This window comes from Cibotium barometz, chromosome 12, assembly GCF_041138505.1.
Source record: "Cibotium barometz isolate CiBa-2024 chromosome 12, ASM4113850v1, whole genome shotgun sequence".
In the NCBI taxonomy this organism is placed as follows: Eukaryota; Viridiplantae; Streptophyta; class Polypodiopsida; order Cyatheales; family Cibotiaceae; genus Cibotium; species Cibotium barometz.
In genome coordinates, this window is record NC_141057.1 from 56,832,150 (window position 1) to 56,904,238 (window position 72,089).

At 43.4% G+C, this 72,089-nt stretch overlaps 1 protein-coding gene across 1 annotated transcript; it reads left to right on the forward strand.

Moving 5' to 3' along the window:
- Positions 1-3,742: 3,742 nt before the first annotated feature.
- LOC147633624 (uncharacterized) lies at positions 3,743-57,649 on the forward strand. Its single transcript, XM_086806769.1, has 13 exons — positions 3,743-4,032; positions 4,110-4,246; positions 34,339-34,446; positions 34,562-34,613; positions 34,717-34,779; positions 34,887-34,940; positions 56,207-56,305; positions 56,396-56,464; positions 56,548-56,663; positions 56,765-56,825; positions 56,934-57,088; positions 57,182-57,263; positions 57,373-57,649. The coding sequence occupies exons 1-13, from the start codon at positions 3,889-3,891 to the stop codon at positions 57,466-57,468; spliced, it is 1,236 nt and encodes a 411-aa protein (XP_086662895.1). The 5' UTR covers positions 3,743-3,888; the 3' UTR covers positions 57,469-57,649.
- The last annotated feature ends 14,440 nt before the right edge of the window (positions 57,650-72,089 follow it).

Sequence of the window (72,089 nt, forward strand, 5' to 3'; positions counted from 1 at the left end):
TTTAACATGCAAAAAGGTGGACAGACAACTAAAAGAATCTTCAAGGATGCTAAAGGTTCTCAAAATGGCACCATGACATCATCAATTATGCATCATGGCTTACATAGTCTAGAATGCACCCTTTGACCTTTTACATATCACCACACCAACATAAAAACATTTGAGCAAAAAATTCTCCCACAAATACATCTCAAGAGAACACACGTCCCCCGTCTCAAAAATGTCAAATACGCATAACATTTAATGGACCCTTGCCCCACCGATCAAAATCAACCATGTAGACCCGATATTTCATCAAAGGTCACATGAAAAAGAACATGAGGGTTGTTTCATGTGGGAACCCAACCTATTTAAAGATATATCTGTAAGATCTTTGTACATGTTTTTCTCTCAACAATGAAATGTGTGTGGACTGCAACCAAGTATTCAATTTTACATGTTTATGCTCCAATGCACTCCTTCGTATCAAGTAGCAATGTTTACTTCATCCTCACTATATTCTAGTATTCTTTGTGACAACATGCAAAGAAACAAGGATAACAATGTATAATATTGCTATTAGGACTACTCTGTGAACAACATGTGAGAGCAATCTATTGAAAGGTGCAACTAACATTCAGCTTCATAAAATGCATGAGCATAGACATTATGAAAAGCATCCATTGTAACACGAGGATGACTTTGACAAGGAAAGAGAGGGAAAGTGTTGGCGTTCAAATTTCTTGGAGCCAAAATGAGATGGATCTTGTTCTTTGGACCACACGGAATAAGACATATTTTCCTTATTTTTAATACACCGTTCAAATTGACAGATTCTCCTTGTTTTCAGTGCATTTCAGCCAAGTTAGAGGAAAACCAGCGGTTTTGATTTAAAAATTAGCTCGAAATCTCCAAGATAGAGGAGACAACAATGTCATATTTGTGTGCACATGGCAGTTCCCTATTTTCTAGTTTCTTAATCAAAAGATTAAGAAAGGGCCCTTTTTTAATGTTTTGGTCCTAATGATGACGGGGGCTATTTTCAAGCACTTTGATAGGATAATAGGGGGAGAGAGATTATATCTAACATCCTATAAGCTATAATAGAAAGTTTAGTTGACATAGTAGCAAAAAAGAGAATAGTGTTTAATAGAGTTCAAAATTTTTTTTATAAGTGGAGTTGGAAGAGAAAAGACCTACAAGTGATGCTTATACTTTAGAGCTATCATAATCTTACCATTACAATTCAAGATAAATATTTGAGCTCATACTTTAGAGCTATCACAATTCAAAATCTTGGACCTTGATGCACCACTAACTTTGTTATATTGGTTGTTCAACAATACAATCTACATACCACCATGTAAACATCATGTTACAAATCTTCCCAAAATTTATTTGAGCTCTCATAATTATATCATCATTACAGTTTGCTATTTTTGATTTAATATCATTGATAGGTAAAAGATATTATATTCACTAAATTAACATTTCTAAATTAGATTACTCAATATATGATGAACATTATTTTGAAGGGATTGATGTATTAGTCATTGAAGATTTGTATAAGTAGGATCTACTAACACTATTGGGTTTTCAAAGTATATAATGTAAAAAACAAATAGCAACATGCAGACAAACAAAACTATGACGACGATTTGAGATAGAAGAACCTACCTTTTGTCGATGTGCTTAGTTCCTTATAATTAGAAAGGCATACTCATGAAGAAAAAATAACTACAGCATTGCATGAAAAGATGTATCAAATTTCAAAACACAAAAGCATAGGAGGATTGGGAACTCTCGCGATACTAAAAATCAATAATGCAAGTCTTGGATTGGTAAGTCGAGTGAATGGACCTATGTTATACAAATAATCACAACCTTGAAAAAATGTAGGTACATTTTGTAAACCCTCAAGTAGATAAAGCAACATGAAAGGATAATGCTTCCCCTTATGCCCAAAATATTCACAAACCATGGACACCAATTACAAAAATACACAAATAGGAGAGCAAATTACACCATTATGTGCAAACAATTCCCTATCCAAGACTAGCTATACGTGGAATAATTCATCATCATTCACAAGGACTAATGATGGAGAAATTTATACCGGGATAATGATTCCCACCATGCCCAAAATACTCACAAGCCATGGACGCCAATTACAAAAAATACATAAATAGGAGAGCGAATTACACCATTATGTGCAAACAACTCCCTATCCAAGACTAGCTGTATGTGGAATGATCCATCATCATTCACAAGGACTAATGATGGAGAAATTTCTACCTTGTTATAGCCACCTCATGAATAAATAGATCCATGCGATCAACGTGGCCCCCTCATGAATAAATAGATCCATGCGATCAACGTGGCCCCCTCCCCTACACATGTTAATAATAGGTGCATCTCCTTTCATACCTTGTGTTTATCCTAAAAGGGATATGAAAACTTGGATTACATACTTGGCTCTATCAAGAATTAAGGAAGCAACATATATAAGCAAAATAATAGAAGAATATTATCCAATTGCCTACTCAATGATCTCAATATTTGCTTTCTCTACAAAACTACAAGAATGGTAAATAACTCATCAATTAAAAGACCCAACCATTATGAACAATACTCAAATTGTTCATATATGGACCAAAAACCTTGATTGTGTAAAAGTGGTTAATTATTCAACCATAAATAGGTTGGTATATATATTTACAAATGGTATACATTAAAGTTTCTATATGGCATTACTTAAATGATTACTTACGCAACCTAAGGTGAATACGTTAGGAATCCCACAAGGCCAAGAGCCCCTCTCATGTAGTAGGGAGAACGAGGCTAGTCTCCCCTCCCTATAAACGCCTTTGCACCTCCATTCAAGCACTCCTCGCACGAGAGAGAGAACATCATGAATTGTCAAAGAGAAAGGACTTATTCTTGGAATTGAGAGAGAGAGAGAGAGAGAGAGAGAGAGAGAGAGAGAGAGAGGAAAAGAAGAAGAATTGTTTTTACATCATAGTATCCCAAGCAGCATTTATTTTTGCAAGTAGGGTATCCTTTTTCTTAAGAAGGCCTCTTTCAAATTTGTCCTTCACTGTGAAGAGCATATTTTTTTCTTTGCCCTTCAAGGGAGGGCCAACATAAAGGTTACCTTTTGAGTTCTTATTATGTAAAACATTTACAAATGAAATAAAATTATTAAGTCATTGACCCATCAAGGCAAGAATAATATGTCATGAAATGAAATGTTAATCTATTGACCCACTATCAGATTAGTCCATTATAATCCCTTTGCTTATGAAGTTTGTTTTTCTTGATCACCATGGTTCTACTGTAAAGCTACATCGGCTTTCTCAATAAACTATCAACGAATATCTAAAAAAAAAGAACTAATTAATGTGTAATGTGTAGTTGTGAGAATTCAAATCTAACTGAGAACTCTAGTTTGATAAGATTTCAAGTAAGCTTAAACAAGTTTGCTTAATCTTTATTATTGTGCTAAGCTTAAACATCGAGTTTGATTAATCTTTTTTATTGGTACTTATTTATGTTCAAATACAAAAGTTTAATATCTCTTTAAGCCAATGTATCTAAATTTTTGTATTTAAATTAATATCTCTTTAAGCCAATGTATCTAAATTTTTGTATTTAAAAATTAATCTCTCTTTAAACCAATGTCTCTAAAGAAGCAACAAATTAATACCTACATGCAGGTTCAATTTTTTTCACCTTTGGGCTCTCCGACCTTCAACTAAAAACACCGAGATCCCCAAACTCCACACGACCACTTGGAAAAAACATCAAAGCGCAAGTTCCTCCCTGCGGCACTGTGTTAGTCTGTCTGCCAGCAGAATTTGCGGTTTGAAAGAAGGGCATGCCCTTCCATTGAAAGCAAGTGCACTCGTCATGATGCGCTGCTGGAGGTTCGTCAATTGTGAAGCAAAGCGCATCTCGTTTGGCAGGAGGGCCCTCTGCGATTCAGCCCGCGCCCTCGACTGGGACGCCCACCGCCTCTCGTCCGACCAGCTCAACTTCCGCAAGCTCGCATCCGTACGTTGCGACTCTACCTTTCCACGAAATAAAGATTATCACACAGTGTTTGAAAATTCCTTGCAATTTTTGTGCAGGATTTCGCTCGACAAGAGTTTCTGCCTTTTGCAGCCGAGTGGGACAGAAAAGGGTATTTCCCCGTGGATACCCTGCGCAAGGCTGCTGGTCTAGGGTTCGGTGGGATTTACTGCTCCCAAGAGTTTGGTGGCTCCAAGTGAGTAGGAAATCTCTAGTGGTTTCTTTTCCTCAAAAAATATCAAAATTTGACTTAATTTGAGGGGGTCAAGAATGTTGATATGAGGATTTCCAGCTTTCTTTCAAGTTATCACAATTCGACCTAAAGCCGAAAGTTACTTAAAAATTGCAGTAAATTTAATGGTAAGAGTTTCTCCAAGTTCTTTTAATCTGCTCTACATCCGTGTGCGTGATCATTAAGGTCTTCTATGTCTCGGCTTGGCACACACATGCTTTTGTATGGATGCCAATGGAGCATAGCTATTTGTGGCAAGACATTGTTGGATGAGGGAGTAGATGCTTTGCCCACACGCAGACACACACCCACATATAGTCACACACAGTCGTATCGAGCTCAGAGAACGAGAGAGACAAGATGTTATAGCTGAAAGTACTTGATACAATGATGAGAAATGAGTGGAGTACAAGATACTTGTAGTCCTAGGGCTAACGTAAGATTGTGTTCACATGGGAAAAAAAACCCCTGCCAGCACAGGGTAAAAAGATACTTGTAGTCCTAGGGCTAACGTGCCCAACACACTAGAGTGTGTTCACATGGGAAAAAAACCAAAGTGTCAGTGAGTAAGACTGTTCACACACCAGGACTCCCTGGAGGCCAGAGGCTAACAAACCCTCCTGAAGTGAATGGTGTGAACGTGTACAGGGTGTAGCAGACTAGCGTGGTAGAGGTAATAAGTTTAAAGCTTTGCGGAAAGCTTGTTAAACCCATCTACCACATTGGTCTGTGTAAGTAGGTAAGTCAAGATTCTCTCTCCTACATGGAGCCTTTCCCTGACATAATGATAATGCACCATGTTCGCGCATGAAGAATTGAATTCCGCGTGATGGCTAATGCACTTTGACTGTCAGTGAAAGTGGTGGTAGAAGAATGTTGTCTAATACTAAGATCTGCCATTAGATGGCGAAGCCATACACACTCCACAGTAACTTTGAATGCTACCCTGTACTCAGTCCATAGTCACAAGGGACGGGGGACGGTAATGGGGGACGGGGACGGGATAATGGGGGACGGGGACGGGATGGGGGACGGCCATAAGTAGGGAACGGGGACGGGGGAGAGAATGACACTCAAAAAATATTTTTTTTAAAAGTTTTTCTACTCTACACTTATTCTACTTTGAAAGTACATCAAAATGAGCACAAATTTACACTAAAATGGTAAGCTTTTGAGTCATATTAACAAAATATGCCGATCAAAGAGTGAAGGTGTTGACGGTTGATTGTATTAATAATCAAGTAGATACAAAATGAGTCATAACTCAAGAGTCAGGACTAAGCCTTAAGGAGGCCCAATACATGGAAGGACTCAAATGAGTCAATGACAAAAAGTGCTAAAGCCTAGAGGCTAGAGCTAAGTAGTAAGGCCCATGAATCATGATCCATGAATGATCATCCACGTGAAGTTCTCGCCTCATAGTCATGGGTAGCTCGTGCCAAAGGAGCATCAAGCTTATCCGCATTGGCATGCTGCTGCTGCACCTCATTCACTTGTTGCTCTTCTTATTGCCTCATCTCCCACTCGATGAAGGGATCTACTTTCTTGGTCACGCTCTTGCAAAGCATTCGCAAGTTTGCGTTGATGAAGACAAGGTCATTGGCAAGTTCGCAAGTGTGAGAGGCTTGGAAGTTGGAAGTTGGAAGAAGCTTGAGGGAGAGAGACTAGAGAGAGTAGATACACTCATAGAGTGTGGCTTGTTGCTTGAAGCTTGAGTAATGAGCAAAGTGCCAAAGACTAAAGACTCAAGAGAGTTGAAACTTGAAAGTTTCTTGAAGGTGTGTGCGTGTGGTTGTTCTTATATGGATAGGCAAGAGAGAGAGGCACGGGCCAAGGCCTAAGCCTCAAAGGCCAAGGCCCAAGTGGCAAGAGGAGAAGGCGTCCCCAAACGGCCACCTAAATGGCCAAAAACGGCCAGAAAACGGCAAAAAGAAGGACCGTTGCAGGACACAACGGCTCTCTGCCGTCCCCCCACAGGTCCGTTCTCGGCCAACAGCTTTTCCCATCCCCCGTCCCTTGTGAGGGACGCTTCTAGAGGGATGTTCGACCGTCCTCTTTCGTTCCCGTTTCTGCCACGTCTCGGGACGGTGTCCCCGTGTCCCAAGCTGTCGTCCCTTCCGTCCCCTGTGACTATGAAGTCTCAGCCTCACTACTAGAAGTGGCTACTGTCACCTGCATCTTGCTGAGCCATGAAATGCATGAACTTCCAAGAAGGAAACAGTTACCACTGGTTGACACTCTAGTGTCATAACATTTGCCCAGTCATTATCAGTGTAGGCGGTCAAACATAAAGAAGACGCATTGTTATAAAACAATGCAAAGTCCTGAGTGCCTTCAAGATAACGGAAGACACGCTTCCTTGCTTGCTATTGCCAAGTGCCAAGACAGTGCATAAATCAACTGTGACATTGCTGCATATTGAATATCAAAACGGGTAGTGCATAGATATATAGGGCATCCGACAGCTTGCTATTGCCAAGTGCTAAGACAATGCATAAATCAACTGTGACACTGCAAATTGAATATCAAGATGGGTAGTTGAAGTTGATATTTTGAGCCAGCTCACCTATTTTTGGCTTAAAGGAAAAGAAGCATGGGGCTCATATTAGGCTGGTTGACTCTATTAAAGAGGCAAAAGGGAGGGCTGTTTTCAGCATGCGCTAGCACCAATTTGGCCAACTATGGCTGCTCTCTCTCTCTCTCTCTCTCTCTCTCTCTCTCTCTCCTGCTCCTTTCAATGCTGGCCGTACAACAATCGCCTTCTTCTTCTGGCTATCTTGCGCTGGTTGTACAGGTGGGCTGCTGCTGATCTGTTCTCTCTCTCTCTCTCACTTCAGTGCTGGCCGACGGCAGCTGGATTTTCTCTCTTATGCGCTAGAGAGCACAGGTGGCAATTGTTGGTATTTCTTCTTCATGAGCCACCTTCTGGGGCTGTTTTGGAAGAATATGGGATAGTTTTAAGAGCTCTTATGGGGCTGATTTGAGGCTCCGTTTTGGGGCTGTTATGGCACAGAGTTCAGGGCTGTTTTTGGCTCTGTAGCAGGCTGTTTTATAGATTGTTTATGAGCAGATTCATGGACTGTTTTGAGACAGTTTTCGGATGGCTTTTTGGTGTTGTTTTTATCTTGGCACTAGATAGATATCTTGGCAAGAGTGGCCCGGATTTCAGCCCGCACTTTGAGCCTTGGAGGCCCGTGGCCGCAAAATACTAGATGGATCTTCACAGAGATGAGAGCCCGTGGTTTTAGCCCTGCCTTTGAGGACAGATTCGCAGCCAGTGTACTTCTTGCTTGGGATAATGGCCTTAGAGGAGCAGCTTCGGCAGCCTTTGGTCTAGAACCCCCCAATCCGTTTACCATGCTAGGGGCCCGATCACATATATCTTGGGGCGCCTTGAGCATGGGACTAGCCAGGTCTCTCGGAGATTGGATTGCACATAGGCAGTTACCTCAGGAGGAGCAGTAGAGAGGCCTGACAGGGATCTGGGGTGGAGACAGGCTCAGTATCGACATTGACTCAGCTATTCCTCCGGAGTGGCTGACTCCTATTCCCGACCCGAACCCCCCCCCTCCCCCGCAATATGCCTAGGTGTGTTTACTAGACACGATATCCTTGTGGCGGTCCATGGAGCAGTGAGGACAGTGGTCTACTCACTTTTTCTATTGGATCCCATGGCAGACTAGAGAGATGGGAACTTTGCATTGCTTACTACTGTCATGGCACAAAATGAGCTTGTTTTGTATGAAGATGCATGTAACAAACATGAATGGAAGAATGCTATGGATGAAGAAATGCATGCCTTGTATAAGAATGAAACATGGGATTTGTGTGAGCTTCCAAAAGGGAAGAAAGCTATTGGTTGCAAATTGGTCTCCAGAATCAAGCATAACAAGGAATGACAAATTGAAAGGCATAAGGCTAGGTTGGTTGCAAAAGATTTTTCTCAAAAGCATGGGATAGACTACGAAAAAACATATGTCCCTGTTGTAAAAATGAATTCAGTAAGACTTATCATTTCTGTTGTTACAATGAATAAGTGGAATATATATCAAATGGATGTAAACAATGCTTTCTTAAATGGGACTCTAGAAGAAGAAGTCTACATGGCTCAGCCTCCAGGTTATGTTGTGGAAGGCTAAGAGAACTTGGTTTGCATGCACCTTGCAGAGGGTGAGGGTGATTGGTTTTCGGGCACGGGAAAGGCACATAGATCGAGCATTGGCCAAGGTTGCCAGGGAGAGACTATGGCGGCTATGGATTTGGGAGAGCCGACCTCTCACGCGGTTGTAGTGGGACCTTGGTGAGTGGACTTGGCATGATCCTGCAGATCGGGAGGAGACTCTGGATGCCCCCTTCTTTGCATACACAATGCGGCTTGGCCGTGGGAACCAGATGCCTGAGATAGATGGCACACCGTTTCAGCAGCCGCACACTGGCAGTCTTAGGGCCTATCACAACGCTTCCTTTCAGATTTTTGGAAGAGGCTTTGGGGCAGCTATTGCCCGAGGAAGATCACTCTCTTTCTTTGGCTGATGGCACACAGAAGTTTGGCGGTCGGGCCTCGGTACTTGGTTGGCAGTCGGAGGTCGGTCAGGAGCTTGCTGGAGGTGCGACCATCCCCAGGAGTCTCAGCGACATTGCCTTTGGGATTGCCCGAAGGCTCAGTTGATCTGGCAGCGGATTCTCCGCGTCTTCGCTATGGATAGGGCATCGACCCGGATCATCACTTGGGGTACTGTCGCTTGGGCCACCGAGGCTAGAGTGGTCAGGACTTATGAGGGACTAGCCCTTCAGTCCCCCACCATCGTATTGCAGCAGTACCAGGGAGATTTGCAGTAGCGTCCGTAGCCTGGCACATCTGGAGTGCTAGATGCGGCGAGGCCATCGAGGGTACCCACACTCCGCCGGCTAAGACCATCAGGAGCATATGGCTCGACATCATTCACACCCTCCGCGATTAGTGGGGGAAGCTGCAGGGAGGTTCTGACCGCATGCGGAAGCGGCGGGAAGCCTTCTTGAGACTTTGGAGGCCTGGCTTTTTCCTCATAAATAGAGGAGGTGACCTCATTTGGCATTACAGACCACCTGGATAGTTGTTACCCCCTCCCTCCCCATGTATGAGATAGCCTTCTCCTCACAGAGCGGCTGGCCGGAGGAGAAGTATCTCTTCCCCTTTGATCGTTTGTTTCCCGCCCTTATATGAGGCGAGTTTGTATCTAGCCCTTCGTGGTTGTACTTAGCCTTTGCGGCTGTTTTTTTTTTCTTTAACTAATTGAAGGATCTTTTTCCCGGGGGAAAAAAAAGAAGAAGAAGATATCTAGGCAAGAGATTCACTAATGCTTTGTGGAAAATCCGGTGTTGTATGCATCCACAACTTGGTTTATTGTAAAAGCTTATATTTGAATAAAGAAGTTCCTACGGGGGGCCGGCTGTTCCGGCTCAATGTGGCGTTATTATATTGTTTATGGTACTTTTGCTGTGTTTTCATGCTCTGTCTGGTATATTTGAAGTGTTGGATTCCGGGAAGAAGGGGAGGAAGACAATGGGCAACTTCATATATCGCCATTTCAAGCAAGCCATCATTGAGGTGAGAATCGTGAGGTGTGCCTTGCTTTTTTTCTCTTGAAATTATGATTACGTTACTTATTTAAATGTTTTGGCATGTATGATGTAGGTTGGCCCAGAAAATGTGGTGCAGGTCATCACCGACAATGCATCAAATTGCTGACAGATGGGTCGCTTGGTAGAGAGGGATTATTCCTCCATAGTGTGAATAGCATGTGCATCTCATCGTGTAGACTTGCTCATGGAGGACACGGGCAAGTTGGAGTGGATGAAGACGATCATGCGGCAAGCCACCTCCATTGTCACCTTTTTCACCTCAAAGGTGAAGGTGCTTGCCATGTCTCGTGCACATAGCACTCTTGAGCTAAAGAAGCCTACCACCACACGCTTTGCATACATGTGGCTTCTCTTGGAGAGGCTATATGATGTGAAGACACCTCTTCACCAAACAATGGTTGTCCTGGAGTGGATGGATTGGGACGTGAGAGAGACGAGTGACGCAAAGGACATGCAAAAATTGTGCTTGCGTGAGGATTTTTGGGTCGAGGTGCGGAGCATTGTCATTGCCATAACCCCCTTCTATAGGGTTTTATGCATGACTGACATGGAGGGTGCTACCTTGGGCCTCTTGGTCCACTTCATGCGAAAGGCCATCGCCGAGTTGCGCGCTTGTTCTTCCCTCGATGAGGACAAGCGCGAAGATCTTTTGCACATTGTGGATAGGAGATGGAGGTGGATGCGGCGACCTATCCATGGTCTTGCTGCCTTGCTACATATGGCCTACAAATGACCCGCCCTCTTTACCGACATTGAGTTGCTAGAGGACCGCGATGCCTTCTTGCCTAAGGCATTGCCAGAGGAGTTCCATGGGAAATTCTTGGAGGAGCTCATTAGCTACAACCACCAGAGGGGGGGGAGCTGCACTTGCATCACCGCATACTTGGAAAAGGGAGTATCTTATGAAACCCCTTTTTTGGTGGGAGACATTTGGCTACATGCCCAGCCGCCTCTAAAAGGTGGCTTTGAGACTCTTGACTCAAGATTGCGCTTTGGGTGCATGTGAGAGGAATTGGAGCACCTACTCTCTCATAGACACGAAGCTCTGCAATCGCTTGACCACACGACAATTAGAGCAGCTAGTGTGTTGCCGCACTAACTTGCGCATGCTGCCTGCCAAATGCACAAGATGGACTCTGCTAGACAGGTATAAGTTACTACTAATGACCACTTAAAAGTTAAAACTTAAGTTGTAAACTTTTGACTTTTTGCTTTTTGAGTTTTATTTGATAATAACTATGTGTCAATGCGCATTATCGCTTGTAGGTCAATGTGGACGAGTTCAAGCTCACAAGCGACTCTCTCAAGAGTGTCCACAAGGAGGTAGATGAGGAAGAAGAGAGATTGTATGCGGAGCTTGAGAAGATTGATCGATGAGTTTCTCATACTCGTCGTGGGCGTGCAACAACTCGGCCTAGTAGCAAAGGAGTGCGAGTAGGCACTCACGGATGCACCTTTCATTCCGGCTCGAGTAGCACAATGCCAACCTACACACGACGAGGTTCTGGTAGTTCTTCCTTTGCTCCTGCAAATGAGGACGCTCCGATTGTCTTGTCACATGACATTAGAGAGCCCGAATTTGATGACGAGGGCAACATCCTTAGTGAATGTGACTTCCGCGAGCGCTCTGATGGGCACTCTTCTGATGGAGATGATCCTAGCGAGAGCTCTGATTTTGATAGTGATCACTTCTTCATCTAGCCTCCTTCATCTAGATTCTAGCCCCAACCCTCTAGCCTCTCTTTTTTGTATCACTTCTTGTACTTACTACTACTTGTGCCTAGAGCGCCTCGCATTGTATGACTTAGCCTATCATGATTCATATATGTATGGTTTCAACTTGGTTTTAATGGAATTTTGGTTTGTGGCATGTGACAACTTGTCTTCTCTTTGAAATTGAAAATATAAGGTCTATAAGTCACTGTGTTTACACATCATTAAAACCTGCCTAGACTTATTATTATTTTGGGCATGGATCCCTGGACAGAAGGAGGTGCCTAGATGAAACTTGGGCATCAAGCCAAGAAAAGCATAAAGTTGATATTTTGAGCCAGCTCACCTATTTTTGGCTTAAAGGAAAAGCATGGGGCTCATATTAGGCTGGTCGACTCTATTAAAGAGGCAAAAGGGAGGGCTGTTTTCAGCATGCGCTAGCACCAATCTGGCCGATTATAGCTGTTCTCTCTCCTGTTGAGTGCTGGCCGTGCAGCAGTTGCCCTCTTCTCCTTGCTATCTTGTGCTGGTCGTATGGGTGGGCTGTTGCTTATCCGTTGTTCTCTCTCCCTCACTTCAATGCTGGCCGCATAGGTATTGGACAATGGCTGTTGGATTTTCTCTCTTGTTTCATATGTAGGGTCTTCTTTATGCACAACAAGAAGAATTGAAGCTCTACCGCCGCGAGGATCCATTGGTACATGATCATTTGAAGGCCAAGAAAGCTGAATCTTGTATGGATCATGCAATGGAAATGATTGGTCAAGAGTTGCACATGCCACCACCGAGGGATGCAGCACGTGCATACTTGGCTCGTATTGAGGATGCCTATGCAGAAAAGGCAATTGTCCCACATACCTTGGTATCCCCACAGGTGCCCGAACAAGAACTTATGTCTAAGAGGATGAATTCACATGTTATCGGAGAGGAACTATCGGCAATGTCACGCCATGGAGAAGTACCCTATGTAGGTTGTGAGGGATATAATGTTTATGGCAGTAGTCAAAATGTATGTCAAATGCCATTGCCGGCTGAAAATGTGCATGCACAACACGTGCAGGTATTCCAGTGCCCATCAACGATATCCCTGGTAGCAACAACTTGTTCTTTCTTAGGACATTCGGAGACAAAGTGGCCCATCTCACCACATTTGAAACAGTGGCCAGCAAATGTATCCCACCTCAATTCATACATTAAAGGTTGCAGCCCTGCCATATTGACACGCAATTGTGTCGGCCTAGGTCTCCCAGTATCCCACAACATGCATAGACGATTTCGGTTTCTAGATGTCATTCGAGGCACCACCAAGACATCACCGATACCTCGCATGAGACCTGGTAAAACACGCCAAAACATTGGTGGGAATTGTTTCACTTCAACCCAAACTGGGCAAGCCTGGCGCAACATATCTTGGTACTCTGCCATAGGCTTCCACGGAACCACATGAACCAACTGCCCATCCAAAAAGAGTGGCACTTGCTCCAAGATTGCCCTACGGGCTTCCGAAGTGCGAAAAAGTATTTCATAAAAGCCTCTCGGACCATCATAAATCTCCTCAAGTGCCTCATGCGACACCAAGCGGCCCAACCATGCTCTAAGACGAGGCAGCAACGGAATACGCCCAGTAAAGAAGAAGATAGCAGCACGATCATGAAAATCTGCTAGTTGTTGTAGCAACAAAGGAGTCTCCATGCATACATCAGCCACACCACCATTATCTATTGCAGTCATTTGCACGCTATTTGCCTTCGTGGACTGGTTTACACCTGGTCTATGTACACACATCTCTCATAAAGCTCAGCAGGTTGAGTTTAACATTCAGAGGGCAACATTCTAGGGGGATTTCATTGTCTCTCCTCTTTTAGGGTGTGACATGATTCTTGGGATCCAGGGGTTTAGATAGTATGCATCCATTCGTGATTGGAGGCAGGACACTTTCACTATTGTTGAAGGTTACTTGAGCCCATCATGATTTGCGGGGATCAGAGCATTCCTGGAATACCACTCATTTCCCACATTCAAGCCCAACAAGCCATAAGAAAAGGAGAAAAGTGTGCGTTGCTATATGGCCGCTCTCAGTCTAATGCAATTTAGACAACAGTGGCAGTGGAGCAGTGGATGGCTGGTCTTTTGTCTCAATATAGCAATATCATGTTGCGAGATTACCTCCACCCAATCTCCCACCTAGTAGACTTGAGAACCATCGCATAGAGTTGGTTTCTAGTCCAAGTCTCCCTGCAAGTTGCCCTACTGCCTTTTTAAGGCTTCGAGAGCGAGCTAGAGCAATAGTTATCCTAGCTACTCCAGTCTAGATTTATCCGACCTTCCTCCTCCCCATTTTCCGCTCCCATCTTGTTTGTTCAAAAGAAGGATAAGACCACACGCTTATGTGTGGATTACAAGGTGCTAAATAAGCTAACAATTAAGAGTAGATTTTCCATGCCCAAACGCTCTTTGTTATATACCGAATAATTCTTTTCGGGGTTATTCAGCTTGCGGTTATAGTAAGCCACGGGCCTACCATGTTGTTGTTAAACAACTCCAATGGCTAGGTTACTGGCATCAGTAATCACCTTGAACGGATCATCTCATGATGCCAACTTCAAAACTGGCGACTTTGAGGCAAATTTCTCCATTGCCTCGAATGCCTCTAAAGCCTATTCCGTGACGGATACTTTCTGGCGACGAGTCTTCACGCCCTTGAGCAAGTCAGTGAGAGGTTCTGCAAGATCAGAAAACTTGTCATGTGGGTGCTGTAGGCCTGACAAAGACCCACAAATGAGCGGATTTCCTAGGCTGTCGTGGGAACATAGTAACCAGAAACGGCGTTTCCGCCCTCTGGAAACGGTTCGGCCGTTTTCGGAAACGGCAGACCGGCGGAAATGCCGTTTCCGTACATTTTTTTTTGGGCAGGTTAAACGGGGGGGGGGGCGCATGTCGGTTAGTTTTTCTTATCCTTAGGGATTATGGACAGCCGGCATGTCGGTTATTTTGTAGTTTTTGAACCATTTAATTTTGAAAATTGGCAGTGCCACAGTGGGCACCTCTGACTCCCAAGTTTGATGATCATTGCTGATATGTATGATGTATTATGATCACAATTTGCAGCTCGCTATGTATGCTTCAGCCTTCAGCCTTTAGTTTTTTATGGTTCACATGAATTTGCCGCGACATCATACATGTCCATTATCTACATTCTGTTAAGTGTTATGATTCTAATGTCCACTTGAGTCTTTGATGTGTCTTGTTTGAGGTCTCTATGCATGTTTTTTGCATCTCTTGACATAAGTTTATTTAATAGGATGTCTCTATGCATGTTTTTTACATGTCTAAAATAAATTCAAAAGAAACTCCGTTTCTTGCCGTTTTCGACCTCGCGGAAACTCGGAAACACCGTTTCCAACCCGGTCCGAACCGACCGTTTCTGCCGGTCCAAGTTACTATGCGTGGGAATATCCCAACTTATAATGGCCTGTATCTTTTCAGGATCGAGGCTAATACCTGATGAATTGATGATGTATCCCAAGTAATGAATTTCCAGTACTCAAAATTCACTCTTCTTCGCATTGATAAACTGTTGGAATTAGGGTTGCAGGAAAGCACACAAAGCTTGGAGAAGAAGAAGCAAGAATGCACACAACACAAAGTGTATTAGATTGTGTCAATGTACAAAGATGAGTTAGCCCTAGAAGGATGGGCGTATATACAAGCAAGGGGGAAAAAACCTCCTAAAGAGGGAAAAAGTGCCCCGGCGGTCCTAAGTGTGTTCACACACATCACTGCCTATATATATGGCAACAAATCCCCCCTGGGAGTGATGGTGTGAACGAGAACTGGCACTCATGTATAGGGGAGTGCCATGCCCGAAGTAGATCAATCCACAAAGGGGAGCAAGCCCAAAGCTTTGCGGAAAGCTTCGAACTTCTCACGAGGAAGCGCCTTTGTGAAAAGATCGGCGAGGTTGTCCTGTGTTGGCACATAGGCCAAGCTGATCTCTCCTGCTGAGAGTCTCTCCCTGACATAGTGATAATGCACCTCAATGTGCTTTGTGCGAGCATGAAAAACTGGGTTTCTCGCAACTGCCAATGCGCTCTGACTGTCAGTGAAGATAGAGGTGGCAGACTCCTGTCCAACACCCAAGTCAGCCATAAGCCGTCTAAGCCACACACACTCAACCGTAGCTGTGAAAGCTGCCCTGTACTCAGCTTCACAACTAGAAGTGGCCACAGTAGGTTGCTTCTTGCTCAACCAAGATATGCATGAGCTACCGAGCATGAAACAAAAACCACTTGTGGACACTCTTGTGTCATAGCAACCAGCCCAATCTGAGTCCGAAAAAGCATGTAAATCTGGCGGCAACGATCCCCCCTTGGGATAAAACAACCCAAGATGTATGGTGCCACTCAAGTAGCGAAAGATGCGTTTAACTGCCTTCCAATGCTGAGACCCTGGGCTATGCATAAACCTGCTCACCTGTGAGACTGCAAACTGAATGTCCGGCCTCGTAATGCATACATAAATGAGGCAACCAACAGCTGTCTGATAGAGTGTGACATCAAAGTGATCTCCAGCATCATGAAGACTCAACTTCAAACCTGTCTCCATTGGAGTAGCAATAGGCTTGCAGTCTTCAAGGCCAAATCTCCGCAACAATGTCTCAATATACTTTGTCTGACACAAAGCAATACCTCCATCACGCTGCTTAAATTGTATCCCCAAATAATGATGCAAATGCCCCAAATCTGACATCTCAAAATCAGCCTTAAAATCAGCCTTAAAATCAGCAATATGACTTTCATTTGGTCCTGTGAGCAGCATGTCATCGACATAGAGAGCAATGATTAGATGTACACCATCCACACGTTTAACATACAAAGTGCTTTCTGTTGGACTATTTTGAAACCCGTGTGCAGTCAAATATGCATGTATCTTTTCATACCAAGCTCGTGGAGCTTGCTTTAAACCATATAAAGCCTTTTTCAACCTGCACACTTTGTTTTCCTGCCCTCTTTGAACAAAACCACGAGGCTGCGATACATACACCTCCTCATGCAAATCTCCATTCAAGAACGCAGTCTTTATGTCCAACTGATGTACATTCCAACCATTATGAGCTGCCAATGCACAAATGCTACGAATGGTAGTCATACGACAAGTGGGAGCAAAGGTCTCATCAAAATCAATGCCCTTTTCTTGAGCATAACCCTTTGCAACAAGTCTAGCCTTATAGCGATCAACACTACCATCTGGCTTTCGTTTCAATTTAAAAACCCACTTACATCCAATGGCCTTTTTACCAAGAGGCAAATCACACAAAGACCATGTACCATTCTTCATTATAGCATCATATTCACTTTGCATTGCAGCCAACCAATTTTCTGAATTTTGTGCCTCATCAAATGAAAGAGGTTCTTCCTCTTCACACATACTAGACACAGCCAAAGCATAACAATCTGATGCATAAGAGGCATGCTGAAAACCTGAACGAGTACGACTAGTCATAGGTGCATCAATCTTACTATCACGCAAGGTTTGCACCAGCCATTTAGGCATACCTCTAGCCTGCTCATTTTCAGCCCTATCCTCATGAATTACATCCTGTAAATCTGCATCAGAAATAGGCTGATCTATGATGTCGTTTGAAATCTGCATAGGCTGAATATTTGCCTCATTAGGACTTACATTTGAATTCCCACCTGTAAAGAGAGGCAACAACGTATCAAATACATCCCGTGAGCTTACACCTGTCTCTTTGGTACATGATAACAAGGGCTGCACAGCATCTTCCACAAAAACATCATCTCGACTAATCAAGATACGCTTTGACTGCGGATGATACAATCTGTAACCCTTGCTCTCAGCACTGTAACCAACAAAAATGCATTTGACAGCCTTATCATCCAATTTTCTGCGTTGTTGCATAGGCACTAAAGCATAGGCCAAGCAACCAAAGACACGCAAGTGACCAATAGAAGGCTTCCTGCCATGCCAAGCTTCGTATGGAGTAATAGACTGCAAGGCCTTAGTGGGACACCTGTTGAGTACATATGCAGCACACATGACAGCCTCAAGCCAAAACGCGTGTGGCAAAGCTTGGCTCTTAACCATACATCGTGCCATCTTCATAAGTGACCTGTTCTTCCTCTCAGCAACACCATTTTGCTGAGGGGTATACGGCACTGTACATTGGTGTTTTATCCCACGACTAGCCAGAAATGCATCAAACTCTTAAGACATGTACTCCCCCCCTCGATCAGTACGGAGGGTGCCCACAGTACAATTGGATACATTTTCAACCATAAGAAAAAACTGTTTGAAGCACAAAAACACTTCGGACTTTGCCTTCAGTGGATATACCCATGCATGCCTTGAGTAATCATCAATGAAAGTCACGAAGTACAAGTGTTTACCAAATGACGGAGTTTGCATAGGCCCACATACATCACTATGTACAAGCTGCAATTTGCGAGTGGCCCGCACAGAACCATCCTTTGGAAACGCAGAACGCTGCATTTTGCCCAAAATACAGCCTTCACAAACATGTTTCAATGGTGCCTCAAGAGGGGGCAATGAAGCAACCATATCAAATTTCTGCAAACGCAGCAAACTAGCAAAGTTCAGATGACCAAAACGAGCATGCCATAGTTTTGCATCTGAAACTGCCTTTTCATCAGAAACCGCATTTGCTGAATCTTCCACACACTTGTCATAAGAATTGAGCCTATACAGCCCACGAAACAAGGTGCCAGATACAATAATCGTATCACCAGAAGTCAAATCATGAACAGTACATCTGTCATCCACAAATTTGATTACAAATCCAAGTTTAGCAAGCGCAGAGACAGACAATAGATTCTTCTTTATCCCTGGCACATACAAAGCATCTGAAAGTGTGAAAGCGCTGCCATTTGCAGCAGTAAGCATAATTTTACCAATGCCCTTCACTGGGTAAGAAGCATTATTGGCACATGTGACAGTATTCCCATTAGGGACAGCCTCAAGAGAAGTGAACATATCACGATGCGAGGTAATGTGCTTTGTAGCACCACTGTCAAAATACCATACATGAGAGTCAACAGAAACTGCCAAACATGCATCATGTACAGATGGGTCATACTGGCAATACACGCTAAACGCCCATTCTGTATCCTGCACAACATTTGCAGAATCTGCATTTGTAGAAGCATCCGCTATTGTGGCTGCATTTGACTCTTTCTTCTTTGCCTCTTTAGCCTTTAGCTTAGGGCAATTCTTAATGACATGATCATTTGCCTTACAATAGTTGCACCTGGTCTTTTTCTTGCCTTTATCAAGAGCCTTCTCAGACTTATTGTTGCTACCTGTGGAAGGAGAAGAAGTTGCAGACCTACTAATAGGAGAAGAAACAGTGGAAGGGACTGCCTTGCCACTTCTTCTCTGCTGCTGGGCAGCAATAAATGCTTGATCAACTGCACGCTGCCTGGCCCTGTTTTGCCTGGACTGCGCTTCTTGCAAGAGCTTGTTGACTAAAGTATCATACTTGACAGCATCAGGTCTGTCCTCATTAAGAAGTCTCCACGTGGAAGCAAAAGTCTGATATGTCTCAGGTAAAGCATCAAGAACAGTCTGCACAAGAGAATGATCAAGAATAATCTCACCTGTAGAAATCAACTGTTCTTTGAGATCTTTAATCTCAGCAAGAAAAACATTCATGTCATCATCTTCTTGCATAATCTTCAATTCTAGCTCTTTACGCAGGTAAGTGATTTTTGCCTCGTTACGACCTGCATACAAACCAGCTAGAATATCCCAAGCCTGTTTTGCTGTTTTAGCTGAACGAATATGTGGGGTGATGTTACGTTTGACAGAAAGTGCAATCAAGGCATGAGCCTGCGCATCTTTACCATCCCAACGAGCTTGTTCAGCAGTGGGTAAAACAGCAGCAACAGTAGAGCTGCTAGAACCTGCAACATCCTCAACAGATCCTACATCCACAGAACCTGGACGTACATCCGTACCCTGCACAATGTTCCACACTCCTTTTGCAACCAAAACATGCTGCATCATGTATGCCCAAAGTGGGTAGTTGCTGTCTCCATCCAGTTTGTCTTCAGCAGACAACATGCGAAATACATCATTGCTGTTATCAACCATGGCCACTGACTGAAACTGATGCAAAAGCTGCTTGTAATGAAGCAAAGACTGAACAAAAAACAACTCGTGCTATGTAGCACGGTCCACAATAGAATACGTATGCCTGTTTTGCAGAAAACTGCACTGTCGAAATTTCTGCAGAAAATGATGAAAACACCTGTGCAGAACTTGAAATGCAAAAACGGAGCCCGAAACGACCTCAGATGCAAATTCTGAGAACGCTAAGCCCTACGGGCTTATTTGCAGAGTATAGGGACCTGGAAGTTGTCGTGAAAACTCACCTCAATCGGAGAACGTGATGCCTGCTCTGATACCAATTGTTGGAATTAGGGTTGCAGGAAAGCACACAAAGCTTGGAGAAGAAGAAGCAAGAATGCACACAACACAAAGTGTATTAGATTGTGTCAATGTACAAAGATGAGTTAGCCCTAGAAGGATGGGCGTATATACAAGCAAGGGGGAAAAAACCTCCTAAAGAGGGAAAAAGTGCCCCGGCGGTCCTAAGTGTGTTCACACACATCACTGCCTATATATATGGCAACATAAACAACTCATTATCCTACAAGAGTTGCAAAACTTGTGCCACATCTCGCTCATGCTGCTCTGCAGTCCCTGTGAAGATAAGGATGTCATCTAGAAAGATGAAGACGCATTTTCCAATGAGATCCTAAAAAACTTGAGACATCATCTTGTTGAACGTCGCTGGTGCGTTGGTTAGTCTGAAGAGCATCACCACAAATTCATAATGGCCGCGCTGCTTAGTCTTGAGGGGGTTTTGTGAATGTCGGCCTCAAACGCGATGATAGCCACTCTTAAGATCTATCTTAGAGAAATTTTTTTATCCATTGAGTCGTTCTAGGATGTACTCTATTCTGGGGGTGATGACAATGCTTAAACATTGGAAGCACTTCTTTTACGAGAGAGATTTTAGAGTTAAGACAGATCACCAGGCACTTAAATGGTTGCAAACCATGCCTAGTGCCCAATGGTTGCACGCAGTCCAGATGGAGTCAATTGTTCCAACAATTTGGGAAAATGATTGAATATGTCCTTGGTAAGAATAACCCCGTTGCCGATGCTCTCAGTCAAACATTGCAAGAGTCCATTGTGCTGGAAATTCAAGTGCAAAGACTTGGACAGCATGAAGGTATTATATCTAAATTCGGAAGAGTTCTTGACAGCATTTAATGCTATTATTTATAGCAATTTTTATCCAGAAGGGAACTGGCCGACAGCATCATCTGGCCGACCAGCACCCTTTGAGCATATAAAAACAGGCGCCTAAATTCAGCATTCATCATTCAATAAATCAGCAAAGCATTTAGTAGTCAAGTCAACAAACGGCATCCTATCGTCCAACGAAGCTCCTCTTGAGCATTCAGCCAGCATATGTGTGGTCCTACAGCTATCTGGATTTGCATAAGTGGCCCGAAGAGTCTTCTGCAGTGCCTCGGATTTGGTGGATACTCAGTTGACGTACGCTCTTTCTCGTCCTTGCGTTGGGCAGTCATATCGCTTGTTCTCAAGCATTGTACAGCATTCTACAAAGAATCAATATAAGCAAATTCTCCTGCTTGCAGAAGGGGGGGAGGGGGGGGTTTGAGTGGGTAAATTGGGACCCGATATTTTGTTGTTTACTTCACTTCTATTCTCTTCTCTCTCTCTCTACTCTGTGAATAAAGATCTCACCACATAAAGATATAAAGAGGGCCTTGTTGTGCGTTACCATGATCAACCTCAGTGTATGTTAACAGAATCCAACTCTCTATGATAAGTGAATGTACCTGTCATCTCCTAGATAGAGCATCTGTAATTGCCTCCCAATTTTTTGGGATTATATCACTAATCTTTTTACATGCATGGACATGGGTGTACGTGTCACCATTTGGCACCCTACTCGTCCACCCATGCTTTCTCATTATGTATATACATTGGATTGGCGTCCATGCCAGTTGCATATGCCGAGGATTGATGCCACTCATGTGATACTGTGGACTTGGCTTTCCGTTGGGAATTGTGCTTGTGAGTACATGCCCAGAGAATTGGTGTTTCATTGGGTGTGTACATGAATGGAACACGACTATTTTGGTATAGTCTCATGAACGAGGATTATCCATACCAATGCTGCATTGCATAGCATCTTTATGTGATTTCCTGTAGGAGGCCCTGAGGCGCCAAGTTAGGCGATATCGTGATGAGACAGTTGAGTGACGATCTTTGAGAAACGATCTTGATGTGCAAAAAGTATGGAGTACAAAAAGGAAAATTTCTCCAGATGATGCAGCCTTTGAGGCCATGGCAACAAAGATGGCTTATAAGATCCTCGTGAATCGGCCAAGTCTTATCTGAGAGGACAAAAGGATGTCTCCGAGGACCTCAGTGGAAGAAGGGCTTCTCGTTGGGAAGCACATGCAGATTCTGATGATTCAAAAGACGCCATATCTCATCCTCATCATATTGTTCCACTTCGAGAGCATTCTCATCATGTTGATTCCACTCGATCTATGAGTATCACTCAGGATAGTGGAAAGAGAGCTCGACATGAGTCTCCTAATGCTAAAATTTTTGGGCATGGCAGATTTCATTCAAAGAAAAAAGCCAAAGAGTTCAAGTCAGGGGATGAGGACATCACGTTTGAGAACTTCTTTGGGAAGATGGAAATTACCAAAGCTCTTGCTTTTATTCGGCAATTTGAGATTGCTTTTTGCAACGAAGACTTCTCGGAGAAGTCTAAACTGAGGCATGTGGGTATGCATCTAAGAGAAACAACTAGTGATTGGTGGGTGGCCAAACTTTTGGATCATGTGTTGCCCGCACATGGGCTGAATTTAAAACTCAGTTTTATGATCAATTCTTACCACCAAACTTTGCTAAAAATGTGCGAAAAGAATGGGATTGGCTGAAGCAAGGAAGAAGGGGAGTCGGTGAAGACTTACATCTCCAAATATTGGAAGGTACTGCTGAAAGTTACTCCTTTCATGTCTTTGATGAAGAAAAGAAAAGGAAGTTTGAGTCTGGGTTGCATCCAATCATTCAAGAGAGCCTTGAAGTGTACCCAAATCAAACTCTTTAGTAGTTAACGCATTTAGCTACCGTAGCTGAGAAGTTACACATAAAACATGACAAAGTTAAGCTAATTTCAGATTCTTCCAAGGCTAAGAAGAGGGCTGGTTATGATCAGAAAAAGGGTGGACAGCCCTTAAAAAGTGATCAGAAAGATGTCTAGGATACAAAAGGAACATTCATTCAAGAAGCCTTTGGGCAAACACAATGATCATGGACTGTCAAAACAGCGGAGGATTGAGTATGCACATGATGGAAAATGTTGTGGATGTGCTATTAAAGATCACATGTATTTTAGGGGCCCACGAAACTTGAAACATGTAGATAGTGGCATCGAAAAGCATCATGTAAATGCTGTGCCAGATGTACTGGAAAACACAGGGCATACTTCAACTGAAAGACTTATATGTAAAGTTTGGGGACAACTAAAAGATCAACCTGCACTATTTCTTTTTGATGATGCATCCATGGACAATCTCATTTATGTGCAGATGGCTGCCGCCATAGAGGGTTGGATGTATCAAATTATGGCAATCAAATGGATGCAGATGTAGCTTTTGAGGGTAAAGGAGTGAATGTAATGCAAGCTCCGCATTCACATACAGGGCTATCTTGATCATGAGAGCTTTATGGTGGCTGTGATGTTTTGTTGGGAATACCTTGGCATGCTTTGTATGGAGCCAAAGAAATCATACAAAACAAAGAAGATCAGTTTCATGCATAGAGGTAGAGAGATTGTTATAGATGCTGGTACTGAGGAAGTACCATACCTATTGTCAGTCATATACAGGCCAATAAGGTAATAAAGAAATCAACTTGTTCTTACTTGGTTTTTGTAAGAGAGTGTTGAGCATGAAAGTGTGAATGTTGATCAACTAACTTGAGAGCGAGTAGATTTCCTACATTGCGATAGTGATTGTTTTCGAGATGCGTTGCTTGGTGAGTTACCACCTAGTGTCTCGAAGATCATCGTATTGATGTGATACGTGGTAGTACACCGCCCAATTGGCCTCCATATAGGATAAGTGCTAGTCAGCAAGAAGAGACTATGGCGCAAGTAAATGACTTACTTGAGAAAGGATTGATACAACCCAACTCTTCTCCTTATTATTCAACGGTGTTATTGGTGCAAAAGAAGGATGTTATATTCAGAATGTGCGTCGATTATCGTGCCCTTAACAAGGTTACGATAAAGAACAAATTTTCTACTCCACGCGTTGATGACATTCTGGACAAGATGGAAGGTGCATCTTGCTTTAGCTGAATAGATCTCAAGAGCGGCTACCATTAAATACGAGTTGCACCGCAGGATGTATATAAAACTACTTTTCGTATGCAGTTTGGGCTCTATGAGTTCTTGGTAGTGCCGTTTGGACTTACCAACGCACCAACCATGTTTAATCGGACGATGGATAGGATTTTCAGAAAACACAGACAATTTACTGGTACTTGCTTTGATGATATCATTGTGTTTTCCAAAGATGAGGAACAACACTGAGAGCACTTGGCTATTGTGTTCGAAGAGCTTCATAGTCACAAGCTCTACATCAACGGTAAGAAGCTTTCTATCAGAAATCCACTATCTTGGTCACATTGTATCAAGGAAGAGGTACGCATGGATCCGGCCAAATTGCAAGTAATCAAGGATTGACTAGAGTTGCAGACGGTTCATGAATCTGAAGTTTTTTGGGATTATGCTCATATTACCGTTGATTTATTAAGCTTTTTACTGAAATTGCTTCGCCATTACATGATCTCACCAAGAAAAAGGCTGTATTTTAGTGGGGTGATGTACAAAAGGAGGCCTATCGTGGTTTAAAGCAAGCCATCATGTCTGGACTGGTTTTGATTGTGCCAAACTTGCATAAACCGTTCTCCGTTGAATGTGATGCATGTGGAGATTGTATTGGTGCAGTATTAAACTAGGAAGGACATGCTGTAGCATACGAAAGCCGCTAGTTGCAACATGCGGAACTTCATTTGCAGGTTTATGAGAAAGAGCTTTTGGTAGTGATTCATGCTCTCACGATGTGGAAGCATTATTTGTTGGGAGCTGAATTTACTGTTAAGACGGATCATCCAAGTCTTCGATACTTTCTTACGCAAACGAAGTTGTCTGGAAAGCATATGAGATGGGCAAATTTCCTCTCTATGTTTCATTTTCAGATTTTACACTCTCTTGGAAAGAAGAATGTAGTGGTTGATGCACTTTCCGGAAGGCCTCAAGTTTATGCCGTTACCATGGCATATCATCAAGATCTCTCAGATATGCGTGATGCCACAGATGATGATTTTTAGCATATATGGGCTGATTTAGAGTAGGGTGATGCTGGGTATTTTGGAGCTTCATATGTACACCCACATATTATGTCCGCTGGTGTGTGAACTCCCGCCAACTATCTCATCACTTGTGGTAGATATGTGTGCCTATGTGGCATTCTCTACACCACATCTGTCCACTCTCCACTCCTATATATTCAGCCCTTGTACTTCACTCTACTCACCATTGTATTTGCTATCATTTATTGATCGTGTTTGATTACATTGAGTCTCTCTCTCTCTCTCTCTCTCTCTCTCTCTCTCTCTCTCTGCTCATGTACCTAGATCAGTTCTATATTTTTGTTATCTTTCTTTATTACTATTTTGTACCCAAGATGATGCACCTCATGGATATGATGTAACTTTTGGCCTTATGAAGACGTAAATACAACTTTCTCTCTCTCTCTCCACCATGCTTTCCAACATGGTATCAGAGCAGTGCTGGCCGAGTTGAATACACAGGCTATAGGGAGCCAGTTGAGCTACATATAGGCTGTCTAGGGCTGGTCAACAGCTTCTCTTGCTTCTCTATAGGCTGGCTGCACTGATTTACAGCATAATTTTGCAAGATAACAAGGCTTTCTAGGGTTGGAATTGATACAGCTTGTGTCTGGCTTCAACCCTACTCACTGTTTGCAAAACAATTTGGCCAAAGTGCTGTTTTGGGCTTGTTTGGAGTTGTTCATTTGCACAATTGTGTGGATAGCCATGAAATCAAGGAAACAATTGGTTACTGTTTAGCCGTGGTTGGTGACCGGGGGCTTGGTTTCACTGGAAGGCAATTGGTGACTACTTTGGCCCTGGTTGGTGATTGAGGGTTGGCTTTCTTTGAAGAGTAGTTGGTGATTGCTTTGGCCCTGGTTGGTGACCGAGGGTTGGTTTTCTTTGAAGAGTAGTTGGTGATCGCTTTGCCTTGGTTGGTGACTGAGGGTTTGCTTTCTTTATTGAGCAATTGGTGATTGCTTTGCTCTGGTTGGTGACCGAGAGCTCGTATTTCTTTGTTTTTCACAAATTTGGATAAATTTGGTGCTGGCAAAGGAGTGGAACTGTCATATTCGTGACTTTACATGTGTGGAGGAACACCATGGAAGAGTAGGTATAGACCCTGGTGTGTGTTCTAGGCATAGTTTAGTACATGTGGAAGGACTCCATGGAAGGGTTGATACCTTGGTGTTAGTCTTGGCATGTGTTATTGTAGGTGAAAGGGCTCCATGCAGACAACTACTTTTGGCTCACTTCTAGGGCTGGTCGATTGCTGGACAGCAGGCATAGGGGCTGGTTTTTGATGCTCCAAAGGCCCTGAACTCAAGGCAATCAACAAGACACCCTTCTCTACACCTGGGGTGACCTGTCTGGCAAGATTCTGGGCTGAAAACAGGGCTGTGCAGTCCATTTCAGCAGGGTTCTTCACGACAAAATCGAAGGCAAACAGTGCTTATACCTGCATGAGGCCTGTGGCTCTAAGGGTGGAACCTTCGGGTGGCCAGAGTTAAGGTTTTCATGGCTGGTTATTTGGGACAGTTCTATTGCTAGAGGGTGTGATCATGCTCGAGAGTTCATCAATAGTCATCTACGCAATCTGGTCGCATTGACCGCCCGACTATGAGATCCAATACAATCATCTGGGCCATCTGGTCGCAATGACCGCCGAACTATGAAATCCACTACAGTCATCTGTGCCATCTGATTGCAATGACCACCTGACTGTGAAGTCCAAGATATCTGGCATCGTTGCCGTCCAATGGGTCATTTGGCATCGTTGCCTCCCATATACAAATCTCGTTCTGGCATCGTTGTCGTCCAATGGGTCATCTGGCATCGTTGTCGTTCAATGGATCATCTGGAATCGTTGCCACCCAAACTAAAACTTGCTCCTTGGGCTATCGGGCATCGTTGCCACCCAAACTAGAGCATGCCCAAGTAACCATTATATAAGCAGAATAATAATCAATTCAAGTCCAATATAAATATTTATATACAATGAAGAGGGTGGAGGCACAATTCCTCCCTCTTGAATCTGTCTTGCTTGCAAGACGTCCATATGCCTGTACTTCAAATATATCTAAACCAACCACTTCCTCATAAGCTCGTAATATATCTTGATAGTCCTTTAAGTACTTCTCTGGCATCCATTTCACATCCAATAGCGAATAACTCTCAAATTCCAAGAGGAACTTTCCTCGTTTCTTTTTTTCAACTGGCCTTTGGTCCAAGATCCTCCCATAGCTCCCAAATTTCATCGTCTGTAGACAGCCAGCGGCCCAGAGACGCTTATTTATCCACCTGTAGGCGATGCTGCCGAGGAAGCACCAAGAGGAGGGGGGGGGGTGGCGTGAACCCAAAACCTCTTGGTCCTAGGCAAACACCTTCACCACTTGAGCTATCACCTCATTGGCTCCAAGAGGAACTTTCTAACCACATCTTTCCTCTTTTTCTCAAAGAATCTGTTCTGGCTCTTCCACCCCAGGTGGATCCTTTAATTCAGGCTCCTCTGGGAAGTAACCCTGTACATGGTTCTAATAAACTATCAAGGAAGGCATTATGTATCCTCCAATGCTCTTGGAAAGTCCAACTGAAAACATACATGGTTAATCTGCTTGGTAATCTGGAAAAAGAAAAGTCCAAATACTATCATTTCCATTCCCTAACTTTGGCAATCCAAAGATAAAGTCCATAGCAATACTCTCCCATAGAACATTCAATTGATGCAATAATCATGCTTACTTATGTCGATCAGAATTGAACTTCTGACAAAACCAAACATTCTAGAACATATAGCTTAATGTCCTTTTTGCTAGGCTAATAGAAGTAGCTTCTCCCAAACTTGAGTTGTAGTCACTTTTGGCCTCAAAATCCTCTGTCTCACATAAACGGGTTTGCATCACAAGGAAACCCTTTTTGACGACATAAGAAGTCGTAAAATCTTCATTCTGCAATCTGTTCCAAAACATCTTTGAAATCGTTTTTGGTAGCATAAAGATCCTTTACTACAATGAAATCCATATGGTAATCCAGAAGATAACCCATAGAACCACATGGCTCATGGACCTCTGAGATATTACATCAGTTATCTTGTTGTCTTTAACGTCCATAGGCCAGAGCATGACATTCTTCGTTCAAGACTACTCCAATGCGATCTCGTCATGTTCAACCACAAAAAGTTCTAGAATAACCAACACTGGCCCTTTGCTAGCATAAAGTTTCAATGCTTCAAAGGATTCTGTTTAAACTTTGGTCCACAAAGATCCCACAGCTTTCTTTGTCAAAACTTGCAATGGTCTAGCATCCACTGCAATCCACTTGATGATGTCATTCTGGTGATCTTCCGGTCTCTTTGGCTTCTTGCTATGGCAGGTTGGGACAATTTGCAGCCAAGTGTCCCTTCTTTCCACATTGAAAAACACTTCCCTTCTTTGTTCCTGTTCCCTCTTGGTTCTCCAAGCAAGGAATTCTTCGTCTCTGAGAAGTCTGAAAGTCATAGTACTCTTCTGATAACATGGCCGCAGTCTCATGAGTAATGGATAGACAGCCTTGGTTTCCATCTTGAAGTCATGTATTCGCCTCAGAGTTATTCCCTTCATTAGGCCATTGGTCTCCCTCTGCTCTCGACATGGCTCTGTCACCCCAAGAAAGTTTCTTCAAGAGAAATCCTGCTCTGATACCACTGTAAGCCCAATGGGGCGTGCTGTGACAGGCGCTCAACCACATATCCAAGAGATAGAGATATAAAGAGAGAGGGAGAGAGAAATGAAATGATATATTAACGTCTCTAAGAGGCCATAGTGGCCTATGAGGCCAAAACTGAGAGTACATCTGAAGTTGGTGTCTCATCAAAGAGAACAACTAAATGTGACTAAAAGGTACAATAAATTGATTGTCCTACGATTATAAGAACAGAACTATAAGACTCCGAGATGATACTGAGTAGAAAATACTGAAAAATGTATATCAGGTAGATCCATGTATGCTGATCAGTTGAAGTGTTGCCCTCTCCTTAGATCAAGTATCTCCGCCATGGGACTGTCTAGAATGGAGAGGTCGTAGAAGTGAGGTAGGCGCCTCCGATGCTGAGCAATAATGGCTCTGATCTGGCAATGGTGAGGATGCCGTGGTTGGGATCCTAGTGGGCATGGCCGACGAGCACGACATAAGATAACTGCTCTATCAGTGGTGACTCCCTGGGAGCGTGGAGGTGTGTGGGCTGGGTTGCTGGTGCTGGTGCGCCGAAGAAATCTGTCAGGGTGCTCTGTCTAGGTACATCATGGCTCGGCCTCCTGTCTGCCAAGAGGGTCTCTTTGTGTCTCCTGAGCTCAAGTAGAAACAATCCTAGGCATCTCTGATCCTCAAACTCCATGACCCTGCGTAACGGCCCAAAACCCTCTCGGAAGAGGCAGTGATATCTCCCTCGGATCTCATAATAGACTGTACATCGGCAAATGCAGTGTTCCTTTGTCTCTACCTCCTGGTAGCATAGCTGACAAATGCAGTCATCCAAGAGCTGATGCACATATCGCCCTGTCTCAATCCACAGCTGGTGTGATGAGGTCCGGATCTGTCCAATGGCACAACGTATCCCATGTGATAGGTGTACATTCATGTACGCCGGGCAGGTGATAAAATCATCCAGTGAGAGGTGTAGAAAATGGCTCTTGTAATGAGCCATTTTTGTGCCCAAGGGCTCAAGGAGGCTAGTCCATGTCCTCTCTATGTCCACTCTGATGATATCCATCCTGATCACGCGGTTTTGCTCTGAGCAGGTGAGATCCAAAAATGGACAATCCAGACTGTACTGAAAGGGTGGTAGTGCCTCTATCCGCAAACCATGATCTCATCTAAGTATACCAGCAATGAGTATCTCCATCCTCTACCAACTGTATGGATGAGGTCAATGCCAATCGGGAGTACCTCTGCTGAGGGAGCTCCCATAGCTCCCGTAGAGAGAAGGGGTTAGGAAACTTTGCACCGTACACCACACTGAGCGGGCGCTTTCAAGAACTTATTCAGGAACAATCCATGGGCACGTTGGCCAAGATCATTACAACCAATGAATACAAAATCAAACAAATATGTCGGTGTACAAACCAAAGGAGTCGATGTCGAGGCACAAGATCTCTCATGCCGAGCACACCACGGGGATGACCCACAAGAATCTCTCACTGGGCTAGTACCAAATTCAATATCCGAATCCAAGTCCAAGTCCAAGTCCAAGTCCAAGTCCAAGTCCAAGTTCAAATCCAAGTCCAAGTCCAAGTTCAAGTCCACTTCCAAGTTCAAGTCCAAAGTTCAAATCCAAGTCCAAGTTCAAGTTCAAGTCCAAGTCCAAGTTCAAGTCCAATTCCTAGTTCAAGTCCAAGTTCAAATCCAAGTCCAAGTTCAAGTCAAAGTTCAAATCCAGTCCAAGTCCAAGTTCAAGTCCAATTCCAAAATCCAAAGTCTAAATCAACTCCCAAAACTCAAAGATGTCCAAGTGAACTCAATACCCAATCTTCAGGAAAATCCTCAAGAAGCTTCTTGAAAAAGCAAACACCAAGGTGGCAACGTTGGTGGCTATGGGCGGTCGGCGGCTCTACACAAGCGGCAGCGGAACCGAGCGGCTACAGCGGTGCATAGGGGCGACGGCGGCACACGGAGGCAACGGCGATGCACAGGGACAGTGGCAATGGAGCGGCAACGGCAAAGCTGGGCGGCGGCTAGCGGAGCGGCGGCGGCGGTCGGACTGAGCTGAGCGGAGGTGCTGCAAGGAGGTAAAGCTGGTGGTGAGGTAGATGTGAAGATGATGATCTCCGCACTTTATGCACTTTATGCCAAGAGAGTGTCTTTTTATACTTGGGGAGGGCCCCGCTTTTTGCCAAAAAGCTCTAACTAAGCTTTGCTTGTCTTTTGTTTTTTTTATTTTAATAATAATAAAATATAGCTCATCTTTGCCAAAGTTCTTGATTTATGCTTTTCTAGCTTCAGGGTTTTGCTTTTTGGCCCTGGAGCTGCTTTTGGAAAAGCCGCTTTTAGCTTTTTGGTTCGGCTCAGTCTCCTCTTTCCAATGGTGCCCTTGACTCGCGGTCACCTCAATTTGACTTTTTTGCTTTTCCCTGCTTTTGACCAAAACTGGTGCTTTTTCTTGTGCCAACTTTATGAACAATGTTTCCATGCTTTCATCAATCTGTCCATGTGCCTGGGCATGAGTTCCATTAGCTAGGAGGGCCAAATAGTTACATGTAGCAACCTTGGCTTCAATGATTTCTCAAGAAATGCCTTTGAGATCTAATAGTTCATGTGTATGTGTATGTATTTGTCTTCTATACACACACACACCATGCACTCATGCACATTTATGTGAACATAAGCAGATTTGAAGCAAAATAAGGGAAAAAAAATAGGAAAAACAAAAAAAACATGTTCTTTTCCCCCTTCTTAACACTAATGAAACAAGTTGGTTGTTAAAACTCAAACCAAGAAACTTTTAAAAAAAGGCCACACTCTCAGCACAGTGAGTGGAGGCACCAAAACCAAACAAGACAACAATGCTGAAATTTAAATGACGCTGCCAATAGGGCCGAGCCCCCTTGTATTCCAAGGATTCCTCAAGATATAAGCTTCATGGGCATCACATGCCATCCATGCAATAAAAACACTTTGCAAACATGATTTGTCGAAGCCACAATTGACCCCATAGTCCAAAATTTCGCCACATAAGTGTGCACAGACTCACCCTCTTTCTACTTAAGCCAATCCCATTCCTTCTTCACATTCTTAGCAAAGTTTGGCGGCAAAAACTGTGCATGAAACTGCCTCTTAAAATCAGTCCATGAAAGAGCTGCAGTGCCATAAACAATTTGGCCATCCACTTATCACTGGCCGTGTTCTTCAAGTGCATGCCCACATGTCTCAACTTGATCTTCTCTGTTAAGTCTCCATCACAAAAGGCTATCTCAAATTGCCTCACAAATGCAAGAGCCTTTGTAGTATCCATCTTTCCATGGAAATTTTCAAACTTAACATCCTTATCTTCCGATTTGAATTCTTGGGTCTTCTTCCTCTCTCTTACTCCTATAATGAGAAGAGCCTTCATGCTTGTAGTATCCTCATTTCCGAGAACCATGACAAGAATGAGAGGTAGCATCCTCAGACTCCCTAGAGTTTGCATTAGTGGCATGATGGGAAACGTTCTTCACCTCTCCTTTTCCCTGCAAATAAGACAGCCAATTCCTTGGGTTCCTTGTATCCCAACTAGGTAGCTATGGCTTCAAAAACTTCGCCATCTGTAGTGCTCTTTTTCATAGACTGGAACGTGTACACAGAAAAACTTCACCCATACATATCATCATGGCAAAATACATACGCATCTAACAACACATGAACATGCTTTGAAACCACTAAAAAGAGAGATAAAAGTCTGCACAAGAGAGCACTAGGGGCTGAAGTTGGGCCAGCACACACAACCCCGCCACACCCCCCCCTCCCCCCCGAGGTATGTTTATCACCAACAGAGTATTCCTGTACAAGAAAACGGGTGCCCGAGAGTAAGCACTCTGCCGGGTGGCACCAGATACATCCAGAATATGATGAAAACAAGTAAAACATATGCTTGAGACTTTGGTCTCAATCTTCCAGAGAAGGGGTCCATGAATGAACATTTAACAAAGTAACAAGTCTTGAGAGAGCAACTTCCAAATTATGATGACACCATTGGAAAGAGGAGACTAAGTCGAACCAAAAAGCTAAAAGTGGCTTTTCCAAAAAGCAGCTCCAAGGCCAAAAAGCAAAGCCCTGAAGCTAGAAAAGCATAAATCAAGAACTTTGGCAAAGATGAGAAATATTTTATTATTATTAAAATAAAAAAACAAAAGACAAAAGCAAAGCAAAATCAAAGCTTGGTTAGAGCTTTTTGGCAAAAAGTGAGGGCCTCCCCAAGTATAAAAAGAAACTCTCTCTTGGCATCAAGTGCATAAAGTGTGGAGATCATCATCTTCATCATCTACCTCACCACCGGCTTCACCACCTTGCGCCACCTCCGCTTATCTCAGCTTGACCGTCGTCGCCGCTCAGCACTATTGCCGCCTGTGCAGCACCGCCGCTGCCTGATTTCACCACGGCCTCTATGTGCTGGTTCCGCCGTCGGCGCCGGCCGCCCATAGCCACCAGCGCTGCCACCTTGGTGTTTGCTTTTTCGAGAAGCTTCTTGAGGATTTTCCTGAACATTGGGTATTCAGTTCACTTGGACATCTTTGAGGTTTGGGAGTTGATTCAGACTTTGGATTTTGGAATTGCACTTGAACTTGGACTTGGACTTGGATTTGAACTTGGACTTAAACTTGGAATTGGACTTGAACTTGGATGTGGACTTGGACTTGGACTTGGACTTGAACTTGGACTTGGATTTGGATTTGGATATTGGATCTGGTAGTAGCCAAGTGAGAGATTCTTGTGGGTCATCCCTGTGGTGTGCTTGGCATCAGAGATCTTGTGCCTCGACATCGACCACTGACATACTTGTTTGATTTTGTATTCATTGGTTGTATTGATCCTGGCCAGCGTGCTCGTGGATTGTTCTTGAATAAATTCTTGAAAGGGGGTGGGGCCTGTTCCCCGCTCAATGTGGTGTACTGTGCAAAGTTTCTTAACCCCTTCTCTCTCTCCGTCTCTCTCTATATCTCTATCTCTTGGATACGTGGTTAAGTCTTGTCACAGCACGCCTGACTGGGCTTACACTACACCCAATGAATTATTTTAGTGTAAAAAAAAAAAAAAACGTTTCCAGCAGATGGTTTGAATATGAGGTTTTGTTCTCAGAGTGTGCTTCAGGCAAGGGATATTGTTTTGGACAAACATAGTGCCCACATCTGTGTGCAGTGAAGATTTCAATGCACACGTGTAACTTCCTGTCCGCCCGCATGTAACCTAGTGGTAAAGGGATTGGACTCACTGGGCAGGAACTTTGTTTGTATGTAACTTACCAGCCTACATGTGCTGGATGCCTATAACCCAATATATAACTCAATATATAATATATTTCTCTCAAAGAAGAAAATGGCAACATCTAACTGTATGTTGCTAAGTGTAGATTCTAAAAGCTTTATCCGAGCAAAAATTCCCTTTAAAGGATCAATTTTTTAAATTAAGAATTTTCCTTTTTTGAAAGAAAGTCTGAGTAGAAATTTAAGATGTCAAAATCATATTTCAAGTCACTTGAGAATTATATGCCTGTGTAGATTGAGCAGAGCAGATGGAGCTGTGATATTCGAATCACTAGCATATGGTGATGTCAGTACAACTGCATATCTAACCATACATAACATGTGTTGTTCTCTTATCGATAGGTGAGTTTTTTGGTCTCTTCTTTCTTTGAAAGATATCACAGCCAATTCACATCTTCCAATTTGCAATTGCTGACGTGTGGCGGTCTATTTAAGCCTTTCTTTTGATGCCTGGCAGGTTCGGGACAGATGAGCAACGAACCCAATGGTTGCCAAGGCTCACAACGATGGTAGACTTACATATTATCATCCTCATGTATCCCTTCTTCTTTTCAATGTCCAGAATTGCAATGGTTCAAAGGTAAAAGCTTTTAACTTGTCTTGTGCTTGCAGGAGCTGCTTTCTTCGTACTGCTTGACTGAACCCGGAAGTGGGAGTGATGCAGCTTCTTTGCAGGTGCTATGAGCGGAAAGATACAATGAGGATTTGTCAATTTCTAATCTATTGAGCTGTTATAGATTTCACTCATCTTTTCTCAAATGCTAAGCCTGATGTGATTTCAGACTACTGCACGACAGAAACACGGAAGCACAGATTATGTACTAAACGGAAGTAAGGTAAGAATTCTGAAGGCCTGGGGCTACATCAATAGACTTCTTCTTTTTGGTGAATGCCCAAGCAAGTGATTGCTTTTCACGTATCAAATTGGAGTCTGGACCTCCCTTCTTGGAAGGTTGTGGCAATTTGCAATCCTTGGTATGGTGACCATAATGATTGCACCTAGAGCATAGGTTATTCACCCATGCTTTTGTGACTACCTTTTTAGTTTCATGGCCCATGCACTTGATCTATCTGTTCCACTTATTATTTTTCCTTGAAACATTTGTTGGCAATAATGATAGATTACCCTTATGTATCTTGGATCCAGTAGTATTAGATCACCTGGTATGTTCTTTTGGACCTCAAGTCTATGATGAAACACCAAGCACCATCCCCCTCCAGCATGTTGGGAACATTGGAAACCACTCCCTTACATCAATGACATACATTCCAAAGAGTCGTGTGGATGTGATTGCCCTTGCTTTCTTGTAGTGCATTACTTGGGGTTGCACTGAGGCAATTAATTAACCAAGCAAAAAAAAGTGAGCGAGACAAGGAACCCAACAATCTACCATTTAAAACTAAATTGAAAAACGCCAAGATTTTATAGTGCCTTTAAAGTAATTTTCTATATCAAATTTAAAATCGAGAAGTGCCAAGATTGTATAGTGGCTTAAAAGTAATTTTCTATATCAAATTTAAAAATCGAGCAATGCCAAGATTGTGTAGTGCCTTTAAAGTAAATTTCTAGATCAAATTGTAAGCATAATTGCAAGGTTATAGTGACTGAAGTAACAATCTTTCCCAACATCAATGAATTAGAATAATTAACTTGTCACTACTAGATTACAACATAGCACACAAGTAGCATACAGTCACTTTGTCTGTGCCTTTTTGTTACATATATGTAGCATGATATACGTTCTACTCTTCATCATATGTTGTCTCTTGACATTGCTTTGGCCTTTTTTTTTTCATATAACAAGACAAGGAGCTATATCCAAAAGTGAATATGACACAATAGTTCTCATCATCATCCTCAGGAACTGTTTAAAGGGCATCAATGTCCACATGTCCTCTATGTGTGTGTGTGTGTGTGTGAGAGAGAGAGAGAGAGAGAGAGAGAGAGAGAGAGATTGCTCATACTGTGTACTGTCCTTCAGTTTCTACGCTTGAGAGTTTTCTAGATAATGCGAGGTGGTTCCTTTCCTTGTGTCACCTAATACAAGTCAATCCCTAGGGGGATCTAGCCAATAGAGGATAAGTAACACTTCCTCCCCCCCAAAAAAATTATGTTCTCAGAAACAAAATCAAGGAATCGTTTCTACGAATTAGTTACCTTCTCCCACGTTGACTTTTCTTTTGATCTATCCTTTCATTTTGTCGAATATTCCAAATACTTAGTATGTCGAGTACGTCTTCACCTTTTATCGAGAATTGCTTCAAGTTCATATGGAAGGCTAGGCATCTCTATAAATTCAACAAGGGTTTCTTTATCTACCAGATTAATCTCATTGCCCAGTTTTCTCCTTTAGTGACTCACATGAAACATCCATTTGGTAGTTTCTACTTGTAAGCAACTTCACCTATTCTACTAAGTATTGGGAATAGAGATAGCTTAGCACATCTTCCAGTCTTTAGACTTTTGGAAGAATTAGGTACTTACCCTCTCTCATTCAGTTCAGTAAACTTTACCTTTCTTTGTTGAGAATTCACATACCTTCTTGCTGTATCTTGAGCTTGTTTATGATATCTTGAGCAAGCTTAACCATGTAGTTCATGTCTTCAAGAAAGTCTTTAGCTGCCTTTACGTACTGCTAGACCTCTAGGCTGAAATCCATATATAATCATAAATGAACTAAAGCTTGTACTTGAATGTTTAGCTTGCAATATCCAAAATGGGTAAGTATTCTTCCCAATTGGTTTGCTTGTTATTTACATATGCTCGGAGATTATTCTCAATGATGTAATTTACCCTTGTTAGTTTGACCATTCATCTGAGGATGTTGAGTTTGTTGGGTTTAGGGTTAGATTTAGGTTTTTAGCAATGAAGCATGGAATGCACAGTGAACAAAGAGACCTTTAAAGGTCACGCACACACCATAAGGGTGTGTTTACACACCATAAGGGTGGACACCCTGGTGTCATAATAACTAGCCTAATCGGAATCACTGAAAGCATGCAATTGCCCAAAAAAAAAGCAATTCCCATTAGTGGACACCCTGGTGTCATAATAACTAGTCCAATCAGAATGATTGATAGCATGTAGCTGAATATCACGTCCCCTTAGCATAAATGTGTGGGAGAGAGAATAATTAGGGTTTAGAGATTCATGTGGGAGACATACACAGAGAGAACAAGGGAGAGAGAGAGAGAGTTGTGGGGATAAGTCAACTCATGATAGCATGAGTGTGTGACTCCCCTATCACACATGTATATTGCACTAGTACACATAGTGCACTTAGTACATTAAAAGTACTAAGTGTACTATGTACTATAACTTATGGGCTTGTACACACTATAAGGGTGGGCATAGTGCCTTTACCCCAACAACCTCCCACTTAAAGGCAAAGTGCCCTTAAGTAAAGGAAAAGAAAAATCAGCATGTACATGATAATATACAAGGCCATATCAAGGCTGAAAATGGCCTCATCCAATGCCCATCAAGTGTCTGCAATGAGCAAACCGCTCCGGAGGCAAACTCTTTGTCAACAGATCAGCCGGGTTGTCATCCGTATGAATCTTAACAAGCTGAATTTGCTTGTTCTCTATCACCTCTCTGATGAAGTGATACTTCACATCCACATGCTTCGCCTTTGCATGAAAGACAGGGTTCTTTGCCAACTGGATGGCACTCTGACTGTCACAATGCAACAATGGAATATCCCCTGTATAGCCCAAATCAACCACTAACCGAGATAGCCATAATGCCTCCTTGCAAGCCTCTGTGGCTGCAATATACTCGGCCTCTGTAGTAGATAAGGCTGTGCACTTCTGCATCCTGGATATCCATGACACAGCACCTCCTGTGAATGTAAACACATAACCGGTAGTAGACTTCCGGTTATCTGGATGACCGGCATAATCCGAATCCGTGTAACCATGCACTAATGCATCCTGTTTGCCAAAGCAAATGCACATATCCTGTGTGCCCTTCAGGTATCTCATGACACCTTTCACTGCTTCCCAATGCTTCTTGCCAGGGTTGGCCATGTATCTAGAAACCACTCCCACTGCAAATGCAATGTCCGGCCTAGTAGCAACCATGGCATACATGAGACTGCCACAAGCTGAAGCATACGGAATCTTGGCCATATCAGCCCTGTCTCTATCTGACTGTGGGCTGTCCATAGCACTGAGTTTCACATATGGAGGCAAAGGAGTACTAGTCTTCTTCCCCCCGTCCATATTGAACCTCTGCAAGACTTTGCCAATGTATTCCTTCTGAGACAAATACAACACATACTGATTTCTGTCCCGAAGTATCCGCATACCCAAGATGTGATTTGCATCACCCAAATCCTTCATATCAAAGGTTTGATGCAGCCTCTGCTTCAAGGTATCCATCTCCTTACGAGATTTCCCGGCAATCAACATATCATCAACATACAAGATGAGGATCAATAGACTGCCATCCAAAGCTTTCTTGGTGTATAAGCAGTGGTCTATGTCACTTCTCCTGAATTTCTGGGATTTCATGAATGTATCAAATTTATGATACCATTCCCTTGGTGCTTGTTTGAGCCCATAAAGACTCTTTTTCAGCTTGCATACAAGCTTCTCCTTTCCACTCACTGCATAACCCTCTGGCTGCTGCATATATATCTCCTCATGGAGATCACCGTGAAGAAAAGCAGTCTTCACATCCATCTGAATCAAGTCCAGATCATCATGAGCAACCAAAGCCAATACAGCTCTAAGTGTGGTCATTTTGACCACTGGAGAGAAGATCTCATCAAAGTCCACACCATATTCCTGCTTGAAGCCCTTAGCCACTAACCTGGCTTTGTATCTTGGCTTTGCATCTGGTGCAACTTTGAGCCTGTAAACCCATTTGCATGGCAAAACCTTCTTGCCTGCAGGCAAATGCACCAACTTCCAAGTTCCATTTTTATGTAGAGAATCCATCTCTGACTTCATGGCACGCTCCCAAAGAGCCTTGTCTGCCCTCTGTAAAGCCTCCTTATAACATGAGGGCTCCCCACAGTCAGTGAGCATCAAGTAGTCAACCCCTGGAACAAACCTGTCAGGGGCTCTGGAGGGTCTTGTGGACCTCCGTACCCAATGACCATCATTTGCAGGTTGCTGTCCAGCCTGCATATCACCCATTGGTGGCTCCTGTTCCATGCCATAAGGCTGAAAAATCATGCCCGGTGTCTCCTCTAACTGTGGTATATCCATAGGGATATCTTCTGCCATCTCTGGCTGTCCATTTGGACCATTTTCAGCACCATTTAAGGGCTGGTTTTGCTGCTGTAATGGCTGATTTACAGCCCTTGGTTGTTGTCCATGATGTCCATCATCATCAAAGATGACTCTGCCAGGCTCCTGTTGCCTTGCAGGCTCCTTATACATGCATGTTTCATCAAAAATGACATCATTGCTGCGTATAATCTTTCTATTCACGGGATCCCAAAGTCTATATCCCATTTCACCTCTGTCACCATATCCTAGGAATTTGCATTTGTGAGACTTAGGATCAAGTTTGGTGCGCATTTCCCTGCGTATGTGCACGTACGCAACGCAACCAAACACTCTCAAGTGCTTGTATGACGGAGGCTTCCCTGTCCATACCTCTTCTGGCACTTTCCCACCAAGCCTCGTGTTAGGTGACCTGTTTATAAGGTGAACGGCTGTCATAACAGCTTCAGCCCAAAAACCATGAGGTAACGCAGCATGTGACAACATAGAACGGACCTTTTCCTGAATGGTCCTGTTCATCCTCTGGAGGATCATAAGGAGTAGAGAACTCCCTCTTGATGCCTTTAGCATCACAAAAGTCCTGAAACTGTTTGGACATATAGTCTCCACCATTGTCGGAACGCAAAGCCTTCAGTGTTTTGCCAGTTTGATTCTCAACAAGAGCAACAAACTTCTGAAACACTGAGAATGTATCACTCTTCAAACGAAGAGGATAAACCCACACCTTACGTGTGGCATCATCAATAAAAGACACAAAGTATTTTGCCCCTCCCAAAGAAAGCTGAGGCATTTCACATACATCTGTATGCACAAGCTCTAACTGAGCATCTTTCTGTCCAAGAGCTTTCTTGTGGGGGCACTGTAGTTGCCTACCATATATACAATGCTCACAAAACTGAAAACTTGAAAACTTTAGAGAAGGCAAGTAACCCAAACGAGACAATTGCTCCATTCCTTTGACACTCATGTGTCCCAACCGGCTATGCCACATAGAGATTTCCGGCAGCTCGGTTGCATTTACATTAGCATGGTGACAAACACCTGCATGCATGAAATAAAGAGTGTCCACCTTAGAGCCTTTGGCAACAACCAGTGAGCCCTTACTAATTTTCCACTTTCCACTACCAAATGTGGTAACATAATCAGCATCATCAAGCTGTCCAGTAGAAAGCAGATTCTTCTTGATCTCAGGCACATGCCTGACATCATGGAGCATAAGCTGTGAGCCATCTGAAAACACAAGCCTCACATCACCTCTGCCAAGAATCTTGCATGCATGGTTATCACCCAAATAAACTACTCCTTCATTGCCAGCAATATACCTGACAAACAAGTCTGTGCAACCTGTGACATGAAAGGAGGCACCTGAATCAATGATCCATGAGTGCATACCATGGCCACCTGTAAGAAGTGAATGGGCATCAAGTGAAGACGTGAATAGGACCTCATCCTCCCTGTCACCTGCATGTGACACATTGATTTCTTCAATCTTGACTCCACTTTTGCCCTTTGGCTTTACATCTTTGGCTTCATCTTTTTCTTTGTCTTTGCCTTTTCCCTTTTCCTTTTGATCATTTTTCCATTTGTAGCATTGCTTTTTAATGTGTCCCTTCTTGCCACAATAATGGCATTCCAAATCCTTTTTGGAGCGAGACTTGCTCCTTCCCCGTTCTTGGCTTTTACCCCTTTGCTGGGATCTCCCCCGTGCATTCATTGCATTGGACTTTCCAACAGAGTTGTTCTTCCTGTTCATCTCTTCTTGAAGAAGAGCACCCTCAACATCTGCATATGACAGCATAGCATGCGAATTGCTAGTGGCTGTCCTGAATGTGTCCCAACTCTTTGGCAAAGTGCATAACAGAAAAGTGGCTTTGAACTCATCGTCCATTGCCAACTTTTGATTAATGACCTGGCTGACAATACCATTAAACTCATTTAGATGGGCTGTCATAGACGCCCCTTCCTTCATCTGAAGACCTTTGAGTTTCTTCAACCAATACACTTTGCTTGAGGCACTTTGTTGGGCATACAAGTCCTGCAATCTCTGCCACATTCCCCAAGCTGTCTTCTCTTCACGAATGCTGAAAAGTAAAGAGTCTGACACAGATAACATGATAGTAGATCTTGCCAGCTCATCCATATCTTCCCACTCTTCAGCAGTAAGAAAAGCGGGCATCACACCCCTTTCTTTGATAGGCTTGTGCTGCTTCTTCTGGAGCAACACATTGTAGCACTGGGTTTGCCAAATATCATAGTTATGTGAGCCTTCAAGCTTCTTGATGTGAAGCAATGAAGAGCTCTCACCTGTGGTTGCCATAGCAATATGCAACCTGTCAATGCCTGACTCGCTGCAAAATGTGCAAACACTGCACCAAAAGCACACAAAGTGCTCACAGTTGTTCTCCCAAGCTTTATCTCCCACTGCGGAAGCACAAATGCAACTTGTTCTCCCACTGTTTGTGATGAAATCACCAAAATCTGGTTGCTGCAGATTTTGGACAGCACCTTAAATGTGCTCTGTTGCCCTTCCAAAGTACTGTACAGCAGTACCAAGTGCTCACCAATGATGTACCAAACCTGTACCGGCAAGTACAGCAGCTGAAATTGAACTTTTTGGTCACTCAAAACAGTGTACAGCCATGCCAAAACTTGCACAAAGCTGTGCCAAATCTGTACCAGCAGGTACAATAGCAATAAATGCTCTCCTGGCTGTCCAAATGAGTGAAAATCAGACTTTTACAGTCCCGTACACTGCATACAACAGTTCCGAACAGAAATTGAGCAAAAGCCCCTTGACTGCAAGCTGATTTTTGAGGATTCAAGGCATAAATGTCTTGCCTGCTGCTTTGCCAAGCTCAACAAGCATACAATCTTGAAAAGCCCCTTGATTTAAGATCAATTGCTGATCATACATGGTACATTGACGCACATGAAGGCATCCAGAGTGTTCACGATGCTTCCCCCAGGCCACATATACATCAAATACATGAAACCCCCTTGATTTACAGGCACATTGAGTGCTTGTAAGGCATCAACACATTATCCACAGCATCAAATGCGATTGCCTGCATGCAAATCAACCAAATTGGCACAAAAGCCCCTTGATTTGCACTGCAATTTGCTGCAATTTTGCCCAAATGTGCGATTTCTCACATCATACAGCATGTATGAGTGCTTAATTGCACAATTACATCAAAAGCCCCAAATTTCGACATCCAATTTCTTGCAAATTGATCCTGATTGTGACCAATTTCCTGCAAATTGATCCTGATTGTGACCAATGTCACCCAATTTTGCCAATTTTGCTCAAAATTGAGCAATTCGACACCTGTACCTGCTCAATTGATGATTGTACCTGCTCAATTGCAAGTCCCAAAAAAAAATTAAAGCAAGATACCTTGTAATTTCCTGAATTTCTCTGATCTGCAGGCTGAATTTTAGTTGTTGCAGGAGAAAAGGGGGGGGGGCACTTCTTGTTGATGTTGATGCTGTTGCTCCTGCTTGTTGCTGTGGATTCGAGAAGCAATAAGGGCAACGGCTTCTGCACAACTGAGGCGGAGACCTCTAGCAAGGTGTTGGCTGATTGCACGTTCGCATATACGCCTGCTGTTGTATGGACGTAGATGCACGTTCGCTTGATTGTTGCCTTCGCATATACGCCTAGTTGTTGGCTACGCGGCCAGTTGTGCGCGCTAGCCTCCTCGCTACCTCAGCCACGCTACGGGTTCGCTACAAGCTTGCCTTCGCGCTATGTTCGTGCTGTTGACGCCCGCTGACGACTTCGTCTAGTAGCCTTCGCCTGATGGTTCGCTCGCAACACTCCAACGCCTGTTCGCCTAGCTTCGCCTAGCGCCACTCGCCTAGGTGGCCAGCGTTTTTGCACGCCTCACCACGTCCAAAATCAGTAGCGCTACTAGGTGTTGTTGACGGGCACCCGCCTGGGTATGCGCCTGAATGCCTGGGTATGCGCCTGATTGGCTGGGCAAACCTCCCTCTAGCGCCACTGGACAGATGCTGGTCACCGTGCTTTCTTCAACGAGTTGAAGCTTCTGGATTGGCTTGCACTGAACAAGGCTCTGATACCAGTTGTGTGGGAGAGAGAATAATTAGGGTTTAGAGATTCATGTGGGAGACATACACAGAGAGAACAAGGGAGAGAGAGAGAGAGTTGTGGGGATAAGTCAACTCATGATAGCATGAGTGTGTGACTCCCCTATCACACATGTATATTGCACTAGTACACATAGTGCACTTAGTACATTAAAAGTACTAAGTGTACTATGTACTATAACTTATGGGCTTGTACACACTATAAGGGTGGGCATAATGCCTTTACCCCAACAATAAAGCAATTTAAGGGATTGGGTGTGTGTTAAGGAGCGGAAAACACACTTAACAGCCTACCAATGCTTAGTATGGGGGCTGTGCATAAATCTGCTCAACTGTGACATTCCATACTGAATGTTTGGTCTTGTATTGCATAGATAAATCAAGCACCCAACAACGTGGCTATAGATCATGACATCAAATGGCTCTCCTGGATCCTAGAGGCTGAGCTTAGCACCCGTCTCAATAGGCGTTGCAACAAGCTTGCAGTCTTCAAGATTGAACCTCTTTAGCAACCCCATAATGTGCTTGGATTGCAACAAAACAATGCCATCATCACGCGGAAAAAACTGAATGCTTAAGTAATAATGCAACGGACTAAATTTGTCATCTCAAACAAGGTATGTAAGTCAGCTTTGAAAGGTGAAATCTGATCATCATTAGGGCATTTGAGAAACATGTCATCTACATATGAGTATCATCAAATCCTCTTCATCCTTCCAAACATAGAGCGCACTCTTAGTCAAACTATTTTGAAACTTGTGAGTAATCAAGTATGCTAATATCTTCTCATATCAAGCTCTAGGAGCTTGCTTGAGGCCATAGAGTGCCTTTCTCAATCTGCATACGTTGTGTTCTTGACCAGGTATCACAAAACCAATGGGCTGCGAGACATATACTTCCTCATGCAAATCCCCATTAAGAAAAGCGGTTTTGATGTCCAACTGATGCACTTTCCATCCTGAATGAGCTGCCAATGCAATAATGCATTTGATGGTAGTCATGTGTGAAGTGGGAGCAACGGTCTCATTGGAATCAGTGCCCTTCTACTGAGCATAACCCTTTGCACAAGTCCTGCTTTGTACCTATCAATGGTACCATCATTCTTTTGAGTTTGAAAACCCACTTTGTGCCAGTAGCCTTCTTGCCATAGGGTATAAGTCAACCGAATCCCAATTGTCATTATGCTATATGGAATCAAATTCTTCTGCATGGCACTCATCCAATGCTGATTTTCTTGTGCATCGTCATAGGATACAGGCTCCTCATCATCGCACAATGCACTAATACAGGCATAATTTACATAGTTATTGGAAGCATTTTAACAAGCAAATCTAGTCCTCCAAGAGAGTGGAGCTGTGACTCGGGTGTTCTGCAAAGTTTGCAACAGCTATCTGGGGACAGCCCTTGCTTTTCTATATGGCTGTCCTTTCATCTCTAACTACATCCTCAACAGTTGTCGGATCAACTGTTGAATTTCAACTTGCATATCCGGCTGATTATAATGCTGTAATGGCTGATTTACAAACCTATCCCGAGGCACAAGATCCTTAGATGGCGGTTCTGAAAGTGAGATGGGAAGCAAGTCTTCAAACATATAATGTGAGCCTACATCTGAGTTTTTTCTGCACTCTTACCATGGGCTGAATTAAATTTTCCACAAACACAATGTTTGTACTGATGAAAATCTTCCGTGTAACGGGATGGTAGAAAAGGTAGTCCTTGCATTCCTTGTTGTATCCCACAAATATGCATTTTATAGCCTTGTCATCAAGCTTGGTACGGTGTTGCTCAGGCAAAGCCAAACACCCAAATACCCGTATATGATCGACTTTGGGCTTCCTTTCAAACCAAGCCTCAGAAGGCGTGATTGTCTTCAATGCCCTAGTTGGACTTCTGTTAAGCACATATGTAGCACATGCAATAGCTTCCATTGAGAACTTGTGTGGCAACTTCGACACTGGGTCGTATTGTTTGGCCGTAACGTGTCGTCGTTTATATTGCAATTTGTATGTGTATGTATTCTATGTTGTTTGTCTAATGCACATTATTTATTCTCAGTCTTCGTCTGAGTCTCCATCTCCTCTCTTCATAGTCTACATTGTCTATTCTCTCTCCCTCTCCCTCTCTTGCTTTGCTTGCTTTGAAAATATGGTTTTTCATATAAATTAGTTCCTGCAAGGTGGTGGAGTTGGTGGCATCTCCTATCTTTGGTAGATGCCCATCGGGGTGAAAGTGTAGTGCCTTCAATGCCGGTGTGTGCACCTCTCATGTATCCGTTGGTGGTGTGCTTTCATTTCTGGATGGTCCACCGAATGCTCTGGATGGTCTAATTTCTATAATGCTTATATTGGTGTTATACCGATACTGTAATTTTTTAGAAAAAGGCATTTTTCTTATCCAATCATGAATCACAATCACTGTTAGATAAGAAGAACTCATGGTCAAGGATATGATTCCTCTTTTTGTATATATCATGTATATTATAAACATACCTGTGGTAGTTTTGGATATTAAATGTAATATCTTTCCATGCTCTTAAATGTTATGAGATCTTTATCTTCTTAATATGCTATTAATGATGTGTAGTGAAATTTAATTAAAAAATTTTGGGGTAGAATTTGGGAGATTAATCTCTCCCATTCTGCCTTTTTTTTTGGTGATTTTTGTTTGTTTTGCAATTATAAACGTGGTTGTAACTTGTAACGTGTTTATAAGCGTCTCTATGAACATGGTTGAAATGCGACCCCAATTGCTAACCCATAATCGCATTACTAACCGCGTTTATAACCGCATGTTTTTTTAAATCCAACGGAACGGTCCAGCAAGGACGTCCAGGCCTGGAATGATCTAGTGTGGCACCCTAGGATGATCCAGCTGGAACAGTTATGAGTGTGGGATGTTTGCTATGCGTGGTGGTTAGAAGTCGTGTTGCTGTGCAGAGAGTGGGACATAACAATTACGAGAGAGAGAGAGAGAGAGAGAGAGAGTTGAGCTATGGCGACTGTAAACATGATGAAACTCAAGAGAGCATATGTCAATGAGATACTTGATTGATTGTCATCTTACACCAAGTACATGCCTTTTTGTAGGTTTACAACCTTACCTTTTGACCCAAACAAATCACACTCACAAACACACACGACACGTCACACTTATCGATATAAGGGTGTGTTCACACCTAAGCAGGTGTTCACACACGCATACACATGAATAAGTTTACACATACACACAAAAACCTTTTAGGGGCTTTTCACACACATTAGCCTCCGAATCTTGTCATGTGATTCAAAATTTTTAAAATTTTTAAATCTTTAGAGCTGCTTATGGTCACCCATGCGCTACACCATCCCTAAGGCACCCCTAACACATGATCTCCCTTTGCTGGTGCCTCACATGGACCCTAAACCACTTGTGCACACTATAGGTGCACCCACAACAAAACCCCCTCTTCTGTGTTTCCTCTGCCACCATGGACCCCATAGAGTGGCTGAATGCCCTCAAAAGAAATGCCTACTAGTGACACCACAATGTCATGGCTGTGGAATCGACCATTACTTCAAAGATTGCCCTTTGCAATCTTCAACGTGTTGAGCGTTCAACATGGGAAGATTTCGATTGTCCCATTGAATGTCATCACATGGTTGCAGGCCAAGCTAAAGAAGGCCACATCCTAAAAGAAACAACGCTCTAAGCACATTGGCCATAAAGAAGATCGGGTTAGCATCCATAGTGGCTCAACAAAAACCACATCCTCCTCCTCCAGGAGTGATGATCGTGCCCGAAATGCCACTCCCCCATGCAGCCCCCCAAAAACTCACCAAACGGAACAAATGGCTGGCCACATATCCCAATGCCATCCTTGAGAAGCAACGTCTTCAGGAGGCTCAAGCACTCGTGTAGAGCAATACTAGGCTCAACTTGAACCGCCACCCGTTTCTGTAACCTTTGACCCAGTGCTTGAGTGTGTGCCATCCCCCATTGAACCTGAACTTCCACACCAGATAAGGCAGGAGCCCCCACTTACGCTCAAGGCCAAGGAAGATCCATTCGCTAACATGATGTTCACAAAAGAAGATTTTTCCCCACATGTGCCTCCTAACCCTCCAGTGCCTATTCCACAGAGACGGCCAAACCCAAATCCCACACGTTCACATCAAACAACTCGATGAGAACAGTGACACAAAGTCAGACCAAGACTCATGTGCTACCTACACAAGATTTGCTAAGGTCGTTTACCCTCCTACGACACCCAAATCTCAACCTCCACCCATGTTAAATAAGGACCAAATTGAACTTCCATGTACTATTGCTGGTCCACCTTATGATCAAGGCTCCACACCTCAGGAAGCTCCTACTCATTAGCACGACCTGGCCGGCCTCTCCGCCTTTCTTTCCTCCCAAATCCAAATGCCCATAGCTCCTGGCGCTGTGCAGCCCTCCACTCCAGCTGTTGTGTCACCCACTTCCCACCATCGCACCTGCGCTACTACCCACGCCCATCTCTGTGCTCCTGCACACAACGCCAGCGCCTTGCCTTGTTGCAGCCTCTACCACCTGTTCACCCGCCTGGTCACGTACCGTCCTTACACCCCCCTGCCCAGTCTGTCCTATACTACACAGAGGAACCTTTTTGCTGCCTTGTCCTCATGCTGTCATTGCCTCCAGTACTCGCAGCAGAAGAAGCTTCCTTGACGACGACAGTCATGGAGTTCAACACTATTTCGGGGTTTCCCAGAGATCAGGTGACGTGTGTCTAAGTACCCACTTGTGTCTGTGTGTAGTACAGGGCAGACTGGGCAGGGGGCTTAAGGACGTTATGCGACCAGGTGGGTGAACAGGTGGCAGCTACAAGGCGGCGGGGCACAGTAGGCAGTAGTGGGGACCTGCCCACTAGAGGGGTCAGCTGGGCGGAGCAGATGCTGGCAGAGGCAGGAGGATATCGGCTGGGCGGACGAGGTGGCTGACTGAACACTATCAGCGCCTGCTAGGCGTGGCGATGGTGGACACAGAGCTGGGACAGAGTGCGCCAGGTCGTCTCGTGAAGCTCTGATACCATGCTTGCTATGCATGGTGGTCAGAAGTGGTGCTGCTGTGCAGACAGTGAGACGGAAGAATTATGAGAGAGAGAGAGAGAGAGAGAGAGAGTTGAGCTATGGTGACTGTAGAGTAAACATGATGAAACTCAAGAGAGAGCATATGTTGCACGACTCAATAAGATACTTGATTTATTGTCATCTTACACCAAGTACATGCCTTTTTGTAGGTTTACAACCTTATCTTTTGACCCAAACAAATCACACTCACAAACACACGACACATGTCACACTTATCTTATCTAGATATAAGGGGGTGTTCACACCTAAGCAGGTGTCACACACACATACACATGAATAGGTTTCCACATACGCACATAATCCTATTAGGGGGGGGGGATATTGAAGCCGGTATCCCGTGTGTGGACTGTGCAAGGGTAGAGCCCCTTAGATCAGAAGTGCACAAAAAAGGTCGGGTTAAAGAACACTTTTGGCGTTTTCCCATTGACTAGTGGTTCCTAGTTGTTCATCATGGATGTAGAGGCAATAGTGGCTCTATTTCCCCGCTTGTTGGCAGAAGAAATGAATTGCTTTGAGGCCCATATGGCGCACCTGTACTCGTGTTTGGCCACCTTCCTGCAGCAGGGCAGCCATCATTGGCAACAGCCATGCAAGGATTATGCAAACCCAAGAACTGTTAAGGGTCCAACACAGTTATAGTGGGGGAGTGTTGCCCCAGGTATAACAACATGCACATAAGGAGGATTCCTCACTGCCATCTGAGGAGTTGGCTCTTCACTTTCTTCAGCAGCAGAGGTGATTTCTATAGCAAAAATGACACCATAGGAGGGCATGTAAGTGGATGTGCCTTCACCACCCAAGGTCGTGCTAGAGGATGAGGTCTCATTGGAGATAGCTTTGACTGTAGTTGTCTCTGATGTAACCTCATCAGAGAATGATGATTTATTTGCAACAGCCAGGCAAGCATTTTGCAAACCAAAAAATGTTAAGGGCTTAATGGGTGAGTATAGTTTTAGTGGGGGAGAGTTGCCGTACATACACAACAACAGGCACACAAGGAGGATTCTTCACAACAATCCTAAGTAGTGTTTGGAGTCTTCACTTGTTTCAATAGCAGAGGTGATTTCTTCACCAGGGATGACACCTTAGTGGGGCATGTCAGTGGATGTGTCTTCACCACCAGAGGCCGTGTGAGAGGATGAGGTTTCATTGGATCTGAGCCCAACCTGGCATGGTTTGGATTCTCATTTGTTCACCTCATGTGTTGAGGTTCTTTTCTTCAGCAAGACACATAAGAGGGCTGGCTGATTGGAGAAGCTAGAAGTTGATCCCTAGACTTGAGAGGTCTATTGGAGAAGAGCAACTTTCACAAGCAGGAGGTCTGCTGCATGTCTAGGTCGGGTGGGCTGAGTTCACAGCAGCGTTAGTCTCAGATCAAGGGCATCCATCTGAGTATCATTTACAAGCATTGGAACCTTTTCTTGTACACAAATGTACAGTAGCAATGAAGTCTACATTGTGTTTGTGCTTGCGTTTGTGTGTTCGGCTGCTTGCTTCTTCTCCGATTGGTTGAAGGTGCAGCACTTGCATAGATGAGCTTAATGGTGGCATTCTGGACCTCTTTATTGACATCTAGGCAGGACATTGATTCCCTAAAGCCAAGCGTAACTTTTTTTTTTTCTGGGAAAAAGATCCTTAGTTAATGAAAAAAAATAGCCACAAAGGGCTAAATAAAACCACAAAGGGCTAAATACAAACTCGCCTCATTTAAGGGCGGGAGTCTAATGAGCAAAAGGGGGAAGAGACGCTTCTCCTCCGGCTGGCCGCTCTATGAGGAGAAGGCTATCTCATACACGCGCGGGGCGGCCCCGGGGGGGGGGGGGGGGGGGGGGGGGGGGACAACCACACAGGTGGTCTGTAATGCCAAGTGGGGTCACCTCCTCTATCGGTGAGAAATGGGCCAGGCCTCCAAAGCCTCAAGAAGGCTTCCCACTGCTTCCGCATGTGGTCAGAACCTCCCTGTAGCTTCCCCCACTGGCTGCAAAGGGTGTGCATGATATCGAGCCATATGCTACTGATGGACTCAACTGGCGGAGTGTGGGTACCCTCGATGGCCTCGTTGCATCTAGCTTGCTAAATGTGTCAGGCTGCTATGCTACTACAAATCTCCCATCTCTGGCATAAGCCTGGCCGCCAGTCGCCTATAGGTGGGGCTATGACTGGCACTGTTGCAATACGAGTGTGAGAGACTTGAAGGGCCAGCCCACCCCCATCCTCTTTATATGCCCTAACCACTCTGGCGTAAGCCTGGCCGCCAGTCGCCTATAGGTGGGTCTATGACTGGCACTGTTGCAATACGAGTGTGAGAGACTTGAAGGGCCAGCCCACCCCCATCCTCTTTATACGCCCTAACCACTCCAGCCTTTGTGGCCCAAGCAAGAGTGCCCCATGTAATGATCTGGGTCGATGCCCTGTCCATAGTGAAGATGCGAAGAATCTGTTGCCAAATCTACTGAGCCTTCGGGAAATCCCAGAGACAATGTCGCGGAGACTCCTAAGGGTGGCCGCACCGTGGGCAAGTTGTTGGCCAACCACCAATTGCTAGCCAAGTACCTAATCACCAAACTCATGTGTGCCAACAACCAAAGAAAGAGGGTGATCTTTGTAGGCTGAAAGCTGTCCTAAAGCCTCTTCTAGAAATCTGAACGGAAGCGCTGTGAGAGGTTGTAACTGCCAATGTGTTGCTGCTGTCGGTGTGCCATCTATCTCTGGCATCTGGATCCTGCGGCCTAGCCGCACTGTGTATGCAAAGAAGGGGGCATCCAGAGTCTCCTCCCGATCCACGGGGTCATGCCAAGTCCACTCTCCCGGGTCCCACTGTAGGCGTGTGAGAGGTCAGCACTCTCATATCCCTAGTTGCTAGAATCTCTCCTTGGCCACCTTGGCTGGTGCTGGGTCTATGTGCCCCACTTATGCCCGAAAACCAATCACCCTCACCCTCTGCAAGGTGCAACCACTACAATCCTAAGGGGAGCTCGGATCTCTCTAGTTTGCCATGGGATCCAATAGAAAAAGTTAGCAGACCACTGCCCTCATCTGCTCCGTGGACCACCACGAGAATATCGTGTCTGGTAAACATGCCTAGCCATATTGGGGGGTCGGGTCTGGGATAGGAGTGAGCCACTCTTGAGGGGTAGCTGAGTCGATGTCGATGCTAAGCCTATCTCTACCCCGGACCCCTGTCAGACCTCTCTCCTGCACCTCCCGGGGATAACTGCCTGTGTACAATCCAATCTCCAAGAGACGTGTCTGGTCCCATGCTCAAGGCGCCCCATGATACATGCGGTTGGGCATCCAACATGTGACCACTAGGTAGACAGACTAGGGGTTTCCAGACCAGAGGCTGCCGAAGCCGCTCCTTTGAGGCAACTGGATCTATTTGTCTTAGGGCTGGCTTGATCCCAAGCTCGTAGTTAGCTGGCAGAAAATCTGTCCTCAAAAGCTGGACTAAAACCGCGGGCTCACATCTCTATGAAGATCCATCTGGTACTCTGCGGCCAACGGCCCCCAAGACTCGGAGTGCGGGTGAAATCCGGGCCAATAGGAAATCCTTTCAGGCTTTGAATAGCAGGGTCGATGAGGCCTAGCCCCCCACGACGTGGCTGAATGATCACTCTCCATGCCACCTTGGCTCTGGTTGGCCTCGCATTGCTACCGACCCTTAAGAAGTTCCGGATCAATCGTTGTACCTTGCCAATACATGCCCGAGAAAAGGCCCAGCACGAAGTGATGTACCACATGGTGGCAAGAAGTACTTAGTTCGCCACCACCACTTTGCCTACTACGGAGAGTCTCGCCGAACTCCAGTATAAAAGCTTCTTCCGAATGCTCAGAAGAAGCGGGGCAAGGTGCTGCCTGGGAGAGGGATCAATGCCCACCTGGCAACCAAGATAACGAATTTGGGTGCCCCTCAGTATCCACTGGAAAGCCTCAACTGGCCACCAAGTCGGGGCAGGTGCTAGGCCTACCCAAAAACTACACTTGTGCCAGTTGATCTGCACTCCTGATGCACGGCAGAAAATCTCTATCACCTCCGCGAATCTCTGGAGATTCCCCTCATCTTATAAAAGGAAAGCTGCTAACTCTCAGTCAAGCAGCTCCTCGTGCATGTGGAGGGAAAGACACAATCCCTAAAGCCCGGTCTCGTGGGCTGAGAGAAAGCTGCTCATGGCCTTGGCGACAAATAAGAAGAGGTAAGGTGCCAAAGGACAGCCCTGTCGAACCGAGTGGGAAAGGGGGAATTTGTCGCCATAGGCTCCCTGAATGAAAACCTGGCTGTGTGAGGCTCAATAAAGTCATGAGACTCCACGAATCCACTCCATGGGAAATCCCATCCAACTCATTGTGCCCTCTAGCCACCCTATCTTAAGTTTCTCAAAGTCTAGGAGAAGCACAATGAGGTCCTACTACCGCATCCTGGCCGAGGCTGTCGCCTCCCGGAAGGTAAAGATGCTGTCCAAGATGTTCCGATCCTGAACAAAGCTAGTCTGAGTGTCGTGGATCAAGTTTGGGAGGAAAGGCTAAGTCTCCTGGTGATGGCCTTGGCCAAGATCTATAGGCTATCCCTAGAAGAGTGATGGGTCTCCATTGCCGGATCTCCAATCTGTCACCACCCTCCTTGGAAATCAAGTGAATCAAGCCCTCTGAGAGCCTCTCTGGCATGGCACCAGTAACCATAATCTTATTGAAGGCAGCTTGAAGGCCGCCTTCCATGATGTCCCAATGACGAAGAAAAGAAAGAAAGAGACTGGAAGCCTGTCCGCCCTTGGGCATTTGCCCCTGGGAAGTGCCGTCAATGCCTCCACCAACTCCTCAGCAGTGAATGGTGTCAATAAGGACCTTAGAGAAGGGGGAACCACCTCCCTCGTGTGTCGCCAGACCCTCTCGCACTCATCCACCACGTGAGAAGAGATCGAAAGAAGTCCGTGGCAATGGCTCACACATGGGGGGGATCTGAAACAATAGCTCCATCCTTGCCATGCAACGTGCGAATGCCGTCTCTCCTCCTGTGGGGGCCGGCTATCTCAAAGAAATCCCCTATGACTGTCAGTGGCCTGAGTCCAGAATGAGGCCCGCTCCGCCCAGCCCCTCTTGCGCGAGCTCCGTCTACGCCATCTGTGGCTGCGTTTTTGGGGATCTTGCTCTTCTGCACCTCTTTAAAACCCCTGCATGTCTCGCGTTGATGTCCTGTTGTGCCCCTCCTTTGCTCCAACTCACTGTGAGCCGACCTGCATAGCCTTTTCCGGTCTGCTTCTAGCCTTTGTACGCTCTGCATAAACCTTCAAAATGGATCAGGGTCTATCTTATGGACAAGCTCTCAGGAACTGGGTTGTTTCCGACATGGCAGACCAAGATGCAGTTACTCTTGATGCGGGAAGGACTATGGGAGATTGTCTCCGACGATGAGAGTGCTCCTCTGGCTGAGGGACCAAAGTTGAAAACTTGGAGGCAATGTCATCAATGAGCAATTTGCCATCATTGGTCTTGGACTTGTAAATTCACTCATACATCATGTCGACTTAAATCGACAGCCAACCAATTCAGGAGCAAGTTAGAAGGTATCTTTGGAAACACAATCACTAATACCAAAGCATTTTCAAAGCTTAAATTTTATGATCTTAAGATGGAAAACAATGAAGAATTAAGTGACCATCTTGCAAAGTTCTACTAACCCTCCACCCCCTTGGCTCCTAATCTAATGCACCACGCACCACGTGGCTCCTACAACTTCCTCATACCTGATTGTTGAACATTGGAATTATACCCATCCATACAACCATCAAACCATATGCACATGAGTGAAAAAATTACAGAAATGTTGGCATGTAAATGCACACAAGATGAAACTTGAAGCATCATGTCCATGTCCAAAGATGGGTGTCGATGACGTCCAAAATAGGAGTGTCGATGATGTTATCCTCATGCCATGTACTAGTGGGACCATTATCCCCACAGATGATCCAGTGAGAGGTTGTTGACTAGTAGCTTGAAGAGTCAAGACCCAACATCATCCCGGGCCCCTGCACCATAGATTCCAAAGCTGGCAACATTCTGGCTGAGTGGTGCTCTTCCCCAATCCCTGGAATTAAGATCTTTTGCTGAGTGGGATCCTTGTCTGTTAATGTGCACCCAAGTCGGCCCTTCAAGGAGCTACCTACCCTGTGAACAGAACATTGTCCACATGCGACCTCTGAGGTTTTATGTTCTTATTTGGAAGTGTTGCTGTGATTTGGAACAGTAAGAAGCAGCCAATAGTTGTCTTGTCGAGTATAGAGGCAGAGTACAAGGGTGCTGCTATGGCAGCTTGGCTTCAGAAGCTACTTGGTGATATGGGTGGATCCATGGATAGGACAATTGTCATTTATTGTGACAACATGAGTAGCATACAATTGGCCAGCAACCCAGTATACCATGCTAAAACGAACATAGTTGCATTCCGTACCCGTACTCATTCGATGTGTACCTTCAGTGCTTTTCGTACCACTCCATACGTACCATACCTCGTACGAATAAGGTCTGCGTACCAAATATGAGGTTCAATGTACAACACTTTTTTGGCCCGTTTTTTAATTATTTTAGTCAATGGTCATCGCTCAGTAGTTAATAGATTAGTTTTCATTTTAGCATTACCATTTTCTTTCATGCTATTTTTATATGGATGCTAGATATTCCTTATTTTACTATATATATATATATATATATAGTAAAAAACATGAGCATACTTGAAGTACTTATCTTGATACGTACTTTACGTACTCGTACCGTATACGTACCATACCGCACTGTACCTAAAGTACTCAACCACTATGAGAACGAAGCACATTGAGGTGCATTATCACTTTGTGAGGGAGAAGGTTCTAGCAGGTGATGTGGATCTAGTATATGTCAGCACAAAGGATCAGGTGGCTGACATCTTCACGAAGGTATTGGGCACAGAGAAGCTCCACAGGTTTAGGAGCTTACTTGGAGTGTAGTGTGTGGAGTTGAGCTCTAGAGGGAGTGTTGAGATCTCGAGCTCAACTAGTGCTACGACGAACATTGAGGACCCGCCTAGGTGACAGCTTCCACACTTATGCCACTGGCATGGTTGGTGAGATTATGGTTGATATGTTGCGAGTGGATGATAGACAACCACTTTGGAGTACTAGAGTTATGGCATAGTTATAGCGCCAGCTTAGGTTTACACTATGGACCGACCATTGTACGTTATTGTAAGAAAGTACTTTTCCTTTATGTATGTACTCTTATCTTTTAGTTATATGATTATAGAGAAGAGAAGGAGATAGAAGAAAATTCAGCCATCTATTTCTCTTATGTCTTGCTCTTTCTTGTGTGTGCGTGTTTTCTTGCAAGGAACCCGAGCTCTTTTTCTCTCCCCCGCGTTCTCTTTAAACGTCTCAATGGTGTTGGCAACACGCTCATCATATTGGGCAAAAAACGACCTTGCCAATATAAGTTTAGACAACTATGATATGGTCCAAAGTGGGATGTTTTTTTCTTCAGTTCGACATAAATCACTTAGAAGATGGAACTGTTGTTTGCTATCTTGCTAAACATCTTGATTTTATATTCAAAAACAAAATTTATGATGATATGTCCCAGATTAGAGAATCTGATTAACTTCTGAAAATTCTCAGGCTTTCATCAGTGGGGGTGGTGTTAGTGACGTCTATCTGGTCATGGCTAGAACCGGCATCAATGACCCTAAGGGCATTACATGCTTCCTTCTAGAAAAAGTAAATTTGTGTGATTGTATGCACTCGTTTGTATGCATTCCCAAGTAATTCATGTAGAGTAAGTTTTTTCCTTGTTGTTTCCAAAATCAGGGTATGGAGGGCTTATCTTTTGGCGCTCCAGAACACAAGCTTGGCTGGCATTCTCAACCAACAACATCCGTGAGAGAGATTTCTTTGTTTTTTTTTTCATTATATGCCTACGAAAATTTTGGTTCTGAAGTTTTGAAGCATGTGCAGAACAGGTCACATTAGATGATGTGAGGGTTCCTTGCACGCGTATGATTGGGAAAGAGAGCCAGGGGTTCAAGATAGCTCTTTCGGGACTCGATGGTGGCCGGATCAATATTGCAGCGTGCAGGTGGTATGGCCTTGTTGAAAATGTCAAGCATACTTTCTACTAGTTTTTTCACTCTCTCTAAATCTTTCTTTTTTTAAACAAAAATAAAATAAAATCGTCAGTGTTGGTGGTGCCCAGTTCTGCCTTGATACCACTGAAGAATATGTGAAGGGGCGGAAACAAGTGAGAAAAGAGCCTCTCAACCGGGTGCTGTGTTTTTGGAATGCAGCTCGTTTTAATGTTTCTAAAGCATTGAATTCTTGCATTTGTCTCTTGTTGTCACGTTGGCAGTTTGGCAAAGCCATCATAGACTTTCAGAATACTCAATTCAAGCTATCTGACATGATTACAAGAGTGCAAGCATCTCGATTGATGGTAGCACATGCAGCTTCAGCTTTTGATGCCAACGCACCTGGAATTACTGCTACTGTAGCCATGGCAAAGCGGTATGCTGAAAATGTTGTTGAGTGTGGGCCTTTGAAGGATACTCAGGTTAGGTTTGTGCTACTTATGCTCTTTTTTGGCTTTTTCTGGTGAAGGTTTGCCACGGAAGCTTGCTACAATGTTTGCAATGATGCACTCCAACTTCATGGTGGCTATGGTTATCTCAATGATTATCCAGTATGTTACGTATCAATCAACCTCTGTTAGTATGCTAAAACAAGGTTATTCAGTGATTAGGCATTGATGTAGCTCTTTTTCCTTATTTAAATTGGTTCCTCACTTTCAGATTGAGAGATACCTGCGGGATTTACGGGTACATACGATTCTAGAAGGTACCAATGAAATCATGCAGCTGATAATTGCAAGGCAAATGATGCATTAGCACACTTCAACTGGTACTCTGTATATTTCTGTAGTCTACCATTTACTGTTGATCACTGCCTCATAAGAGCAGCAGACAATCACTCTTCCTGAAAGTGTAGCCTTATGTCTAAGTCCTCTGGTAAAATTGTATCATAAGAAAATGCTTCCATAAATCAAGTGGCAGTGCCTATTTACATGCCTTTCAAATGCTTTTCATTGTTACAACTAATCTTGGTGAGAGGAGAAATAAAAAAGAACTTCTCCACAAACTTTTGCACAATGTTGTTTTGCTCATGGTCATCGGCAATGTCCCCAAGGCATGGACTATACAGTGAACTTTGTGCCACAGAGGCTCCTGATGCTAAGCTAGCTCCCACACTCAAAATAAGTTGTGCAAGGGCTGCTGGGAGGTTAACTTTAACACAAGGTATTTATCAGTCTTAGCAACATTGTGTTGAGAGCTATCAAGTTACCCTGAAGTGCTATACTTGAATCTCATTAACTCATCCAACTGGCAAGAAATGCATTATGTACTTACACTTGCATGTCTATCTTGCCACCATTATTGCATTGTATGCATCTACTATGTTGTTATGAATCATCAAGTTGTCCTAACACATTCGTATCACATCCATTGTTTGATGCAATCCTTTTTTCCTTTTAAGGTGGGATTTTGATGTAACATCTCCATTGTTTGAGCCATCACCACTGCATGCAACTATACCAACCAGAAAAACAAAGTGCTGTACTTGAATCCCACTAACTCATCCAAACCGGCAAGAAATGCATTATTTACTTCACTTGCATGTCCATCTTGTCACCATTATTGCATCATATGCATCTACTATGCAGACATGAACCATTCACAAATGCATTCATATCACATATGCAACCCAATGTTTGAGCCATCACCGCTCCATGCACATTTACCGACCAGCAAAACAAACACTATTGCGACCACTTTGATTAATTAGGTAGCCTTTTGATAGGTAGTTTGGGGCAATCAATCAAAGAGTGGTGAACTAATTTCAAAGAATGTGAACTTTGAAAAATGTGAAACGTGGTTTAAAGAACTAGGAAAGAGAGAGAAAAAAAATTTCCCGTGTGTACCCTTCAAGCTTGTGAAGGATCCTCATGTAGGCTCACGAAAGAAAGCTCAAAATTGTTCTTCTTGGTAGAGCCCCCCCCATATGGCAATGCAGAGCAGTGCAGGAAGTGTCCCCCTTAGCACTTCTCCTCCTTCGTTTCTATTAGCTATTATGACCTCTGCATTTCCTTTCTTTCCGGGGATGCATGCTATTTATTAAAACAATGTGCACCTCTACCAAATCCTCATTGCTTACATTCATCTAATGCGAATAGTTATTGGCCACTCTGCAAGCAACCCGCACTCCACAAGCGCCGGCCCTTCAAAACGCTCAAGCAGCACCACCGTCGATGCATTTAGGATACCCATTAGTTTTGCAGTAATAAAGCACCCATTAGTTTTGCAGTAATAAAGCAGCCCTCTGAACAACAGCTCACATGGTTTTTCCTCACGCTCAGCAGCCTACACTAAAGGCTAGTACATAGACATCCGGCTTCAGTACGCAACCAACTTGATTGAGGCGTCCATCTGCAGGCAACTCTCAGAATGGCCAATAAGCACATCTCCTACAAATCTGCAGCTCAAACAACTGGTCCAGTATTTACTCCAGTAGCAAACATGCACATTTTCTCAGGCAGCTAAAGCACATTCTTGTGTAACCTCAGGCCCATCAGCAACTTGGCGCACAAAGCTCTGCAATTCCAACAACGGCCACAGAAAGAGAGAGAAAGACACAGTAGCGCCTTCACGCTGCACAGCAGCAATACTCGTGCTTCTTCAGTAGTGCGGCCACTTGACATTAAGGACTTTTTTTAATTTTTTCATTATGGACTTTTTCTTCATTAAGGACTTGACAAATAACATTACTACATTACTTTACTGTGTGTACAAAATATGACATTCTTGTCTCATCTATTTTGAAGGTTTTTGATTTATTTTCAAATTCAAAATGAGCATATTTCTCCAGCACTGAAAACAGTGAAAAAGTCATTTCAAGCGTGGAATAAATCTTTTTTTAAGTGAGGTCCAAGGTGCATTAACTATCCCTGTTTGGCAATTTGAATTACTCTCACATTACAATACTTGCCATTTCTCTCAAACACTATTTTCACTATTTTTCTTATGCTCTTCAAGCTTTAAAATGGCTTCTTCCCGACACCCTACTCACACTATTACTTGTATATTTCATAACATAAAAGAAGATGAGGTTTGGAAGCCATTGACTTTGAATGTCAATGATTGGGTAACAATGCTTCCATCTTGTAAGGGCTCTCATAGAGTGAAGAGAACTCAACGAGAGGACATTAGAAACTATTGAAAAGGTCGCATCATTACATTCAAGGTGATAGAACAGGGATGGTTTGCAAAAGTTCAACATGTTTACATGACCAAGGATATATTCTTGAATCCTACAATGCAACCATCTATGCATTTACACTGTAAGTTTTGTGATACAATCTCATATTTTAATATGTATTGTTATTGCCTAGCGAATAATAAGCATATAGCTATTTGATTTGCAAACGTGTTTCCATCAACATGTGTTGAATGACAGCCTGTGGTGGAGAGTTTACGTGACATTTCAAGCCATTCATAAGAAAATTTCGCATACTCTATATCCTCAACAATCATCATCTTTTTTCGGCGGAACGGTTAGTTTGTTTACTTTGCATAATATAAAGTTCCATCTAGAGCAGGTTCATATGGGGAGCTTGAAGATCTACCCATTCTTCTTTTGAATTCACTCAATTGGGAGATCCCAGATACATCAACAATTTTAAGCTTTAAAACCAAAATTTCACAGGACATCAGAAGAAGGCAATGACACCAGAAAGGATCTCAAGGAGAATAAGGCTCTCATTGTTTGTTCCTCTTCATGTGTTTGTTGCTTGTTTCAGGTCCTTGGTGTTGCAAAGAACAACAACTATGTGGCTGAATAGAAGGTTGGCTGAACAAGATTTGGACTCTGTTCTTGGAGACATGTGGAAATAAAGGGAAAGCTTTCATCTAGGTGACACTATAAGGTGCAAGGCAAGTCCCAATTCTCATACCAAATAGTCAATCCTTGGTTTTAGGGTATGATTATAGGAGGTGGAGGCAAAGTCTTGGTAGCTGGATCTCTCTTGACTCTGAAGAAAAATGTCCAAAAGTTTGAAATAGAGATCAAGGTTTTCCCTTTTCAAGAACCTAGACCGTTTGTTGTTAATGCTAACTGGACCTTAAAAGATATAAGAGGGTTCAAGATCAATGATGATGCCATTGGAAAGAGGGTTGAAAAATCAATCCCTTGTATCAAATATATGCCCGCAAATATTGTAGCCTTTGAGCCATTATCAATGAGAAGAAATGAAGAGAATTGATGAATATAGACATATTTTTTTCTCAAGTTTAATCATGTATTTGTGTGTCTTAAAATTCAAGTGTTATCTTAAATATGTTATATGATAGAAAATGGTACAGTGACAAGGCAACGTCACAAAAATATGCTTTTCATTACAAAAAGATATTTTCTATTCTCATGACAAGATGTTACATTGGGATAAACTCAAATAAGCTCCATAAAATGGAAATATTTTACATCGGGATAACTCAAAAAGGCTCCATAAGGAGCATGTGTAATGGGCTTCTCACATAGACAAAAATCATTGGGTCTCCTTAGTTTGTTGGGTTGCAACTATGACATTTTGGGCCTCTTCAGATGAAGGCTCTACAACTGGGACATTTTTAGGCTCTTCAAATTGTGTATCTGTCTGTAGCTTTGGATGTCTAAGCCTCCCTTCCCCCCTCTCCACCTCTCCATCATCTTTAGTGGCTCCAAAATTCACTTGCCTTCTGGCAAGTGAATTTTGGAGCTTTGGATGTCTAAGCCTCCCTTCCCCCCTCTCCACCTCTCCATCATCTTTAGTGGCTCCAAAATTCACTTGCCTTCTGGCACTTGAAGCTTCCCTGGCCTTTGATATATTCTTCTTTCTACCCTTAGAGGAAGTCTTTTTTGAATCAGAGAACTTTAGAGGTACACCTTTGTCCTTTGGAGTGTGCTTGGAGGATGGCTTCTTGGGTAATTTTTGGCTCTGGGAATGACCATGCTTTAGGGAAGAATACATGGGCATCTCCTTGCTACCTTTCTTCTTTATCTTCTTTGCTTTTTGTGTCTTCTCTTTTTGTTCTGGAAGTGGAGAATCTGGGTTATATAGGGAGTAATTGTTTTCTCAAGAATGCAAGAAATGCATTTCGCCCTGACCCACCAAACCCATGACTCGAGATAGTCATGCATCTAGAAAGTGAAAAAAACATTTAATTAGAAACTGAAATTAAAGCCAAAATGAAGAGCACAAAAGTACTATAAACTTACAGTCAATGAAGGTATTATGTATTTCATTTCAATATATCTCCAAGCACTGGCAATAACTCTCCATCCACAAGATGTGGAGTTTGGCTCAATAGGTACCTATTAAACAAGCATTTCTTGAATAACAGAATCATAATGCAACAAAGGAGGAAAGGGGGATACTTGGTAATAATCTCACTTGCTGACTTAAATACTTTAAAGTATTCACACTTTGGAGATCTTCATATTTCTTTTCCAAATATGCAATGATAGCTTTGCATGAGCTGAAATTTGTAAAAAAAGACATTATTTGATAACACAATGTAAAATTTTAAAAAATAATGATAATACGACTCAGAGTTTGCTTTGACCAATACTTCCCCTTAGAGAATGAGAGTGTATATGGATGCATGACCTTAGGATAATAAGGCCAATTAAGAATAATGAAGACATTTTGGGAGCTTAACAAAATGAGCTAGACACATGAAAGAAGAGACTCTTAGGAACAATATTTAGATAAAAGAAGATTTCTACCTAGTGAGGACACCACTTTGTGAGAGAGAGGAGGATTTACTTAGAGATTACCTCGAGATGAGGACATCTCAAATCGATCGGTTGTCGCCGATCTTATGATGTTTGATTGGTCACCCTAACGCTATCGTCCCGCTTTGAGGGAACAACCCACTAGATGCTTGGAGTTGGACCCATCTAGGTGGATGAGGTGCTTTCTTTCGGGTGTGAGGGGGGGCAAGTGGTGCAAATAAAAGCCAGCTAAGAGGCACATCCCTCGAGGGGGTCGGTGTGGGGCTCAGTGGAGGCTCTGAGTTTAAAACGTCACTGCCACGCCAAGGATGAGGGAACTAGGGACCCACCTAGTAGTTCTCACCAAGCGGGTGAGTGATGTTCGGAGTTCTAGACCCCTCCATGAATAATTGCTACCGTAGGAACCATGTCGCCCATGTTGGTGCGAGGGTTGTCTGGGAGCACGTGAATAATGTAATGAGCAAGTGATACTGTTATGACTGTGTTTGAAGATCCATTTGTTTTCAAATGTTTTGGAAGAACTGTCTTAATGAATCAGTGTGAGTGACGGGGAATAATTAAAGAACCTATTTTTATATGTTTCACAGTGTGGTAGGACCTAATTAGATAACAAAAATGATTGGGTGCGTGGATGGATGGATGCCCCGATGGCACCATCCTATGGATGGGTGGACTCGATGAGTCGAGTAACTTTCCAACATAATTATTATTTATGATCCGTAATAGAATAGTGCCCAAGCAAGTCCGTTTTAGGAGAACGACCTAGTGGTCGTGCCTCATAAAGAAAAGAAGAAAAAGGCATTGGTTTCCATGTACCAAGTGCGGACTTGTTCCATCCTTGATCACACACATTGAGTGCCGATTGATCAGAGGAATAGATTCCTATATTAGAATAATTACGTTTTCCCCTACGAGATAGAGTTAGGTCTCTTAGTTTGCTCGTATCCTTGTATTTCCAAGAGATCGAGGTGTCGTTAATCGAAGACAAAGGGGACTTAGCTACCTATCAAAAGGATCCCCTTGAGCCAAACTAGAGCGAGGACCTTACAAGTGGTATCAGAGTCGATCTTAGTTCCTAGGATTCGTTTTTCAAAGGTTCACTGTCAAGGGATTAAAACAAGTGATTGTTTATCATATGAGGACGAATCAATCATCTATACTAGCCATAGAAGTGATTTGAATATCCTCACATGTTGAGATAATCATCCTATGAAATTGTGCTTGTATCTTTGGGGTGGCACACGCAAGATATTTGTACAATAAATTTGAGAAATAAAATTGGGGAGAAAACCTTTTGAGGAAAAACATAGGGTGATCTAATTAAGAACTATGAGTAAATAGAAGTTGATTGGTGCAATATTCATGTGAAGTAATGTACATGATGAATAGAGGTATTCTAGGAGACAATGCAAGGTTATGCATCTTGCTATCATAGGTTAGATTGCATAAAGGATTGATCCCCTTACGTTTTTCCATGACAATTCATGAAGTACCATATTACATGGGGATATGGAATGAGGAATTCATAAGGTAGAATTAGGGATAATAAAGAATGGGTTCATATCATATAAGAGTGTATATGGATGCATGACCTTAGGATAATAAGGCCAATTAACTTTAGGATTATGAAGATTTCTACCCAGTGGGGACACCACTATGTGAGAGAGAGGAGGATCTACTTAGAGATTACCTCGAGATGAGGACATCTCGAGTCTTTTTAGTGGAGAAACGCTTGTTTAAAAGTGGCAGCTACAAATTGTAAATATGCCTTGCAATAGTGGTGGAGGAAGGGACATGCTATATTGAGAGTGAATTGGGGGCATCACTTCAAACATGGATTGCTTGGTGGGAGGTCCAAGAAACACATTTGAGTTCATGGTTTGTGACTCGGGAACAAGATGGGCCATTCTTTCCAGCAACAAATCTTGCAGAGATCAAACACTCGAGCATGAGGGTTGTTGTTAGAAATAGAAAACAAACAAAGCAACTGTAGTGGATCTTACTGTGGTTGTGCTTCAGGGTACCCATAGTAACGCTCACTCGGTGGGAGGGTACACAAGAAGTGGACCAGGATTGTAAGAGATCAAGGATCAATTTCTCATGAGACAAGTAGGGTCATCCTCTACAAAGAGGTTGATTGACTTGACGCATGTTGCAATGGATGAAGTTGGTATTCAAGGTGAGAAGGCTATGCAAGAGCAGAGGTGAGTGTGGCGTAAATGGCCTCCTTTGTCAACACCGCGAGTAGTGCTTGACAATGATAGCCGTAGGCCAAAGTATGTGACATGCACGGTAAAAAAAAGATAGAGCACAAGTGTGAATGTGCTAGAAAGCCCAGTAACCAATATCAAGGAGAGAGAAATAGCAAGGACATTGTGGGCTATTCGTAGAGTGGATGCCAAGTCCAAGGTCACTTGTTTTGGCCTGCTTGAAGAATTAAAACAATGATGTGGTGCATTAATTAATCATTCAGGAGCGACTCCTGAGAGAGGTGTACTAGCACCATGCTTCTAGGGGCGTCATGTCTACCCTGAATCCAGAATTTCACACATAGTGGAGTGCGTGAGGGGTTTGTATGGTTTTGTGCTTCTACAAGCACACATTGTTGGAATGTGGACACAACATGTGTCATAGCTTCCCTCGTCCAGCACCTGGAGTGTGGCCTGTCGGGAACAAATCTCTCATGGGTTGAGGTGGCCAGTCTTGAAAGGGTCGGCTTCTTGGAAATAGATAAAGCCACTACAAAAATGAGTACAAGGGTGACAGTGAGCGTGGGATCGACACCAAAAGTCCTAAGCTCATTTCGACCTAAGTATCAAGGTGCAAAGGTGGTGCGTTGGCTTTCAAAGCTTACTAAAGAATTTCAAGAGAATGTGGAAAAGGGACGCTCACTTGTTGCTACCATTGCAAGAGAAGATATTGTCATATGTAATGAGTTTCACATGTTTCATGGGAGCACACTGAGAGGTCCCGTGCAGCTGGGGTGCATTATGTGGTGACACTCGCAGAGTTTCCAGTCTGCTCATGTCCTAATTTTTAGAAGAGGGAAGCAAAACATGAGGCGTACCTCCCCTGCAAACACATGTATTATGTGTACCTATAGGTTTTGAATCTAGATGCATCTGTCCACGAATTCATGCACCAAGCAGCCTTGACAAAGGTAGAGTTATTCCAGGCACTTTTCGGTTGTCGTTACCATGCAAGGCTCAGTGTGCCATGAGATATTATCCCTTGATTGCAAGCTCTGACTAGATCAGGAGATGCCATATAACCCTATGCCTCTAAAATTTTGTTTTGCCTAGGCATGGTGTATGGGGGGTGCCTCTGCAAGTTTTGGTTGGTATTGTTTGCTATTTAGGGTTGCGGATTTATCATAAGTAAAGCAAAATGGCTGCTTCTTTTTGTCGGCAAAAATATAGTTATGGAATTTTGGTAAGCATGCTATGACATAATAACTCCTGTGTTCTTTCCTTGGTGGATTCTTTCCTGGGGCGAGTTTCTTTTTCTTTGCTTAGGGTGGTTCATAGACAATTTAACAATGTTCATGTGTGAGAAGATTAGGATGGAAAAGACTGCAAAGATAAAATTTGCTTTAAAGAGTTAAAAATATTGAAAGCTTTCTTTTTGAATTCGGTTCAAACTTCACTTGTCCAGCACTTTCACATGTGGGAATGTCTCTTTTAATGCTTCTTTGCCTATCTAATAATATAGAAGAGTGAAGAACAATAATGCATGGTGACATGCACAGTTTTCCTTTTGCACTTGCTCGAGGCAGGGCTTGGCTTGTTTGCGGTTGCTAGTGAAATGGGTATCCTCCATTTTTTTTTGCAATTAAACCCTTTTTGTCTAGAATTTTGATTAAATTTTGTTGTTGTTGTTGTTGTTGTTGTTGTTGTGTGTGTGTGTGTGTGTGTGTGTGGTTGTTGTTGTTTTTGTTGTTGTTGTTGTTGTTGTTGTTGTTGTTGTGTGTGTGTGTTGTTGTTGTTGTTGTGTGTGTGTGTTGTTGTGTTGTGTTGTGTGTGTGTGTGTGTGTAAGTGTTGTTGTTGTTGTTGTTGTTGTTGTGGTGTGTGTGTGTGTGTGTGTGAAAATGAATAAAATTAACATACCATGGGAACCCTCTCCTTTGCATTTTGATAACATTAAACCCTCTATGTTTTACTAATTGATTAGATTACCATGATGTTTTTTTTCCAACAAACGTGTTATTGAGTCTTCAAAGAGAGGGGGAGGTAGAAGAGGCCAAGACAAAGTAAGGCAGATTTGATTTCAGAGTCTCTGGAGGATAACATGGAAGGCTCTGAAAATAATGAAAGAGTTGATGTGGGCATGAGAGAAGATGAGGCTACAGAGAACAACGAAGAGGAGTAGTTGAATGAGCAAGAGGCAAGATTTCAAATTGTGACCTATGTCTCATGTCCGGAGGTGTTGAAAGAGGATACAGTCAGGGATGAGAGTAGCATTTCCATGTTCCAAGGTGAAGACATTCTCAAGGTCAGAATAGTGAGTTGCTTTGAATGTCCTCCAATTCTGCTTTGTCGGATGATTCCATATGCTAAAGTCAGAGGTTTGAGAGATAATATTTCTGGTTTGAAGATCTCTTTTGGGAGAGAGAGTTATGTGCCAAAGAAAGGTGTCTTCATTGTTTCAGTGTTGACATGTGATAGAGGTGAAGCTTTAGTTAGTGTGAGGACACTATGGCAAGCTGGGATCCGATATTACTTTAGCATTTAAAACGTTTTCATATGCAATAAGACAAGGGCATAAGTAACAAGCATCAAGTGTCTATGAATTGGATATTTTGTGTTGGTGAGAGCATAATGTGGTTTCCCCTTAGGTCTAGTTCTTTAAAGATTTACATAAGAACTTGGAACCAATCAGGTCATCTTTATCTAAGGAATAGTTGAGAAAGGTAGAGATTAAGGAAATGGATGAATTGACTAAAAAAGTATAATGACAAGATTGGAAATGTAACTTTTGCAAATAGCTTGGAAACGTGTCTTTCAACAATTTGCACACTTTTTTTTATTTCTCTAGCATCTTATTTTTGTTTTTTTTCCACTGTTTTTACCGTGGATACATTTTGAATATTGTTGATCCCTCTCTTGGTGGGGAAGAGTAGTGGAAGAGAGTCTTGGCTGAAGTGGCTGGGTGAAAGCTTCGCCACATTAGAGAAGCTAAACTTGCTTGCAATGTGTGATATTTCCAATGAGAAAAAGTTATATTGGTTGTCTCTTTTTGAGAAGAACAAGGCTACTAAATTCATGTTTTCCCTTCCAAGAGGGGACCATGACTTAAAGTAATCCTCTTTCTCTCTCTCTATTATGAGTACTTTCTCATGTTGTGAAGAACATGAAATGAGTATATAAATAAACAAATCTCACATAATATTAGAAATGTTATCATTTTGTAGTAGTTGGATTCAAAGAGAGATTGTGTTGGAGAAGATATTCTTGAAAGCTCAAGATGTGCTTAAGGATTTCATCGATGTGCCTAGTGGAATTGTAGTTCCTGTCGAGTACCCTTTTCTTGATACAAGGAGGTGAGGATTGAGAAAATAAAGTTCTTGCTTCATATAGTTAGGTGTGTGAAGGGAAAAGAGAAGGGAGCTGATCTCAAAACTCTAAGAAAGCTTGACTTGATTCAGATGGCTTCTCAGAGATTAGTGCACAAGTATACTATTTTAGGGTGGTCTCTTGTATAGGCAGTTCTATGTTTGTTTGTTGATTTCTAAGTTGCTCTTGGTAGCATGTGTTTGAAATTATGCAGGTTTCCACTATTTTGAAAGAGAATGGACACATTATTGCTCTACCTCTAAGGGCTAGGCAGTGGTTGTCGATCACTATAATGAGGCTACCACAATGTGTCGTCCTTACATGCATTCCCTTTCAAAGTGGGAGTTAGATAACTGTCCATGGTGGATTGATATGGATAGGCGTGAAGTACTAGAGTGAGAAAAGGAGAAGCAAGAGGCTACCACAATGTGTCCTCCTTACATGCATTCCCTTTCAAAGTGGGAGTTAGATAACTGTCCATGGTGGATTGATATGGATAGGCGTGAAGTACTAGAGTGAGAAAAGGAGAAGCATGCACAATTCAAGAAGGAGGTGGAACAAGGTGGTAGGAGGGACACATCTGCAGACTTAAGTGCATGGTAGGATCAATGTGTTCTATTTTGGATACAAATTGACAATGATATGTATTGACTATAGGCCTATGTATTGGTTTTGGTAGGTTGTGAGAAACGTCGACATCGAGTTGAGGAGCCTTAACCTTTCAGAGGATAGGGAGCCTATTTATTCAGAGGATAATAGTTCATTTCTTGGTAAGAAGCCATTCCATCTCATATGTTTCTTAATTATATAGGTTTGGTGTAGTTGGTTAAAATGAGGTGACTCGGAAGGGAGTGCGGACAACACTTTTGCTGGCGAGTGCTTTCTAAGAAAAGAAGCGCTCTTGTCTATGTTCCTAAGCATAGCATGGATTCATTGCCTATTGGGTTGGAGCATTAGCGTATAGCCATTGTTGTTGATAACATTCCCATGTACATAGAGAATCATGAGCATGTCTCATGAGATATCAGCCTCAAGGTAGAGAGTGTGTGAGGAAGAGAAAACCTGTCGGTGGGTGGGTAGCACATTTTATTTTTCTTGATCTCCCCTTTGGTGGATTTCTTTATGGTTCTTTGCCTCAACCTGCATGGGATATGATCACAGAGGAGCATGTGCAATATGGGATATCAGTGGTGGTAGCCTCTTTGCTTTCTGATCATGGATGGCCACTCATTATGGCATCCACCGGAGGTATGATTGATATTTTTTTCTTGTTGGCACGGAGAACCTTGGTGTGGTTCAAAGAATCAAATTATAACTTAGTTGCTTTGCTTTTTGCTTTTAGGGCATGCCATAGGGTGGATTAAGCGGTATTGTCATGTATCTGATCTTGAGATTACTTATTGTCATGTAGTAGCATCACTCTGCCTATGGCTATGTGGAGCTTGCAGGATCTATGTGATAGAGGTATGTCCACTCTTCTTTTGCATACATTCACTATTGAATATGTTTTTTTGTCTTGTTTTAGGTCCTTGCAATATAGCACATCTACATTGTTTATGATTCACATACGGGGGATGGATCCACATGTCTATTTGTGGGAAAATGTACCTCTATTTGAATCCCTTCAGATGCGGCCATTGGAGTCCGTTGCATACCATCATTTGCCACCTATAGAGCAGTCGAGGGCTAGGGGACCTGATGGTGCTGAGTGGCATGGGAGCATGGAGATCAGCCATACATTCATGGTTTTCTATTTGGATCTCTTGTGCCATGGTGGTGATATAGCAGTGGAGTTGGGTTGCGGTGGCATAGCCCTAATCTTGAGGGCATGTCTTCAGATTGGTTGCATGTGTATTTTGATGGATGTGGGCGATGGGGTTATCACGTCTTATGGGTAGCCTCTTCTTCACAGAAAGAATAAAGCTGGAGGTGAGAAGGCCAATACTTCACATATTGGCAATGATATGGTGGACGTACTAGCGGGAACAATCCATATGACTAGTGAGCGCTCAACCTTCACCTTGTATTCATTGGCACGATTATTACTATTTCTTTACTATTATGATATTTTTCGGTGGATTGCCGTGACTCTATTAGTATGGATTTGTGAATTTCATGGGAATATTGGCTATGTCTTAGGTGTAATTATTGTGATATTTTACTGTGTTTGGCACTTTTCAATGCTTTTTGTTTTTTCACTGTCGTTGATTTATATATCAACATTTTTTGGTTGGTGGTTGATTGAAAGATGCTTTGAAGGGAGATGTAATTTTTCATTTGCTTGGCCTAAAGTTTCTTCTTGTTATTTTTTGCATAGATGATGACTTGGCCTAAAATTTCTTCTTGTAATTTTTTGTCTATGTGAAGTATGTTGCCACACCAGAATATGCTTAGGCAATTGCAAGATGCATGGTAGGTGATCCTCAATATGATCAGGGATGTAGAGATCGCCAACATTACTGCCAAGACATTCTACACTATATATCCAGGGTTATGGTGTTTAAAATCCACCAAGCATTGCCAATGCTTCATCAAAGACCTTCCCTTGCCTTCTGTTTCACTATTGAGCCTTTGCACTATTCCATAGCCTCACTATCTATTCTCTCTTTCGAGAAGGCAAAGAGAGAAATGCGCTTACACACATCTCAAAATATGAGGCGTATCTCTTCCATACCATGCGCTTGCAAACAAGTAGTGTGAAGAGGAGGAGGAGGAGGAGGTTCTCTTCCATAGCCTCTCTCTCTCTCTCTCTCTCTCTCTCTCTCTCTCTCTCTGCGAGAGAGAGAGAGAGAGAGAGAGAGAGAGAGAGCACAACAACACTTCAAATGTAGACAACAATGGGTACTTACCCGGGACCGGCAGAGCTGCGGATGCAGAGATAGAGGCAGGGACCGCGGATGTAGAGTAGAGGCACGGATTGAGAGTCGTGGAGGCACGGGGGTGGAGACAAACGAGCCGATGTGCAGGGACGATCAAGAGGCACTGCAGCGCGACGAGCAGAGAGGGAGGGAGAATAAAGAGTAGAAGAGTTGCTAGGGTTCCCAAGAGGAAAATAGGGAAAGGGAGCTAGGGTTCCCAAGAGGGAAAGAGGGCCAAGAGATAGTCTGCCCTACACGGGTGAGGTTTGGGAATGGGAAATCCAAGCTGTGGTGGAAAGGTGGGATTGCATTCATCGTAAATCAAACCATACATGCATCTAGGCATATCAACATGGGTGTCCCCCTCCTCTGGAAACTTGAAAGAGATGTGGGTGCACTTTGACCATGTTCATAGGGTTGCTGGTTGGTCCACTATAGGTGCTCATGTTTATGATCCTTTTCTACAAGAGTTGCTAACCATTAACACCTGTGAATTCAAAGTTGAGCACAGATTTTTCCAAATAGAATTTTGGAAGATGTTGAACGAAATGCTACAAAATTGTGGTTTTGACAAGCCTGAGTTTCGAGGATTTATGGCAGATGAGGCAAGTGCAAAAACTGGATTGTTGTCCACTCTATGTATTTTAGAGGGAGACCTTGTCCAAACAAAGGACGCTCATGTGTGTTTCATTGGGAGCAAAGCATGGTGGCCCACACAAAACATTATATTAGGTCACCTTCCCATGAAAAACACAAGATGTTATGTAGAAAATGGAGAAATGCTTGTTCAAAAGTGGCAGCTACAAATTGTAAATATGCCTTGCAATAGTGGTGGAGGAAGGGACATGCTATTGAGAGCGAATCAACATCGCTTCAAACATGGATTTCTTGGTGGGAGGTCCGAGAAACACGTTGGAATTCATGGTTTTCGACTCAGGAACAAGATGGCCCATTCTTTCCAACAACAAATCTTGCAGAGATCAAACACTGGAGCATGAGGGTTGTTGTTAGAAATACAAAACAATTGTCATTGTACAAAGCAACTGCTGTGGATCTTACTATGGCTGTGCTTCAGAGTGCCCATAGTAATGCTCACTTGGTGGAAGGGTACAAAAGAAGTGGACCTGGATTGCAAGAGATCAAGGATCGATTTCTCATGAGACAAGCAGGGTCATCCTTTGCAAAGAGGTTGATTGACTTGACACATGTTGCAATGGATGAAGCTGGTATTTAAGTTGAGAAGGCTATGCAAGAGCAGAGGTCAGTGCGGC

What these genes read in the sequence shown, in the direction of transcription:
- LOC147633624 (XM_086806769.1), top strand. Translation starts at nt 3,889, where the DNA reads ATGATGCGCTGCTGGAGGTTCGTCAATTGTGAAGCAAAGCGCATCTCG. An exon ending in CAAGAGTTTGGTGGCTCCAA is followed by an intron (nt 4,247 to 34,338) that starts GTGAGTAGGAAA and finishes ATGCCTGTGTAG; the next exon opens with ATTGAGCAGAGCAGATGGAG. An exon ending in CATGCTTCCTTCTAGAAAAA is followed by an intron (nt 56,306 to 56,395) that starts GTAAATTTGTGT and finishes TTCCAAAATCAG; the next exon opens with GGTATGGAGGGCTTATCTTT.